Source organism: Parus major, chromosome 9, assembly GCF_001522545.3.
Source record: "Parus major isolate Abel chromosome 9, Parus_major1.1, whole genome shotgun sequence".
NCBI classification, from domain to species: domain Eukaryota; kingdom Metazoa; phylum Chordata; class Aves; order Passeriformes; family Paridae; genus Parus; species Parus major.
In genome coordinates, this window is record NC_031778.1 from 8043765 (window position 1) to 8108083 (window position 64319).

The following is a 64319-nucleotide window of genomic DNA, read 5'->3' on the forward strand; positions in this document are numbered from 1 at the left end:
TGAGAGGACAGAGCAGAGCCCAGGGCACAGCCGCTGAGCGGGGTCTCTCTGGAACCCCGCACACTGGAGGAGAAGCGTGGTGGAGCTGCAGCCTCTGATGTGGACCAGGAATGCTGTGAGGAAGCTGAGGAGCAGCGCCATGGATTGCAGAAAGACACAGGAGCCACCCCTGGATCTGCACCCACCTCAACTCCAGAGGTATTTGGATACAGGGTGAAGTCTTCATCCAAGAGACATTAACAGAGATGCTCTGACTTGTGTGGAAAGGGGGTTTACTCATGCTGGTTTTAATGCTGCAGTGGGAAAAGGAGAGCCAAGCTTCACTCTGGAGCTGGCCATCACTGCCCAGGTGTCTCTCTAATGTCTGCCAGGGGCCCTGGCTGGTGCTTAGTCCTATAGCCCAGAAAGAGGTTTCCTGAGGTTTCCTGGAAACCTATAAAGGTGTTGGCATTTGGTTGTTAGTAAATACAGTGCGTCTTTTTGTTTTGGTATGTAAATCTTCTTATTTAATGGGCAATAATATTTCATAGGGGCCTAGCAATGAATTAAAAAAACCCAACCTCATAAAACAGTTTCACAGAAAAAAAACAACTATAGATGTGTTAAGAGTATTTTTGTTTTGTTTTCCTTATTGCAAGCCTCTTCATGTTTCTAAGACCTTGTCTGCAATGGGCTTTTAGTCTCTGCTTGCATTACAGCAGTGATGCAGACTGCTGGTGCAGATGTGCTGCCACCAAGTACACAATGGCTGGAGCAGCAAACACCCACTGCAAATGCACAGTATGGAGGGAAGAAGGGAAAGGAGCGTGCATAGGGCAAGCTGTGAAGTGCAGAGTCCAGTTTAGTTTCTGGTGGAGTGTTGGTTTAATTTTGCTCAGGAGATAAGAGAGAAGGCAAACAACCACCACCTGAAAGAGCTGTGGTGCCAGGCAGGTGGAACAAGAAATGGTGCAGTCACCTGCCCTCCCACAGGCAGGGATGTCAGGCACTGGCATGCAGGGAAGTGTCTGAAATGAGGCTGCTGTGCCTCTGCTGAAGCAAACAGGCACACAGGGCATGTCAGCCTCCCAGGTATTTACCCACATACCTCTGGCCAGGCTGTGAATTCCTCAGCTCAGCAGCAAACACCCACTGAAGCCAAAAGCAGTCTGGCTCAAGTGAGAGGGGTGTGATTTTGCTTTTCAGTTACCAAGTATTGCACCTAATTGAACCTGCAGGGGAGAAAGGCTGATCTTAAGCTGATAATTCTTTGTTTAGATGTGACTTAAAATAACTGGCTTTGGAAAGCAGCAGTGCCTCCTTGATCCCAATGAGAATTGTCATCCTGCCAACACTGGCTGCAGGTCCCAGAATTACCACTGCCAAGGACATCAAAGGCCCACTGCCCTGTGTTCCTCACCACCCACTGAAGGACTGACTGAAAATCAATCAGAGCTGCTCAGGGCCAGCAAGGTCTGAAGAAGCTGTCTCAGTTTTAACTTCCCACCTTGTCTTATTTGAGCAGAAGCTGTCAGCCACCTCCTGGCCAGGCTAAGGGGCCTGGAATGCAGGTGGTGAGAGGTGATCACCAAACCTGTCATGTTTCCACAGATACCACTAGGCTGTTACCACAAATAATGCTGACAAAACAGGATACACATGCATGAACTTCCCATTTTTTATATATATATATTTATATATCTGGCTTTCTGTGAATAACTTGTCATTTCAGGACATCCATATCTAGCTTGTACTGCTGCATCTTGAAATTTTAGCTCATGATGGAAAGAAACACATAGGGGGAGGTGTCACTAAAAGCAAGTGATGAATCCTGGCACTGTCAGCATTTTGGATGATGTGGACACATTTCCATGCATTCAAGAGCCAGTGATCTGTATCCTTGTTACTCATTATCACGTATGTAACCATAACTATGTTTTCTGTTACATGGCAGCAGAAGTATGCAAGTTGTTTTTCAAGTATGAAAAGGCCTTTTCCTTGTGGCTGGTGTCCCACATGCTAATTTGCCAGCTGCTAGTCTTTGATCCTAGTCTAGCACAACTGCTGTGAGATCAAGGGCTGTGTTCCATTTAGCACAACAAGCACTGGGGACGATGGAGAGCAGGGGTTACGGCAGCTCAGTTGTGTGAGTTACATGCTGGCAATAGCCTGCTCCAGAAAAAGTTGTATTTGATGTCTACAGCTCTTGCAGGAAGGGAAAAATCAGAACTTTCAGGGGACCCAAGTATTTAATTCAACAGGAGGATTACCTGTGTTTTGGCCTGCCCTTCCCTGGTGCCAGTTTTGTTGAGCTCTTGCTGAAATACAGTATATTCTTGAAACACCAGTGGCAGTTCTCCTGCCTGCATTTCACAGCTGGGCTGCCCTGCAGCTGGCACCTCAAACATTACTTTTTTGGGACTTAGGTTAGCCAATCCCCTATATATAGCCATAGCATATACATATTTCCTAAACCAAGAACTGGGTTCTGTAGGCAATAATTGTCTCTTGAAAGCCCTACTTCAAGCCTCAATCTAAAAAAAATCCTTACTTGCACTACAGAAAAAATTAAAAAATATTAATAGCAAATCTAAGACTCATCCTTCTGGATTCAAAGACTGTTGTGATTTCAGACTTTGTTTATAGAAACACCAGCATCTTATTTGCTGGGATTTTTTAAGGTGAAGATTAGTTTTTCTTTTGTACTTGTCTCTGGCAAATGAAAGATAGGAAAACTGTGGGTTTCTCCAAGACTCCCTGTGAGGACTAGAAGAGCTTTGGGAGTGGTGTTTTCAGGAGGTTAGGAGATCATTTGATTCCTTAGAATTGAGAATAGTCTGTCTAGTATTTGTCTAGGCAAAAGACACTAATAAATATAATATCACACTATTCAATAAGGGTGATCTGTTCCACACTGCATGATCCTGTTTGCAGAATGGTACCAATGAATTTCTAAGATCAAACTGCAAGCTGGATTTTTTTCTCACTTAAAAAATAACTGCTCCTTTCATGGTGTAATGACTGTGATGTTGATTGTTACCTTCAGTGCAGGGTACCAAGGAGGGGATTGATGGACTAGTAAAGAAGTATAAAAGGCTTCATGAATTAGCTTAAGTTAAGTATAGAAATAAAGATGGAACAATTAGACATCTTTTTTTCCAGGAGTTTTGTCTTTTCAGATAATCAGAGGAAACTTAGCATTGCTATGAAATCTGATATCCCCTGCACAAGTCATAGAAGGAAGTAGTAAGGACAGTTAAAGAAAGCATTTTAAAGTACGTTTCTCAATAAATACTAGTTCTTAATGGTTTGTACCATGTTTTGTTTGCCTCAGATAGAACAAAGCAAATAACACCTAATGTCAGTTCTTCTGGCTGATCCTATCCTGAAGGTATCCAGATTCCACACATGGATTTTTTTATTCCACAATATACTTTCAGCAACAACATTCATTATTCACCACTACCTTTATATCACAGTAATTACAGTCTCAGCTGAGTAGTCTACTTGTCTATTGCAGACTTAATACCTTGAAAAAAATTAAAGCTCTAATATATTCTAAGAATACTGGACAATAAAACAGCCCTATAGTTTTCAGACATTTCTAACACATCCACGTACTACAAAACTATTGCTTTATTCTTTTAACATAAAAGATGAAATAGAACTCTAAGTCTATAATGACTCAATATTTATCAGAGAGGTTATTTATCTGAGATTTTACATCCATACATCTTTGAAAGCAACTAACAAGACTTTTATCTAGGTCTCCACAAAACATCATTCATTTCTGCTTGTTTACATAAGAAGCAATTATTGCCAAACCATCCCCTGGTGACCAGCAATACCTTACTTCAAGCAATAGCAATGCTGTTGCTGTGTTAACATCCTATTCTGGAAGAAAAGGGAGCTGACTCAGTGCATGCAGTCGAGTCCTCAGAGCTGTCTTCCAGGAGCAAAACAGGTTATGTGAGATTATGACCTTGGTGAGCTGTGCTAATGACCGTGATTTAGAATTCCAGGCTTTTGCCTCAAGTAGAGAATTAGATGAGACAAAATGCCTTTAAAACAACCCAAATTGCACTAAGCAAAGTGCAGACACAATTTAAAAAAATTACAGTGAGTAACTGGGTGATCTCCAGCTAAAGTGTGCTCAGTTTTTCCCAAATTGGTATGTGTGGGAACTCAGAGTACTAAAGCCCCAGAATGTGTGTTTGCAGGAGGTCCCTTGAACACCTGTGCTGTGCTGGTGCTGGCTGACAGCACAGGAGCACAATGCTCCCAGTCCACACCCAATACAGAATACTGGCCCAGTAACTTAACTGGCTGGGAAAGACCAACTCCAAGTGTATTTTGTGAGTGATTTGTAGTGTGTGAGAATAAATTTATGTTTATTATCTTCCTGCCAAAGGTAACGGCTATTTAGACTGGGGTTAGGACTCCTTGGCTTGGGCTGTCTCCAGAAAGGTCCAGCATCAGTATTCAGGAACAAATGCTGCTTGTGACCACCACTCAGAACATTCAGACTTCTTTGAACCATGGTGTTCTCCTGTGAATGTAGCAGGATTTTGGTCTCCTATCTGAAACATTTAGGAGATATCCTTTAAAAAACATTCATAGCACATACAAAGCATTTGTTATTTCCAATTTTTACATATTTGCATATGTTCTACTTTTATTTCTTGGAAATGTTCATGTGTTTGAAATATCAGAGGAGTGAAGAGGTACAGAATGCAGTGTCTGGAGGAACACATATATGTGCCATTAGCTGAGAAGTGAACGTTTTGCAGTGATGCAGATCATGGTCTGTGTGTCATTAGGCAAGCGTGGTTGTAGTCTTCCTCATGCATAAACTGTCTCCCTTAATCTTAATCCTGCTAATCCCTAGCAGGTGAAGATGAACACTCCATGTGCTCCCAGCCTAGTTTCCCTAAACCCAGACCACCCTATATGTGAACTCAGTCTTGTATCACTTTAATCATCAAAGAGATCACACTGTCTTCACTTACTTATGCCTTCATAGATTTACTTCAGAATAATGCCAAGGTGTAGGAGGATTATAAAATCATACTTTCATTATTGCTCCTTCAGCTCTAAAATCCTGAATGAGACCTTACTCTTAAATGCTGCTGCCTTTATCCTATGCATATTCTCTTTTTATTTTCTATGTATTTTCTGATTGTACTTGTTACTGCAAGTTCTCAGAACTATATATTTTTAACGCTTTCTAATATGTTTTTAATATGTTTTCATGATATAGAATAGAATTTTAGTGTATGTAATACGTAAAAATGTAAGTATATTAGTATTTAATTTAGATTTTTTAAAAATCAGTGATCTCTATTATTGCAGTGGGATAGCCTTAAAATATATGGAATTTTGCAAGTACTATTATTGAAGTACTGAATTTGGCAATTGCTTTATTTAACATATAATTATTTTCTTAGGCATATAAAACCCATCAGCTAGGGAAGTTCTGTTTCGTAGTCTGTTGTTTCTGATATTAAATTTTGAATCACTGAGAAATTGCAATGAAGCAAAGGAATATGTCCATCAGCCAAAATTTAATGAGCCTCATTTTATCATTACTGAGGAGAGATTTAGAGAGTGAGGGTTCCCTTAAGCAGTAGGTTGTATGGACAGTCTGGTGCAATCAGTAAGGAGCACTGTAAATGTAAAATTGAGCAGATCTGACATTCAGCTCAACATTTCCCAGAAGAACCCATGGACGTGTAAGCCCCTGAATAATCCCTGTTTTTACACATGTACAAATGTCCTAAGTGAGGCTTTAAGGAAACAGTTCACATTTCTCTCCACTCTGCTTGGCACATGTCTGCTCCTGCACTCCTGCCTAGCTGCAGTGACTCCAAAGTGCTCTGCAGAAGGGTGATGGGCAAATGGCACTAAACAGATCAAGCCCCAAAGCATTGCCTTGCAGGGGCAGAGCAGGAGACAGCCTGGCACTGATAGCTCAGCCTGCTGAATCAGACACCCCTGTTACAGCCCTGATTCTTTGAAGAATTCCCAAGTTAAGCTTACTGAAACTGGGATGGCTTTGGCTCCCTTTCTATATCTGTGCCAGAAGAAAGATGTTCCTTCCTTCATAAAACACACTGAAAGCCATTCTTTTGAGGTTTAACAATTTTATGGAAGCATTGCTGTACTGCACTACAAAGGAAATCCAAGTGTGTCAATGAACTTTAAGTTTTGCCAACTAAATTTCACGTGACTGATTTGTTATCCCAAAGTGAAATCAGATGCAACTATTAGGATGCAAGCAACCCCAGATTCAAAATCAGTTTTATGTATGAATCATAATGCAGTTTGAATAGTCATTCCCTGAGTGTACTGACTAACAGCACCTTGGAGTCTGTGAGTCACTAAACATTAACACTTGGTTTTTACACAACAGACCTGGAACTTCTTGCAATATCTTTCTTTTTAAAGTGTATACACTAATTTTGGCTTTTACACACCCCAGCTGTGAGGGGAAGTTCCACCATGAATGTGGTTTGCACAGAAGACAGGATAAATGGAGGATGTTCTCCCAGAACATGTCTTGGGTACATTTGGGCACCCACCTAAGCCATGGCATTTCTCAAGCTGCCAAAGATGTGGTAGTTTACCTCAATTTTCTCAAATAACCCCAAACATCCCACCTGCACAAGAGCCCAAATTTAAGCTTCTGTTTTGAAAACCCTTGGCCACATTTGTTTTCTGGTTGAAGCCTTAGACAGCAAAGTGGTTTTGTTTTCTGCAAACATTGTAGAGTAGTTGACTAAACAAAGCCCATTGAATAAAGCCAAACTATTGGAAGCCTTTGCAGCCTTCACGTGGTAGACCAGGAAAGCACTCTTGGATTGCTTTGGCCACTCACTGTCTTGTTACAGAGTTTATAATGTGCCATCTCTATCTGTAACAGTACTTGTTTACTATGTTATTCAGAATAAATAAAAGAAAGCAGATCTGTGCTGAGAAGGGGCTTTTCTCTATCCTTCTCAAATACCAGGTGCACACAGGGTAATCCAGACAAACCTGGTGAGTCTCACTAGGGTGGTCTAAAAAGCAAAAGGGCTCTGTTCCAGTGCTGTTTGAATGAAGAAACACTCTTGAACCTGTTCTGCACCAAGGTGGGAGGGGTGGTGGTGGACTGGGCTGCAGCATGTCCAGTGCATCCATGTCCACGGAGCAACACGGGGGCACACCGCAGGTGATGGGGGAGCCCACTCTGGACAGCTGCTGGGGTCCAGTGTGGAAGGCTCAGATATGGACTTAGGGCTAGGCTTGGGTGTTTTAATGGTCTATTTGATGATTAAATTGTATTGTGAGATTCTCGGGATCACATTCTTTGGGGCCCATAGGGATGAATGTTTTTCTGCAGGTTTGAGACACCATTTGATGATTTGATTCCTCTTGGCTGCCTTTGACACCTCAGCTCCACTGGAACTTTTCACTGGCCTAGAAAACGACAGGCAGCTTTTGAGCAAGAAAGTTCAGGAGCAGAAATGAATTCTATTTTTAATCCTTTCCCTGATTTTCCGTGGGTGAGGCAGTTTCTCATGGCATGGCAGTTCCAGGGTGCAGCAGTGTTGCTGAGTGTGCCTTGCAGCTTGTTTAACAGATTTAACCCGTTTACATGCTTTCCCCTAATTAGAAATTTCAGGTTTGCGGGGTTATCCTACTATGACCTGAATGACACTCTGATTTATCACAGTGGGTTAGCAACAGAGATGTAGGATGAGAACATACAAGCTAGGAATTTAAAGAAGTATTTTAAGCTGAGACTGTGTCAAGTGGTGATAAATTTTCCACTATACCCTTGATCATCTTATTATTAATGTCATCAATCTCTCTGTGAAAAGTGGCTCTAGGCATGCCCATATGACCAAGTGTTCTACTAAATAATTAATCATTGGGGCATGTTGCCAGAATTTGCTGCTTTCCAATTTAATCTTAGCAACTTGCTCATTTGTTTCTTTATTTGGAAACAAAAACCTTCACAGATAAAAATGAGTCAAATGTACTGATATGTACATGAGGACTATTTAGCAATGAAACCTCATGTTGCTTGGTCCAGAAATGTTTCTCCATCTTTTAAAGCAACACCCCAAAATTAACAGCTGTGAGAATGATCACTTTAGGATCACAAGCTGTTTCTGCTGCCAGAACCTGCATCCCAGCTGGCTCCTCTTGCCCCTTCAGTAGTAGGTCAGCCCTCTCTATGCTTAAAAGGGCATTCAAAATGCCACACTAACAGGATATCTTTAGATATAAATTATTACTATGTCAGTTTGAATGTTTAATTAACAATGACCATGGGTATGAATCCCTTTGTTGAACAGGTTATTGTTTGTAACTAAAGCAAAGTAAGTTCCAAGCAAACTGTTAAAAATGTTATTTTTAGTTACAATAAATTTAATTTAAACTAACGCTGTATTAACTTGTAGCATTCAATTATTTAATGAGTCTTGAAGACAGTCTTGTAATTTTAGAGTCATTCATTTTTCACAGGTTTGAAGGCATACACTGAAATACATTCTGTTGAGACCATGAGCTTTGTCCCACTCAAGCCCTTCTTTAATGATTTCTTTTATTTCACATAAGTCAGTTTGATTTTAGTTTAAACATATATACTGTCCTGTACTCCTTAATTTTGTGTCCCTCCGAGTATTTTGAGTTAAAAGCTCCCACATCTGTCATATCTGTGACACTGTTGGGTTTCCCCCCCAGCTTCTTCCCAAGAATCAGTGGGCAGCAGCCTGTTCATGAAAGATTAACGCCAACCTTGCACACATATTTACCCATTCACAGACTCTCCTCTTTCAGTGTGACTCGTGGTTTTGTTTTTATTAATTCCCCCTGGATATTAGCTAGAGTTAGCCAAATATAACATGGGCTTGCTGTTCTCTTTCCTGATGAGTCAGATGACTGTACTTCCAAATCAGTATTTTCATAAGATCACTTGCAATCTTCCCTGCTATTTACCACTTGCTATTCATTCTCTGTTGTTGAACAAAACACATGGCAGTGTTCTTTGCTCCTTGACTTCATGCCTGCAACTTTTTAAAAGGGAAAGCGAGAATAGTTAATGAGCTGCTCCTTCTGGAAATCAAGAAGAACCCAGCCAAATAAGAATTTGTGAATATATGAATGTGGTTAGGAACAGCCATGTATGTTTTCCCACATACTCCTTCCCTGCCTGAATGCTCTAGGGTGCTACAACTACTTCTTTCCTGCTTTTAATTGCACTGTTGGGCTTTATTAATGAAAATATAAATAAGCTACTATTTCAGTTTCCTATCGTTATGCATAACTTGTGTAGGAAAGGCCACTGTCCCCCACAGTCACTAGTGTAGTGCCTTGTGCAGGGTAAATTTCCAATTATACCCGTTGTCCCTCATTTTATTGGTGACTCTTATGTGTGCTATCTAGCCCCACATTATTTGGTTTCCCCAGGGGATACTCAGCATAGACTTGTGCAAGGAAAGTGCTGAAGTAACACAACACCAGTATCTTCCAAAGCCCTGCTCTGTAAAATCTACATTTAAGCAAAAGGTGTGGTAATATCTCTGATATCATGAAAAGATACTTTACTTCTGCTGTATATAAACATTGGGAATCTTTGAAGAACCTTGTGAAAATACTACATACATGTAGGAGCCTTTAAATCAGCATGTTGATGTTTGTGTATATACACATATAATTTCTTAAGCCTTAGGTGTCTGTAAAGTTGAAGTTACTTTATCACTGTAGGTTGCAGTTGATGTTTTTCTTCTGATGCTCAGCTGAATTAGGAGCCATCAACTCCTCCTTTACCCTTACCTCCTTTACTCCTACCCATACCCTGTTATGGATACAGCCAATAGCTGTGTCTATTTGGAATAAATATAGCCAGTTACACAGTTAATGTTTGGATTTCCAATGACTGAAAAGTTCAAACAAACTTAAATTGATGCACCCTATTGTAATAAAGGTGAGGCTGAAGTACAAAATTTACAAACAAATCTGTATTGGATGTTAAAGTTTCTTTGAAATCTTCTTCTCATAGAACTTGATAGTATTCAGATCTAGCAGTTTAATAAGGATAACATTTCATTTCAAGTTATGGATTCCAAACATTTCTTAAAGTGAGGCTTTTGCCAAGGTGTTTTATGGCTCAGTTGGTGATGATAACCCAGATATAAATAAGAGCAGAGGGTTCAGCATGAGATCTGATGCTGAGCAGATGAGCTCTATGCTGTTCAGTGCTTTATCTCCCATCTTCCTTTGCATCACATCACTTTTGTAGTTTTATCCTGAGTCTTCCTTGCCTTGAAAGAAATGTGAAAGATGGTATAACACAAACCTAGGACTTTTCTCTGTGCTAATGACCACAACGTATCTACTGACTTTACTATGTCTCCACCAACATTAATAAATCTTTTGGCAGACAACACCTGAATTCCCTTCTGTTGTACAAATGTCTGCATTTTCAGTCTTTGAAAACTGAGTTTCTTCTCTTTTCATGTCTGCTTATCCTTTTTCACTTTTTTTCCAGTGAATGTGCAACTGTTTTAAGTATGTCTCTGTACTCCTACCCATAATTCAGGTAGCATCCCTTTTGCTCAAGCAGCTCACGACCTTTACAGTTCAGATAACTCCTGTGGATACTATTTTCCTGCTTTTCAGAACAGTCAGCAGCCATCTCCTGTGTTCCAGTTCTAAATACTTGGAAGTGTTTTTTCCAGTAATTGAGGTGACTGACTTAGTTGGTCTTTGGATTAGAAGTATACATCCTGTTAATCTGCTTTTAGCAAGAGAGCACATTCTCTGCCACTCAAGTAACTCTGCAGATGACTGCAGATGCAAACAGTCTTCTGCCTCTGAAACGCGGTGTCTGTGAGGGGAAGGAGGAACAGCTGCAGGTAGGACACAGCCGCAGGCGGTGGCAGCTGCAGGGTTTATAAATGGCTCAAAGTAACTCACTGCTGATGGTCTGCAGGTACATCAGTGTGCAGGCTCATGCCCTCAGCTCTGCAATCCTGCTCTGCCCTTGCCATGTGCTGTGCCAGGAGCTTGACCTGCACCAACTGAGCCAAACAAACCTACCCTTGTGACAATGGTGGCTGTCACCACCCGCAGGAACTAAAGCTTTCCTCTGCACTTTGAAACCTTCTTCCCATTCGTTGTTTTTATTTCGCTTCTCTTTGGCAGGCGCTCAGTTGTTTTGTTTCAGTATTGTATTACACCCGTTAAATGAAAACCTTTAATTCTGAAGGAACATGTGCAGGACCTGGATGAGTCAGTATTAACAAAAGATCCTCAGGAATTGTTAAAGAGCAACTCAGCCTTGTGGAGCACTGACCAAAACCTTTGAGGTGACGGCAGCATGGTCAGGTGGATGTGAAATGAGGATCTCTGTGAGTCCTGCCAGCAGAGATGCAGGCCAGGAACCCCTGCAGCAGCTGCCACGCGTCTGTAAACCCTCAAACCCGGCCAAGCCCGAAGGGCGGCCTCAGGCCCTGCAGCGGCCCTGCCTCCTACAGGGACCCGCGCCGGGCGGCTCCGGGACGGGTTCATGCCGCTGCCGCGGACACTCGCTCTGACCGGGACACTTGGCAGAAAGCATTCTTTAACGCGCACCGCCCGCCCGCGCTGTACCGGGGCCGCGGGAACCCTCGTGGGCCAGTGCCGTCCGTGCTGGGCCCGGGTCCTTTAGGAGGCTCCGTGACGGAGGGACCGGCCCGGGCCGGGCCAGCGCCGAGCGCGGAGGCGCCGGGGCCGCTCGGCGGGCGCGCAGGCGCGGCGGGGCCGGGGCGCGGAGGGGCGCGCTGCTGACGCGGCCCCGCCCCTCGCCGGCGATTGGCCCGCGGCGCTGGCCCCGCCCCCCGGTGCCGGTGACCTGTAGTAACCCCGTTCCGCGGGAGCCCGGCCCCGCGCGCCACCCGGCGCGGGCCAACCAGGAGGCGCCGTGGCGCATACGGAATGAGCGCGCGCGGCGGCGGCGGGCGGCCCGGCCGCGGGTGAGCGCGGGCGCGCACTCGGGCGGTGCGCGGTGCGGGCGGTGCCGCCGCGGCGTCCCCGGGCCGGGGCCGGTGAGTGCGGGGCCGCGGGCTGGGGGGGGCTGCGGGGCCCTGTGCCGCCCTGTGCCGCCAGGAGCGCGCCCCCCCGACCGCGCGGTGCTGCGGAGCCCCGCCGGGCCTCCCGCCGCCTCGGCGGGGGCGAGTGCGGCGGCCATCCGGGTCGCGGGGGTGCTGAAGCGGTCCGGCGGGGCTGCCACGGGCCCGGCTGCCGGCGGGGCCGGCGGCTGCGCACCGGCGCTCCGGATAATTAGCGAGATAATAGTCGGTAACAGGCGCATTTTTTCCTTTTGCTCTGCTTTGTGTTTGGGCTCCGGTGTCCGGGGGGGCGGCGGGAGCGGGGCGTGGGGCGGGTGGCCGGTGCCGCGGGTGGTGACACGGCTCCGGCACCGAGCGGCGCTCCCCGCTGTCGGCGGGCGGCTCGTGGCCGCTGTGCGCGGGTGATGCGAACCCGGCAGGGCCGGAGGAGGAGCGGGCGGGATTTCGGTCTCGTTCAGGATTGCCGATCTGTTTTCCGGGGGGTTGGTGCGGGATTTCAGGCTGAGGTGCGTTCCCTTCCGGGACTCGCACGGGAAGGAGAGCACTGGAACTCCTTTCACTCGTAGGAAGAGCAGCAAGCCTTAAAATACTACTACAGATAGTTCTATAAATAGCATGAAGTTCAGTGTTTGGGACTCATACACAATCCCTGGGAAATGAGAAAACAGTAATCTCCAGAAAAATTTGGACGGTAACAGAATAAAAAGACTTGTAAGGTAGTTTATGACCACTACTTTTTCTTTACCTTTACTGAAGAAACAAGCTTTCCCCCCCCCCCAACATTTAATTATTATGTACAACAGCTGGTACGTAATCTTTTACCATAAGTACTGCATTTTGTCTAGGAGTATCAGACTCTATAGTTAAGCACTTTTTTTGGCCTGTGAAATGGGTTTGATAACATCAGATGTGAAACTCTTGTATTTGAGTAGCCTCAGTTCTTAAGTATTGTTATTAATACAGAATTAATGAAAAGGAATAATACCAGTGACAAAAGATTTTGGTTATTTTAAAGTCTGTCAAGAACAAGGGCAGTCATTTTTACTCAAAATACAAAAATTTGAGTTCACGTGAAATTTTTTCAGGGTTTTTTTTTTGTCTTGTTACTGTTTTAAGCATCATGTAAAGAAAAAGCATAACGTGAAACAAAAAGCTTTAATGTCATTTTTGACTGGTTACATTCTGCTTTTGATACAGTCTTTCCCCAGAGTGGATTGCCATCTCATTGTGCAAAAATTCACTATGGTTTATGACTTTTATTTCCTGGGTCTAAAAAGCAGAAGCTGGACATAATAGAGGTGCTACCATATCTTAACTGTATCCTAAGAAGAAGGTAGTCATCTGGGTGCATTCATAAGACTTTATATTCTTACCATCTGCAGCACTTCTCATACTATTTGTTCTGTGCACTTTGGAAAGTTAAGGAAAGACGTTTTTAAGCTTGATAATTCCTCCTTGACCTCAGGCATGGCTGAAACTAACCATTGTGGCTTACAGACCTATTTTTCTTTATAGTTGTTCAGCATGTTTGTAATTGTTGGTCCCTAGAAATGGGAGGTGGGTTCACGTTTAACGTTTGTATGTTCAGCATTGATGTCTGGCTGACAAACTTGAGTCAGTCTGATGGAGATCTGTGTGGTGAACAATTTTGAAGTTTGTAATGAAGTCAGCCTGGTATGGATCTGGTCCCTCTTGGCTGGTCAGGAAAGCAGGCTGTTTGCTCATGGATACAGAATCCCTCAGAGGGGTGCAAACTTATTGATAGAATGTTACAGTAGTCTGTTTGACCTGCAATAAGATTGCACTCAGTTCTGAACGTTTGTGCTATCTTCAAGTGTCCTATTCCACTCAAGGATGAAGGTAATAAATTTCAGCCTGGGTTTTATTCTTTCTATTTCACAGAACTGGGATGTTTTGAGAGAGCACTTTCTTACAGCTGTGGACAAGGGGTAGACTCTCCATACCTGTGTACCTGGGTGCTGTGGGGCTTTGACAAAAGCACTACTGATGGCCTAAAAAGAGGTGTGAGGACTGTGGTATGTAGAATCTGGTTCCACTTTTCAGAAGTGTTTATGGGTGATCCCATCTTCCCTGTTCCATCTTTCTTGCTTGGAGGATCCTGAGTATGTAAGAACACTCAGTAGGGCCTATTGGGCTGACTATGATGGTGTGAGTAACTTCTCATTTATGACACATCCAAAACAATAATGCCTGTAAGAAGTAACTTCCCAAATCACAAGACATGGTTTAACCAGAAACCTCAGAAAATCAGAGCAGTATTTGTTGGAAAACTTAATCTCTGAGGAACTAGGGGAATTGTCTTCATGTTTGACTTAAAGCATGGTGTGCTTTTGCTGAACTGGTGAGCATTTAAGGCATTGATTTCCCCAGCCCCTATTCAGTGTTGATTGTAGGGCTTTTATTCTTCCTTTCTGTAGACCAGTGAATGGTTTGAGCCATTGAGTCATGCTAAAGACCCAATTTTTTTCAATGGATTGTCTGAAGACTTCTGGAACAAACATTGCACATGGCTCAGGACAAAATTCAAAAGAACTATGGATAGAGCACTTTTGTTAAAGGAGATCCAGCTTGGAGTAAATTTCGAGAAAGTAGCAGGAGGAACTGAGTCCTGGATTGTTTAGCAGTTATATTTTCTTTTAAAATACTTGTTCCAGTGGAAGAGTAACTAAACCTGTCCTGACAGCCAACTGCTACTTACTGCCATGCTGGCAAATCCAAAAAATAATGCAGTCTGATGTTGCAGGGTTACTGGACCTTAAAAGCTACCTTCAGGTGGCCTAAATTCCACTGAAGCCCCTTTTCTCAGTCAATGGAGAATTCTAGGTGGTTCTGAAAAGCAATTCAGAGAATTTACATAAGGCACTGAGTGGGGAGCTGCCTGAAAGCCAGCTAATAAGAAATAGGAGGCAGAAGGATTTATGTGGAATTTAGGCCATCTGAATATGGCCCTAAGAGGCGACTTAGTACTACTAAGTAAGGTGTATTAACACTAAGAAGACTTGGCTTCAATTTCTATCCGTTTCATCTGCTGCCGATTACTAAGCAAATTTACCATTTAAGCAGCTCCTTAAAAGGTGGGGGCTTCCTGTCTGTCTCCCTGTCAGGAGTGGTCCCCTGCAGCAGGACAGCCTGTTCTGGGGAACAGCTCAGCTAAGAAGGCTCTGGGGGTCACGGTGTGCCTGTGCCCTGCATTAACAGGGGCACAGCCAGTAGGTCAAGTGAGGCAATTATCCCATTCCATTTGGCTCTCCTTAGACCACATCCAGAGTGTGGCATCCAGTTGTGCTCCCCTCCCTGGGACAAAGGAAATGTCGATAAACTGGAGTGAGTTCAGTGGACAGCTGCCAAGATTGCCTTGAGTTGTGAGCTTTGTGAAAAGTAGAGGAGCTCTGTCTGTTGTTGACCCTGGAGAAGAAAAGGCCTGGGGAGCCCTTCCAGCACCTGTGTGAAGGTTTTCACGAGAGTGAAGCCAAGTTCTTCACAGTGGTGCATAGTGGGAAGACAAGGGACAGCAGGTGTTGATTGAAGTCACAGAGTTTATATGGCATTTTTCACCCTGAGGTGTGTCAATAGTGGGACTTGGTAGCCCAGAGAGCTCGTGCAGACTCCTTCTATGGACATTTTCAAAATCCAGCTGGATAAAGCCCTGAGAAAGCAGATGTGATTTCACAGCTGACTCTGCTTTGAGCTTAAGGTTGAACCGGAGTCCCCCTGATGTCCTTTTCCACTTGAATTATCCCATGGCTCTATCTAGTTTCTGCCAACAGAGCAATTGCAGTGGAAGGTTGTGAGCCAGCTTATTTAGGGCTGCATGTGGTCTGGCAGTGCAGATTGTACATCAGACTTGGAGCAGTATAGCAAGCACTCAAGCCAGTCCTAGGCAGCTCTCAAATGGCAGGACTTTATTTGTTTAATTATGCAGTTAGAGTTGGAAGAACCTGCTCTTCATCCTGAGGGCCTGGTCTACATCAGGGCTTGCCATGTAGTAAAGCCTGAAGGGCTCTCAAATTCAGTACTCAGCTGCAAGATACAGTTTGGGATCTAATGGTTTTGAGTCTGTTGAAGGAAAACATGTGGACAAGGCCATATCCTAAACACACCTCCTGAACTGCTATTCTGAAATATGGGGTGGGGGGGAGGTGCAACTCTGAAGGAAACTCAAATCTTATTCTGTATTACCAATTAGAGAAAAGTTGTTCACAATTCAAAAACATTTGAATCAACTCGATTCAAAACTTGCAAGAGTCTTTTACTGATCTTTGGGAAGGAGTCCTCTCATTCCTTAAGTGAGCCTGCAGCTCATAGGAAGTCAAGGTGCTGACTTAAGGTGTCAGTAATCCCAGATGAGGAAGTGGCAATTTGTTACTACCTGTGCATTGGGAAGTTGTCTTTCCCTCAGTGTTCACAAGCCTTGTTAATTACAAAAACGTGCTAGTTAATTATATCTGAAATGGGACAAGCTGGCTTCTCAGTCCAATGAGTTTCCTGAAAAGCAGGGAAGATAAGATTATTGCAGTTACTGGCTTAAGGATTTTCACTGTTGATAGTGAAAACAGCAAGAACAAACTGCAAACCATCTCCTATTGACTATAAAAGTGTAAATCTAATGCTTTGGTTTTTAGAGCTGTGTAAATATCCTTACCTTGAATGCTTGTACCTATTAGATGAAATCAGTATGAGACCTGGAAGGTGAAAATAGATAATGAAGATTAGAAGAGACTTACTGAAGCAGCAGAATGGCACTAGTACAGTACTGCCAGGTTTGGCTCCCCATCTATTTGCTGTGTTACATTTCTGTCTGTAGAACATTCTCTCCTGAGAGAACTTCATAAGGATACTGCAAACTGAAAACTCAGTAAAAACACATTTTCTGCATCTTTAGAGGCATCTGCCTTTGCCTTACTGCCCTCCAGGACAGGATATGGAACATGCCTTACTTTGTTCAGGCTGTTTGCTCAGACATGTGAGAAATCTTGGCCATCCGCAGGAGGGGTTTGCATGGGCACTGTGCTTCTTGAGCAATTAGTGCAGGGTCATACATCAATGTGATGGTGACATGAGGTCTATGGATCAGACATACAGAAAAATTACTACCAACCAAAGTTTTAAGACAGTCTGAGAAGATAGTCTGTGAAACAGTGGAGGTGCAGTTGTTTCACCAAACCATTATTAAAATCATTGTTTATGAGCTCGTGAGAACCTATGAAAAACTGGAAAGTGGAGCATCTGTGGTTAACTTTCATAATTTAGATGAGTTGGTAATTTGTGTTTCTTAAAGTGGTATGTATAGTTAGTTTTAAGTATATGTGTATGGAGAAAGAATGGAACAGAAGAAGCAAGAGGTGATAGCTTGCAGGAGTATTTAAATGGTTATGTAGAGAAACATCTGCTTTTTTGTGTCTGCAGATTCTGTTAGGATATTTGTTTGAGTGCTGAAGAGAGGTGAAGCTAGCAGGCACACAGGGCAGACAGCTGTCTCAGGAGTGCTCAGACAGGGAGCTTGGTTATATGTGTGGTAAACTGGGTTTGGTCTGTCCCAGCAGTAAGTCCACAAATGACTTGTAAAGCCCTGGTAACAGAGCTTTCCAGGCATTTACAGCTGCAGTTTAATTGTCCTGGTGAGGTATTGCTGCACTGTGTTGTTCTGCACTGTGAATAGAGAAATGCTTTTCCTAATGGATAACTTTGAGATGCATAGAAAACATTTTCCAGTTCTGCAGCCTTGAAAACTGTGTAGGTTTATTTTTCCACCTTTCTTGAGGGGGGAAGATGCTTATGGAGATTCTTACCTGCTTTTCTTGCAATCTGCACAAAAGGCTTAACCTGGTAACATCCAATACTTTCAAGAACAAGGCACAAATCCACTTCCCAGCAGGTGTAGCAGGGCTGTGGGCTCATGTGGGAATGTCCAGGTCACCAAGCCAAGGCTGTTAGCGGGTGTTGGAAGGTGTGGTAAGGGTTTTTGATCAGGAAAGCTAGGTAAAACAGACACCCCAAAAAATTTAAATCTGTAATTTACTGATAAAATAGTTAAGAAAAAAATAGTCTTCTACCCAATTTCTGTGTTATACAGTCGCAAATGCAGTTGTGGCCAGGTCCTGCTTGTGAAAGCACTGACACATCTGCTACCCTGACTTCGTTTTTGTTCATCTGTAAATGCATGTACATCTAAGAGAACAGATTCTAAGAGTACGGTGGTTGAAACTGAAATTTTTTAATTACGTCATTAACTTAATATTTCATGATTCTTTGGGTTTGTTTTTTTTTAAAGCAAGATGTATTTTCCTTGGTGTTTGAAATGTTAGCAGCTCGTGAAACAGGTGAGATATTTATATTCTTCTAGAAATTTTTAATAGCTTATTCTGGACATCTAAATTGTGAAATTGTATTAATCTAATGTTGACATCTGTATATGACAGACAAAATAATTTTGCCTGAGTATTCACAAACCTTCTACAAATGCTGTTGATACTCTGGCACCTTTCTTTTTAAAAAAAGGTCAGTGTTCTTGCAGATGAGCAGTGAATGCTCTAGCCTCAGTTTTGGTCATGTTTACACAATCAGAGTCTAAGGGTGTGTTCGATTTCCCAAAGAGAAAAACCGGATTCCCTTCTACCAAAACCTCCCTCTACCTACGCAATATTTGTGTACTGATTCTGAGCTACTGACTTGAGTGATCTCCTGGGAGGATGTAGTTACTTCCTCACCTTCATCTCATTCTGAACACAACTGTGGGCACTAGATATTGTCCTCTGATTATCACCATCTGTGTTTGTAAATTTTATTTTTAAGGGTGACACATAAGGACTTGGAGCTGAGAACCATGCTTGTGTAATGCCTCTTCTCAGGGAATAAAATGGCTTCTAATTTAATGAGACCTTGTTCTGTGTTTGCTTCGAGTTATGCAATTGTTGAGCGTGTTCATGACTGATCCTGCTTTGCTTTGCTTACAAAAGGAAGAGTGACAAAAGGAAAGAAAAGGATATTTGTTCCAATGTGATGGAGGAAAGAGGTTGTCCTGATATTCTGTTACTTCTGAAGCTAGAAAATAGAATGATGACTCAAATGAGCAGGGTAGACTTCTTTATGCCATGTTTAAATAAATTGTAGTGCTGGATTTTGAACAAGAGTATTTTTCCCCAAGCAGTATAAATGTAAAACTTTTTAGGAAAACACTGAATTTGAAATATTTTCTTTCTCCTTGGTTGTTTCTTTCTTTTGTAATGCCATATTCCCCACTGTGTCGAGAATGTTAGAGCAGCCAAGAGAAATAAAAATCATAAAAAGCAGCTTGCAGAGAAATAGCCTGCTTGTTTTTCTGTAGCTCAGCCTTTTGTGTGACTTCCCATCAGTCACCCCACAACTTATTGAGTGCAAAGTGTGCTGTCTCTCCATGAATACATGGAGAAGTGAGGCTGAAGATCAACAGCCAAAATCTTCTCTGGTAGTCTTCTCCAGATTTCATCAAGTGCTTGATTGGTCAGTGGTTTTGCTGTGGTGTCCAGGCCTTCCAGTTACTTTTGGTACTTTGGAGTTTAGGTGTTATTCTTGTATCCATAGGAAATATTTGTTGAAGTCCCTTTTCTCCTGATTGTGTGTGCAGCATTTTTGGTGTCTTATAAATTGGTTTGGTTTAGTTCGAGTTTTTGAAATCTGAAGTTAAGTGAAGTAATTTTTTATGTCCTAAAAAATACTAGCAGGGAGGCAGTTTCTGGCCACTGCAGGAGAAAAGTTGTGTGGACATGCACCTTAAATTTTAAGCAAAGTATTTCTGTTAAACCAGCTTAAGAGTCAAGTTTAGTCATCTGTAGAGCTGGGTGTTTAGGATGTGGGGTTTCACTGACACCACTGTAAGCAATCTAAGAAGCAGATTACTGTGTTTTTGAGACTAGGCTTATAACCTGTGGTAGAGGTAAAGTTAGCAAAAGTGAAAATTACATATACCCAGACCTTAGAGTAAATTTCATTTTTCTCTTTGTATTTGAGCTCAGGAAAAGCTCCACGAGTTATTTTCTGTATTTATATTGCTGCTGGAGTGAGACACTGCTTTTGAGATGTCTTGCTAAGTCCTTACAGAGAGGTTCAGTCTATGAACTCTGAAACTCTCAGTGAATCCTGTGTGAGTGTTGGCTTGAGGCAAGACTTGCCAGGGCTGTGATTTCTGTAAATTGCATTCCCGTTGTTTTTCTGCTGTGTGGCTTGAGGGGGATCTCTTCCTTGTACTGAGAGTGAGTGTTGGATAACACAGTCTGAACCATGCACGTGGCTTGGGAACAGTAGTCTTTCCTTAGTAAGGTGGTGATCCTTTCTGAAGGACTTGTGACTTCCATTGTAGGCCAGAGGAGAGGGATTGTTCCTATTCTGGAGTTTGAGGCACTCCAGTGGAAAGCATGGGGTATGAGAAAAGTAGATATTCTTGTAGGAACTCCTTAATTACATTTATTTTTGTAGTAAATTGCTGTAGATGACTGGACACAATGATGATGTCTAAAAAAAGCCAACAACAACAAACCAAACCTAGCAAAACCCCAAGTAATTGGAACCTGAGAATGTATTTATACTTCAAAAGAGAAAGTGTATTGAAAATGCCACCAGCTTAGCTTTTCATATTAAATGGTGAAACATCCCACTTTATCACTTTGATAGCTTAGATCATGCTGTGGCTATCCTTGCTTTGAAATGTATCATAACATTCCTCTTACATGTATTGTTCATCTGGCTGATATATTTCTTGTGAGAAATTCATCTAAAGACTTGGAATTTTCACTCCTTTTCTTGTGAAGTCTATCTTCATTTTGTTCTCTTAGATTTGTTTTGTTACCTGAGTATGTTCTTCAGGAGTTTCTGGTGTAAGGTTATCGGGTCCCTCAAGATTTGAACTGAACTGTGCAGTTGTTTTGATGTTAATCAGTAGCTATAGGTAGGCAGCTATGATTAATTGCATTGTGAAACCTGTTAGAGACTTGTAATCTTGGCTAATCTTCTGTTTTCAGGGAAGGGGAACACAAAATCCCAAGGTGAGAGGGCTGTCTGGACAAGAGCCACCAGGAGTGAGCTCAGCAGGACTGAACAGTTACTGGGGAAAGGTGATTTTGGCAGGGGGTTCACAGCCACCAACCCATTGATTACCTGCTCAAAGCAGACCTCTGGCTCCAGTGCAGAGAAGAGCTGTGCATGTGGACTAATTAGCAGGAATAGTGAGAGAGATAACTAGTGAATAGGGGTTGGAGCACTAATTAGTGAAAAAGCTGTGTAATTTGTAACCAAGGAACACTGATGCCCTTGGTAAAATGTGTAACTAGTGTAAAGCTTTGCTGAGTTTGTGGGGTTACAGCTAGATTCCTACTTTGTGCAAACTAGAAAAAAGAAATAAAATAGCTCATCTTGGGGTGTGAATTGACATTGCACAACAGATAATGAGCCAGCATCAGGGTCAAGGGTTATCCCTAGCAAAATCCCATCAAATAGAGAAGAAATGTTAAACAAAGAAGGCAAAGACAACATAAATATACAGGTTTACCAGATTTTGGACCTGACCACCTGGTATTTTTTGAAAAGTGAATATAGGATAATGGGTAATAATTCTTATTGTGGCACTACATGAACAAAAATTCATCTAAAAGGAAATAAGAACATTTTTCTGCATGTATAGCTTCTGCTGGAGGAAAAAATACTGAAGCACCTTTACAGTTAAAAATGTGTGGGATTGTTTTGTTAGTGTTTTTTTGGTTTTTTTTGTTGTTCTGATCTAATGAATACATGACTGGGATACAGTACAAACCACACTGAATGTATGGCAGCAGACTGTCTATTTTTGTTCTGCTTTCTAAGAAACAAACAAGCCAGAACTGTTCATGCCTTAGCATTTCAGATTTCCCACAAACTAGAGAGCTGATCTTAGGCTGTGTTTTGTAGTAGAAAACAGCACATGAAACCATTCTGGTGAGTGCCTTGGGTTGGGATAGGAAGCACAGTCTGCCTCCCAGTGGAAGTACTTAGGGCGAGTGACTTAATCGAGCGGAAAATGACTGTAGGAATTTGGAGTGATAAACTGGCAGTGATAACTCGGCTGTTCCACCACTTCTTCAGTAGGGAAAGCTTGCTGGTGAAGCTTCTGGCTTATTTTTATGCAGATTTTTTTCATACTGTATGTGCCGTGGTGTTGATGTTCTTGTTTAAGTACTCTTCCATGTTTAATTTGTATCTGTGGTTTAAAAATCCAGCAGTGTGCTGGGGAAATCGGTGGTTTCCTCTCTCTCTATAACAGGGAATTGGCAGATACCAAAGTTCCTCTGAGGCCTTCTCCAGTAACAAGGTACTTTACCCATTAGTTTCCTTTTTTCTCTGTCACAAACCTGAAAACATTTAACTTAGTTTGGCATTAAGTGCATTTCTTAAATGTTCTAATAACTGCTTGTGAAAAAGGAATGGAAGCACTGTATTGGCGATATCTGGTGAAGTGCCTGAAACAAGACATTTGTGTGCCATGAAGTGTGATGTATGTAGTGGGAGGGGAAGGAGATGAAAGGTGGAGCAGCACTGGATGATGTTCTGGCATAGCTGTTACTTTGTTACATGGTTTTAAATAAGTGTTTTTAGCGCACTGCCTTCTTTTTGGGAAGTACTTTCAGGTTTGCTGACAAAGGGGTCACCTTAGAGCTGTGTTTTATTTCTCTTATTAAGAGAAGATGAATCAATCCATTCAATATCCAAACTGTCTTGGATAAGTAAAAAAAACAAAAAACAAAAAACTAAAACCCTTACTTAAAGAAAATAATTTTTAAAATGTTTTTAGAAAAAAATCTAAGATGCAGAGTTGTGATGAGGTTTGCGTTTTTAGTTGATTTTATTGGAAGGGTGCTCGTGTTGTGGGTGAAGGTAGCTTTAGGAGTGTTTTATTTTTCCTAGAGCTCATTAGTGTTGAACTCACTTTGATTTAGTTTTATTTTTCCCCTGGATCAAATGTTTAAACTTGAGTTTGTAGCCTGTGCAGCCAGACTGTGCATTGGAGTTGTGTAGCTTCTTTGTGGGGGAAATAAATCAGTTTGTCTGCTTTGTGATACCACTTTAGCTTTCAGTTTCTCATCAGTGTCACTCTGTTTTGTTAGGAAGCAGAGGAGAGGTGTGCAGACCTGAGCCCTCGCTGTCCTGCAGTGTGCAGTGATATTTCACTGCAGCTTGGGTGCACCTAAAAGAGGTTTATGTCAAATACAGGTTTGTAATACCCACTTACCATTACATTTTTAGAATAACTGGATATCCTAAGGATCTAGTTTAGAGAAAGCACAATTCTGTGCCTCAAAAAATGTCAGTTCCTTCTGTCTAGTTTAGTTCTGTGCTACCGCGTTTGTCTCCCTGTCGTCTGCCAACACTAGGTGGGATTTTTTTTTTCCACTTGATGTAAATGAACCTACTAAGAGGAAAAGGAATCTTTTCTAGATAATGCTTTTTCCTTTGTATCAAAGTTTAGTTAATACTCTAGAGAGTGTCTCTCTAGGGTAAAAGGACTTCTTTGGTTCATGTAATTCCTACCTTTGTAGTATCTTGGTGTTTAACAAGGACATAATAATTTATCCTAATAAAATGCCTTCTGGCTGCCTCCTAAGGAAATAGGAGTATCATTTTTTAAATGTAGCATTGACACGTGAAGGACATAAATTAAACCACTTTGTATTTATAGGATGTGTATTAGCCTATACATGAAGTTTAAAGGTATTTAAGCTTGTAGCACTTGAAACCCCCAAGGCTGAGCTCCTAAAAAAGTAAGTAGTGAGATCATTATAGGAGAGCAGCAGGTTAATCCCCAGTCCCAGCTCTGTCCTGATCCTGCAGTGTGCTGTGACACCCGGGTCACAAGGCTGGCACTGAGCTGAGCCCAGTTCTCCCACAGCCCGATGGGGTTTTGTTTGCAGCTCCACTGCCCGGCTCCTTCCCTCTCCTCAGGTCTTGCCTTGTCAGGAACTCCTGTCAATTCATGGTTACTCACTTTGGCATAGCAGAAGAATAACATCTTTTGTACTGCTAATTTTCTGTTGATTTAGGTGGTTGCAGTGACGCATGGTAGGCTCAAATGAGTACCAAAGTTGATACAAAGGAAAATCCACCGTTCTGCCCTGAGAAGGTGAGGGTTTAAACTGGATCAACAAGTTAATCTGACTCATTCCTGGCCACACAGGAACTCGTGTGTTGGTACAATGGAGGGCAAGAGTGGAATTACCTTCTGGAGATGTCTGTTTTTATTAGCAGCCCTGCGTTAAATCTGCTTGAGCCAAACTGAAATCACTCCCTCAGGCTGTGCAGTTCATGAGCAACCTTTGGTGCCCCAGCAGTCTGGTAAACTCCTACCTCACTCCTACCTCGGAAACTGGTTTGTTCCAGGTCATGATGCCTCTTTCCTGACGGTGTGTGTGCCCTCCTGTGCTTTTCAGAAACACTCATGCACAGAAGTGCCCGAGTTTCCCTCGGGACTGGAGCCGAGTTGTAGATTTGCTTCTGCTGAAGCGTTGAGTGGGTTGAGTTGTGAAGGCAGGAGCGGGAGTGCTGCGTTGGCTCTGGCCATCTGCCAGCGTTGTGTTCCCTGGCAGAGCAAGGGGAAGTGTTTAAAGAGCCTTAGGATTCATCCAGGGCTGTGCTAGAGGTGGGCCACAGCTGGAGGCTACAGATGATCTGAATAAGGTAGCTCAGAATTACCCCAGTGTCCTTTCAGAGAGAGGTTATTCTCTGTGTCCTGAAGCTCTGCCTCCTTTTGAGAGCAGAGACGTAATGAATAGCAATTCTGGTCTCCTACCATCCCTCTTTCTGTGTAAGACCTTAGCAGTTCACAGAATGTGGATCAGCAGGAGGGGTAAAATCCTGGGAGAGACAGGTTATCTATCTCTGGTTCAGGACTGGGAGTGAGGCATCAAGGACTGGAGTTGAAGTGGGAATTAGTTTCAATCTTGTGTGCTTGCTTGAAAGAGTTTCAGAAGAACCTCTGGCTGAGTGTGTTCCTGTGTTACAGCCATGCAATCCTCTTCTGGATCTAGCTGTATCAGAGTTAGTTCAATGTCTGTGCCAAGCCCTGCCATGTGGAGAACCCTGTTGGGGCAGGTCCCGCTGAGTTTGTTCCCAATGGGTGCTGATTCCTGGGGGTCGGTGTGCTGAGCATCGCTTTTCCTCTCTGTTGAAAGCAGATGTCCTTTGGGACAGAGCCATGGACCTGTTCCCAGCATGACTGCAGAGGCACTCTTGTGCCTGCCCCTTGTAAGAGTCTTCCTGGAGAAGGGTTTTGTGGATGTTTGAGAGGCTCGTGGAAGGTCTCCCTTGTGCTAGAGGTGATGCTGAGACCCAGGCAGCAGCCTGGAAAAGTGACCTGGAGGGGTCGGAGGCTGGAAAATTGGTGAGCAGGGGACAAGGACAGTGTGTGCACTTGTGTGGAAACCACAGGGCCTGTGGGAGGGGGCAGCAGTGCTCAGGGAATGCAGGAGGTGGTGGGAGGAGAGGCTTGCGGGGAGCAGTGAAGGGTGAGCTGGGGAGGAGAGGCGAGTCCTTGTGCCCACTCTGCTGTTGCTTCCAATTTGGGAGGATGTGCTGAGCACCAGCTATTCTCCACAAACACAAAGCATCCATTTCCAGCATTCAGTAGGGCCTGCTAGGGTTTCTATCATCTCTGTTTCAAGAAGTATGTGAAAACTTGTACTTTACCTGTGAAGAACATCTGTTTTCAAATATAACTGTCCCTTAAATCCATATTGCAAAAGAGACCTTCCACTTAGATAGGTACATGTTTGAGATTCTCCTCTGCAGCGTTCATCACCTCAGGCCCTCCTTGCTTCACGGTCCAGGGAGTTTGCTTGTGAAGCATAGGCTGTTGCATCTGTGTGCATTTGGTTCCTTTTTTTATTTTTAAATAGATGACTACATGAGTATTTATAAATCAGTAACAGGGTTTTCTTTCTTTTTGGTCTCTTCTCTTTGTAAAAGAAAGGCTCACTTGCTGAGTGCTAGCAAATACTGACAACTCTTGAATGAATTCCAGATGTAGTAAAAACCTACCTCTTCAGGGCTGCTAATGTTACTTTTTAAGTCCAGATGTAAACTAATAGAGGCTGGTTTTGGTACAGTTAGAAGTCTGTATTATGGGCTTTGTTATATTGTCTTAAGAACTCCTATTGTTATATTCTATAATGAGATTGGGCAGTTCATGAAGATACCTGGTTATTTTGTCCTTTAAAGGCTAATTGAGTGAATAACCTTTTTATCCTTTCAGTGAATGTTAATAAATCATGGGGGTGGGGGGTTGCAAGGTTCAGTAATAAATTTAACAACTATAAATCGTTGACCAAAATGTTTTTTTGCAAGAGTATCTTGGAGTCTCTGGGTTGGAGTTTGGTTAGTGTGTGTGAAGTCATGGAAGTCAAAAAACAGGGCAGTGAGCACCCTGGATGCTCACCTCAAGCAGTAAATAGTTAATCCACTGAAACTGGAAAATATTAAGAACTGAATAGCTGTGTAAATAGCAATGTTTGCAGAAAGGTAGTAGGTACAAAATGTTTACATTTGTATATTTTACATGTGATTTGCTGGCACAGGTTTTCAAGACTTCTTTCTGCAAAGGACAGTAAATGAAACTTCAGTGTATAGTGGCGCAGAATCAATAAATACAATTATTACTATTTTATTAAGTCTTTTTGCAAAGTGTTCAAGAATATTTTATTACTCAGGCTGAAATGTATTCTTTGTGTGGGTATATACACAAAGATGGGTCTATTTTTTTCTACCTCAAATGCTAGAAGCTTACCAAATGGTAGAACTGTACACTGAAAGCCACTGGGGAGTTGGAATTTGGCAGGGAGACGAGTACCATGAGCTGCTGGGTTTGCGTGAAGCTGTTGCAGCCACCTTGATTGTACAGGGCTCAAATCTGAGCAGTGGCTGTGCTGTGTGTTACATCTGGCTTCGTGATCACTTGCATGCAGTGGGCCTGGGCTCTCTGAGGTGATACAGTGCAGTATCAGATAACAAAAAGGTTTTATTTATTACAAAATACGAGGGAAAAAATGGAGGGTGTGTTTTATAATTGCCATATTTAATGGGAATTTTCCATTTTTAGATTTCATGCAGTTGCCTGTGACGGCTCCTGGTGAATAAACTGAGACTGGAACATCTTGTATCAGCTCTTGTACCTGTACCTGCCACGATGAGAAGTTGCATAAGGTTCCTTTTTTCTTGTTAATTCATGCTTTTATTGTAATGTAATTGTTATAAGCAGGTCAATTAGTAAACACATTCCTTTAAGGATTTTTTTCTTTCTCATCTAACAGAAGTTTTCTTCTAAAACTAAAGGGTATAACAGTATTAGTATAAGTAGTATATCAGGCCAAATCACTGATTATGTATTAAGAAGGATCCGTGCTGAAAAGTACTGGTTTATTTCTCCAGACTGATGAATGAGTGTGCTGGTTACTGCTTCTTTTTTGCTGTTGAAAAAGTGTGTCAAACTTAATTTGTGGTCTTGCCTTCACTCTATTTGGTGACTACCAGAGTGAATGTGAATTACATGTAACTGAACAGCTCTCATGCATGTCCAGAACTCTTTGCTTGTGCAAATTTTCTATAAGTTGTATTCTTGTCTAAATTAGCAGCTCTTTCATCCAGGATTTCACCTCCCAACCTTTCCTGCATCACTGGTCCAAGTTTGAACAGTGATTCCTCAAAAACCCCAGCAGGATTATGTGAAACCAGGATGGTTGCATGTTCTGTAAGAACCTGAGTGTTTGCAGCTAATCTGCAGACCAAACCACTGGGTTAGGATATTACCACATGTCATGTGTTTTTATTTGTCAGTGATCAAGCAGGAGCTAACTAAGAACAAAATGCCAGTGTTGAAAATGCAGTGAACTTTCTCACTGTGCCATAGTCTTATACTTGCTAAAACTGCTTAGGATCATGTCCTCTGCTTTCTGTTCCCTGCTCCAAAATGATGGGTTTGCTTACACTCTTTTTATGGTCTGAAGCAGTTGTATACTTCCAAAATTAAAAAGGTGACAGCATACTGTACTTCAATGAAATTTTAAAAAACTTCATAGTATTTCACTAAACCTTTCAAAATTTTGGGTTTTTTTTAAAGGCAGAATATTAAACAGCAAACACTGCTTCCCTTTTAGGCCTTCCAGATCTGATATAACTTTGAAAATTTCACTAAATTTTCTGATTTTAGATTAGTTCTGCAGCTTGATTTTTAATAATGTATTTTCATTTTGAGTTTTTAAAATAGCATACATTAAAGGTTTGAAATAGTAATTGTTACAGAGAAGAATGCATGAGCAAGCATTATATCTTAATGAAAACAATCTTATTCTTTTACTTTGTCATTAAAAGTGGTTATCTTAATGGGGGTTTTTGTATAGGAAAAAAACCCAAATGTGTTGTGATGTTCAGCTGCATTGGTTTTGCTTGCTGTAAAACTTAATTGCCTTGCAGCTAGCACTGTAGCCTCAAGGCAGGGTACTGTTTTTGCTTCTACATTGTCATCAAAATGATTTTTTTATTGCATGTTTAGTGGTCCATTTAGTTGACTTTGATGTTCCCCTGGGAATAGCAGTGATAAATCTGTTGGGCACAAAGGTATTTCAAACTGCATCTCCTTTGCTTACCTGGTGTTTTCCTCTTCAACAACATAGCAAACAAACAAAATGATGAGTTAAAATGCAAGTTCTGTTCTTCAGTTACACAAGGAAAGAGGGGGAGCCTTTATATGGCCAAATTCCTTTGTGTCATGGCTCAGCTCTCCTTAGAACCATCACCCTACAAAGATACTGGAGCTTATTCTTCTAATGAAACTACTCGAATATTTTTCTTTCTTGTTCCAAAAGGCATTGCACTTTTCCAGTGGCCATTTACAATGGTAATTGCAATTAGTTACAAGCATAGATGCTCTGTAAATATCACAGTCTCAAATATATTTCAGATTCTTTAGACATTGGCACTGGAGCTTGCTCTCTCTTGCTAAAGTTTGCTATCTCCTGATTGTAAGATTTTGAAGGAAAAAAATGGAGTCTTACTTGGCCTGTAAGACAAAAAACTTCATTTGCAAAAAACAATTTTTTGTCTCAAAAACATTACATTTTGAGTGAATAAAAAATTGTCTTAATATTTAAAATAAACTCTTTTCAATAGATGACTTGTAATAGCCTCACTTTTGTGAAGGAGTAACTGAAATAATTAACAATTTACTTACGGTAAGAGATGTACATCAGAGCAGTTTTAGAGCAGGATGCTTGCTTTTCTGAGCCAGGAGTACAGTCCAAGATGTTTCCCTGTAGTTTGTCCTGTTGGACTGTTCCCTAGACCTTTTCTTGCAATGCAGCCTTTTATGAAATGGTGGGAAAAGCACAATTTATGTTCGCAATTCAAAGTAAAGATTTCCAGGTTTGGGGGTTATTATGCAAGGGTGAGGCAGAAGAGAGAGCTTGACATTACACAGTGGCATGGTTATAGAAATAGTGAAAAAGGTTCCTCTCTCCTTCTGAGGAGAGGATAAAGCTGTTGGGATAACTAACTGCAAAATGAAATGGGAGACTGCTGTTCTGGAAGGGCTCAGTGCCTCTCTAATCAAGGCAAGTTATGAAACCTAGAGAGAATATTATTTGAATATCCTTGACTGTTTGTCACACAGGGAATTTCTTTGGAGATCAATTTGCCTAAAGGTATTAAATGTGTTGCTTTAATTGTCATATCTAGCAGTGTTAGGTTAAACTCTGCTTCTACTTTTTAGGCAGAGAGGAGGTCTCCAGCTTTATAAGGAGAAAAAAGATGTTCACCTCCTGAACTGGGCCAGGCAAAATAATAGTACAACATAGTACTTTTTAAAAAATGGGTAAATTCCTGTTGTGTGAACTCTGGGTTCAGCTTTAGAACATCTTGTTCTGTGCTGCTATCAAGAACAGTATAATTTTTCTGGCCTGCAGTAGCTGATTGGCCAGCTCATGATTATTTTCATTAAGTATCCTTCAGTGACAGCCTAAGAACATAAGTCTCTTCAAGCGATTACTGAATTTGCCCTTTAGCCTATTTAAGTTTGTTTTTTATTTGTCATTGCTTTTTGCCTTTCATCTGAAAATTAAAATATATGCACTTCTAGTTATTTTTTTTTAATATATTTTAAATCTCTTTCCCTCACTGCTGCTTGTTGCAGTGAGTCCCCACTGTGAAGAGCTCCTGTGGTTTATTTGTTTGTGTCTCAGGCTGCTTTGCAGAAGAGACTTTGATGTTTGGTTCCTTCAAACTGCCTGTAATGATGCAGTGTTAACAGTGAGATTACAGCAGCCTGTTAGGGAAAAATGATCATGGAATATTTTTGCTTGGAATTTTAGGAAGTTTTATGTTTCAGGGAAAGATGGAATTAATCTCATCCTACTAAGGAAGGATGCTGGATTGATCTGTTCCCAAAAGGACTGCAGATCCAGGATTAATGAAGCAAGGTTTCTCTCCATTACTACTGAGGAACTGTATATGATTTAATCATAATTTTTTTCAACTCTAATTTCTTTTCATTAGGGTTTTCAGAGAGCTAATGAAGGAAAAGTCAGAGTATAAGACATCAGCACAGAATAATACATCTTATGAATGAAAAATTACTTAATTTAGAATTGTCAAAAGCTGTGCATCTTATATATACGTCATTATTAGTTTGATTTATGATACTGCTTTTAATAAGTTGTATCAATACATTTAAAAGGTTAACTGAGTGAAGTGCATCTCTAGTTTATTATATACAAAACACTGATTTTTAGCTAGTGACTCATTGACTGTTGCAGAAATCCATCTTTAGCCATTATGGCAACCATCCCTGATTTCCATAAGGATTTCAATTATTTTGTTGATTTATCTTTTTAATATTTTAGATTGAATAATTTCTTGACTCAACAGTAGAATACATTAGAAAGTTACATTATCATTGTGGTCATTGCATATGGTAAATTATGCTTTTAAAACAGACAAAGTGAATATCCTGGCATCATTAGGTACTCTGGAAAAAGTTACACATCTCTTCATAATGCTGTTATTAGGAATTTGAGGATATTTATAAGCTCTTCTCTGGTATTTACCCAATATTATTTAACCCATGTTTATTGATACAGCAAGTGGGCCCATTGAATGCTGGTTCTGAGACTGAAATCATAGGAAGGTCCCTAGGGATAAACCAGCTAAGGTTCTGTCACATAAACAGCTTTCCTTCTCTTAGGTGGTGTCTCCTTAGATAGTGTGTCCAATGCTTGGGAAACATTTCAACATCCCTAATGCTGGAGGTTCCTTCCCATGTGCAGAGTGGTGACATTGCCTGTGTTCCTGGGGCTTGTCTGGAGGCTGGTGATTCACAGTTTGAGGTCATAGAGATTCTAGTGGAGGTGCACATGGAGGTGCTCTGATGTTGAAGAGGATCTTCTGAATTGTATAATCACAAAACCTTTTCAGATAAATACCTGGGATGCACATGTGGTTGTACTGCAGTCTGCTGAAGGGGAGTGGAACAGTTCCACCTCGTGTGTCAGTGTCTGGTTTCATTTGTGTATGGGATTCAGATTCTAACTCCTGCATAAAGAAACCTGCTGGGGTATGGATTGTAATATCATGTTTAAAAATACCCCCCTGCCAGCAGTGATAGTTTACTACTAACCTTTTCTTTTCTCTTTTCAGATCTTTTTGGATCCCTGTCTAGCTGATCAATGTTACCAAATTCTCTCTCGTGACATTCTCAAGCAGCCAAAATGAAGTTGAAGCATAACATCAACCCTGTCCTTCTACAGTTGATAAACTTCATAGTGCTGTTGTACTCCCTTGTAACGTACATTCCATGGTACATACTTTCAGGATCAAAGCAGGCTATAGCAAAAGCCAAGCAGGTTAAAGCCAGACCTGTGAATAACAAGCCTGGGGGTGCATACAGATCTGTTAACAGTCTGCATTGCTTAGCTTCAGTTTTATATCCTGGGTGTGATACACTTGACAAAGTTTTTAAATACGCTAAAACTAAATATAAGGACAAAAAACTCTTGGGAACACGTGAAATTCTGAAAGAGGAAGATGAAATCCAGCCATCAGGAAAAGTTTTTAAAAAGGTAAGTATTTTCTGCCTTCAAGAATTTTTTTCCAAAGTATGTTTACTTTCTTATACAGCACTTCTAGTCCAGTAGAGCAAAGCTGGGGAAAAAATAAATTTCTCTGCTTAGATTCTGTAGCTGTGAAAAGAATTAAATTATCTAATTCCCAATCTTTCAATACTTGGCATTTAAACCAAATCTCAACCTTTTTGCAGTCTTGAATAGATATCCTGTTTATGGTTTCAGTCAAAGAAAAAACACAAGTATGTTTTAGATATTTGTTTTTAATATTCATCTGGTGATGTAAGTGGCTTTAAAGGTTTCTTTTTTAAGTGAATTTTAAAATGTCTAACTTTGTGTTATTTTGAACTGTAATCAGATAAATATATAAAAATTCCTAGATGCCAGTACTCAGATGTGCCTTTCCAGCAGACTTAGTTGATATTTAAGGATTTGCTGTTCTGTCCTGGGAATTCAGGGCTTAAATGAATCTTTGTTTGTAAAAGGATTGAACAGACATATTGGAAGAATTTTTTTTTCTTTGAGTCTCCTTTAAGGTGAACTACTCTGCTAATCTGTAATCCTGGTGTGTGTGGGAGATGTAATTTCAGTACCTGACAACAGCTCTGTTGTTTCAAGGGACTGACTTTTTATAATGTTCAAGCCTCTATTGTCATTTGCTGCTTTGTATTTGTTCAGACACATTGAAAAATGCACTTTTGCTTGCACTTGAAGCAGCAAGGCAGAATACTGCAACAGAATATGCATATTTGTGCATCTCTGGTGTTAAAGGTCTATATTGCTCTATTAGAAGTTGTTAAATCCACAGCAGGTAATTTTTGGTTAAGATTCATTTCTATGCCGATGGAAAAAAATGTCTCTTTGTGCTGCTAGTTTTAATTCTGATAGAGGAGTATGCTTAAAATTGAATTTGGTTAATATCCCAATATATAACAAAGTTTAGTTCTGTCTAAATCTTTATACAAACTTTATTGTTAGTGAAATTCCCCCCTAGCTGTGGAGTTAGTTTTGTAGTGTGATGGAAATGCTGGGGTGAATGGTTACGTGTAATCTTGCTTGATACACATTTTGCTACCTCATTACCCTATAAAGAAACAAAGTTCATGTTGTACAGAGAGTGGCTTCTGAGCACAGATGAGAATTTTGGCTGCCTGTGACATGTGCCCTGTTTTTTATTCATAATTGTGGATGCAAGACTCAAGAACTTAGGAGTTTTAGCCTTTTCCATTATGTAAGCAAAGCGTGAGTATTGGAAAGCTGAGGAATGTTTGTGTTGATCCACTTCAATGACTTGTTTGTGAGTATTTAGACTTAGAAATGACCCAAGTTAGGTAATTTTGTCTAAGCTTGACACAAGGGTTCATTGTAGTCGATTGCTGTACTTGCTCCTGTGTTACTTTGTTCCAAGTTGTGGCATTATTGCACAAGTCCACTTTAAATTGTTTGGTTTTTTTTTTTCCATTAGGGAATACAATGTTTCTTAGGACTCCATAGCATGTGTTAGCAAGTGAGGAAAATCAGAACATTTCATAAGATACCTTGTTGATTCTAAGTGTCAGGGTTCTCTTTGATTTCTGTCTTTAATTCCAGGCACCTTTTTATTGCCTGGTTCCCTTTAGCAGAACCAGCTTGCCAAATTTTGGGGCAATTCTTCAAAAAGGTGCACAACAAGTTTAATTCTTAGGGATAATGTATGTAATTTCTATATCTTGCAGGATCTGCAATATATTTTTATATATCTCAAAAAAAATTAAAATACTCAAATTTTGATTATGGGGAAAACTGAGTGTCCTCACACTTGTAGCTAAAATTATTTAGAGCTTCTTAACATCTTTAAGATCAAATAATCCATTAATTTATTGTGAGAGCAATGATGTCTCAGATAATCTGTAATTTCTTAAATTTTTATGATAGTGTATTGTTACAAAAATATTTGTTTCTTTGCAGATTCCAAAGTAGCCAAATTCATGGGTGTGAATGAAATACAAATACTTGCTTATGCACTAGTTGCATTTCATAGTAATTCAAATGTGGTTAGTTCTTCTATTTCCTTCTCTAGTGTACTTCTCCAATTTCCTTCTCCAAAATCATGCATACCTAATATTAATTTCATAAGCCAGGTATTTAAGTCAAGATAAAATAATGTTGAAAGTACCTCTGAGATTAAGATGTAATTAATTTAACCAGAACTGAAGTTTTATGATACCCAAAAGATGAGCTTCATTATTTTGTGTTGTCTTACTTATATCATCAAGTGCTTGCTTTGGTCTGTGTTGGTATGTGGATTTGGCTTTGTGTGTGTCTTCTTTCATTGGTTTATTTTTTGAGGGAGATGTCTGTTTGTTTTGAGGGCTTGCTCAGCTTTAAAAAGGGTTGGTGACCAGGAACAGAATTACTGGGAGCATAATAAATAAGACATAGTGGGGAGAAGAAAACAGCATTGCTGGGGAAGGTGATGCATCTAAAACCTGAGAGACTTGGGTGCAACAGCAAACACATGGGTAATCACTTGGGAATTCAGAACTTTGCTTATTATTGACAATACTGAAACTTAAAGTGAAGGTCCAGAAAGGTTCTTGCCATGCCAAGTCACTGAGCAGTACTAGAGTCACTTATGATGTTGAAAACCATAGATTGCTATGTGAATAGTATGTTGGGGGGGATCAGATACATTCAGCTGCAATCCATGTGTTCATGTGAAAAAGACCAAAAGTGGATGTTTCAAATAACTTCCTTTGTATTATTTTTAATATACTTTTACAAGAAAATGTATTTAATTCATGATCACTGGTTTCTAAATCATAGTCAGGGTTCTTTAAACCTTATAAGGCACTTACAGGACAACCTTCAAAGGTAATTGAGATCAGGTAATTTAATGACTCTACATGAACCTGCAGCTTTATCAAGATCATTTATTACACCTTTGCACTAAAAATTTTAATATGTTTCTAAAACTCAGGTGAAAGAAATGTTAGCAGTGTGTTTAGTCTCTGCTTTTCTGGATTTCCAGAGTAGAGTCTGGATACTTCCAAGTTATTTTGTGCTGTGTGACAGATGTGACTTGGGCTGCAGTTTAAACCTGGAGCACGAGAGGGCAGCGTTTTCCATGGAATGCTGTGTTTCCAGGTGAAACCTCAGAGCTGCAGTCCCCGCTGGCTCCTTATAAAGTCTGTGCTGAAATTCACTTCTTGAGGACTTTTACCAACTCTTGGACAGTTATTTCCTTTCCATTAGTTATCAAGCAGAAGTAACCTCTGAGAGTTGTTAAGCTAAATGTGTGTGAATGTTTAAAGGATTATGGCACCTAATGCCAGTCTTGTCACCTGCTTGCAGCAGAAGCTGAATCACAGAATTGTTGGGATTGGAAGGGGTCTCTGGAGATCATCCAGTCCCACCCCCTGCCCAGGCAGGGTCACAGGAATGTGTCCAGGTGGGTTTGGAATGTCTCCAGAGGAGGAGACTCCACACCTTCCCAGGGCAGCTCTTCCAGTGCTCTGCCACCCTCAGTGTAAAGAAACTCTTCCTCCTGTTGAAATGGAACTTGTTATGTTTTAGTTCATGGTCATTGCTCCTTGTCCCATCACTGGGAACCCTTAGAAAGATCCTGGCACCATCCCCTTGACAGCCCTTTGATATTTGTATGCATTAATGAGATCTCCTCAGCCTTCTCTTCTCCAGGCAAGAGAGATGCTCCAGACCCCTCATCTTTTGTGGCACCCACTGGACTCTGTCCAGTAGCTCCTTGTCTTTCTTGCATTGTTCTTTGGAAAATGTTAGCAAAAGCTGCTGAGGGCAAGGCCAGGAAGGGAGATGGATTTGGAGACATGCTCCAGTATAAGGAGTGTCCTGCAGAAGAAGCTGATGGAGAAGTGCAGGAGAAAGGGACTTACAGAGGCAGTTTAGTGTATATATATATATATATATATATATATTAATATCTGTCATTCACTAATGTGTACATAATATAAATGGAATAGAGAAGCAACACTGGCTGTGGAGAAGGAACACTGGAATTTGAATTGGAAGGCAGTAGGAAAGTAAAACTCAAAATTGCTGCATTGAAAAAGATGTTGCCTTTTCTCACATCAGTGTTCTTCAGAAATGTATTTTTATATAAATAGGTACAGCCAACAGTGCTTAACATCCTTAAAAAGGGCTTTTCCTTTTTAAGAAAAGAAAGCACCAATGAGGTGAGCTTTCAATACGTATCAAACTTGCTTGAGCAATGAGGATGAATTCCTTAAGAGAACAAAAAAGGGAAAAAAAGCAGAATCACAAGTATTACTTGGAGAGATTAATTTTTTTGCCATTTAATGATTTATTTTCCCCAGTTCAGTTACAGAATGGTGGAAGTTACTAAAACCTGTTAAGGATTGGCAAGCTTACCAGAAACAGTAACAAGAATCTGCTTGTATTTCTTGGCCTAATTATTTGTGAGCAGTTTTCCTGAGGCTACACTGTAGGCAGAGTATAATGGGGAAAGGGTGTCACCCAAGTCACTGCTATAAATCATTTTCAACTGATCAGCTTGTCAAGAACTTCCACATCTGCCAAAAATACTGCCTTTGGGGAAAAACATATCCCAAACTGGAATTTAAATTCCAAATGAGTGAAATTTGGATGGACAGGAAGAGGTGCAATATTTGTTTTGGAAGCAGTGAGAGTTTTCCACACCAGAAATATCTTGGTGTGTTGAAACAAAAAGGGACTCCCAGGTCCCTCCTCTTCCTCAGGGGGCTGTGGCAGTGAGCACCAGCCCTGCCCCACATGCTGCCATTTCAACCTGAGCTTTCTGCTCCAGAAAGGGTTTGGCATTGGAAGCAGCCTGTTTGCCTCTGAAACAGAGCTTCTGGAAATAAATCTGGAAAACCTGAGCAGATATTGTGTGAGAGATCTGTGTTTTCTGCTGGAATTGCTATATATTGCTGTTGTTGACAAATGTTTTTTTGGACTTGATAAATGATATTTTTCCATAAAGACATTAGTGAAATTTTTCAAGCAGCTGCATGTGTACCTGTTTGTCCTGCTAAACAAGTAAATTAATGAGCAAAATGCAGTGAAGCTGTAGTAGGTACAACTCATTGTTACAACTAATTGTAACTTAAACAGTTTGGAAAATTGTCTTGACAAAAGTAATCTATTAGATTTTATTTTTCTATTTTTGAGTTTGAGAGAGATTTTGAAGTATGTTTTATTAAATAAGTGGATGTGGAAATACAGACTCATTAGAAATGTAGTTACATGTCAAAAAGTTGTTAGATTTGACAGACCAAAGTCTGAAATTTAGTTCACATTGATGAATGGAATATGGAAAAAAGAATGAAGGAGCTTTTCTAGTTCTGTTTTTTTTTAGTGTTTGTTTGCATTTATTACTAATGCTTTGTAAAGAACATGTCTGAAATAGTTGATTAAAAATTGTTTTTCAAAATTGTAAGTGTGCTTATATAAGCAGATGGGTAGCATATAATATTTTAGAGTACAGATTTTCAGTATAAAACATCTTCATACTATATCTACACATGGAAATGTCTAGGTTGGTCTCAAAGAAATAGCCTGTCACTCAGTAAGGAAATGGTACTGCAAGGTGCAAGTGCATACAGAAATTTGGGTAGTGACCTGTAAATTCAAATCCAGTTTTACTGTGCACCAGCTTTCCCATATGGAAAAGTGAGATTGTGTAATATATTCTACATGACTTCTCAGAACTGAGGCTTCCCAGTAATTTCCTATCCTGTCTTCTGTCCCACTTTTGTTTAACAGTAAAAAAAGGCAAAATTATTACTACTCATCCCCTTGACATTTGTTTCAGAACAAAGGGAAAGGGATTTCACAATTTCTGACTGAGGGCCCATGGATATACTGCTTTCTGGTTTCCAGTTATTTTAATGAACATCTGAATGTCATATTTGTGTATAATTGTAGCCTAAATATCCAAGAAAGCAAATAAAGAGAATGTACTGTGCTAACTACTGCTTTTCATCCTTTACATAAACCAAACCCTTTTAAAAAGTAGAGGTATGTGGGCCAGATAACCAAACACAGTCTTTCAGAGGACTTCTGAAGCTACAAAAGGTGGTGGGAATCATGTGCTTTCCCTTCTGTGAAAATAGAAATTGAGATGGTAACCTGCAAGGAGATTTTGCATTATGATATGGTATTTATGTTGGAACTTCCACAGGCCCTGTAGCTTTTGGCAAGAAAAAGTATCATCTTTATCTTGAGTAAACTGCTGTTATAATTTAAGCACATTTCACTCAAACATCTGTGGATTCTTCACATGGGTGAAGACGTAATAGGACATGTGTTAAGGATTTTAATTTTCTTAATTGATTTTATTATTCTTATTAGGTCATCCTTGGCAAGTACACCTGGCTTTCTTATGAAGATGTATACATTAAAGCTGTTAATTTTGGAAATGGCTTAGCAGTCTTGGGTCAGCAGCCAAAGACTAACATTGCTATCTTCTGTGAGACCAGAGCTGAGTGGATGATTGCAGCCCAGGCCTGCTTTATGTGCAACTACCAGCGTGAGTACCTGTCTTCCCTGAAGTTTTATGGTTTTTGATCTCACAATCTCAAAACAAAATTTTCTTGCTTTGCTTTATGTACTAAGAAAACTTTATCTAGATTTTATGTAGAACATTAAAGTTTGCAAATTAAAAAATACTGCATAAGGTAGAAACTGCGAGCTTTGTAGCCTTTTGCTTAAGTGAATAGATAAACCTGTATCTGTTGGCAGATGGGGAGAATGGTTTTGGGAAGTATAGTGTGCTCAATGAATTTGTGAGAGGTTTATTTTCTTTTCATCTTGAATCAGTACAGATTCCCAGGTTTCTGAAAACAAACAAACAAAAATCACACATGAATTCATTGACTTGATTTCAGGAGTTGACGTCAAACCTTCATCTGTGCCTGCAAGTTTTGTTTTATCTGGATATTTTGTCAGTTCTTTAATTTTGATTTTGGTTAGGCCTATTTTTCTTGCTCAAGAATGTACTGAGTGCTGGTCTCAGTGTGCTGTAGTTGTTTAAATGTCTGTTTCATCATTGCTCCTTAATATGTCCTTCACCTAACTAAGCCTAGCCTGTCTGGGTTCTGTGATGCTCTCAGGGGGACACATCTTGTCCCTCAGGGCATGCCACAGACTGCTTTCCTCGCAGGAACAGCCTTTTCCCTTCTGTGCCACATTTAACCTACTTCAATAAGAGGTGGACTGTAAAAGCCAGATGTGCAGAAATTCCTGATTTCCTACCTAGATACAGTGAAGATATCTATCAGTTATACTTTTTTCAGATTTTGGAAGCAAGTCTAATAAGATTTATATTTAAATGGTCCCTCTGAGTATGTAGCAGTTTTTATTTAGGTATGTTTTTACTCCTGGCTCTGGTTATTTTGCATGTTCCTTTTGCTGTGTTGGTCCCTCAGTGTTAAGGAAGGAGCTGGTGGCAAGGTGCACTACTCTGGCCCTTAGCATTTTGAAGTCAGTCTGCTTGCCTTGTGTGACAGCTGGCTCTGTGACGAGGAGGGACAGGATGTTGTGTAGGGACTGTAGCAATGCTTTTGGCATGGCCTCCTGCAGTACCTGTACAGCCAAACTGTTCAGATAAAGGTGGGTGAGATGGACCATTGGCTGCAAGGATTGTAAGCCACAGAACAGGGTTAGTTGCCAGCCTTCAGTGGCTGACAGTGACTCCAGTACTGCTTGATTTCTTTATTGAAGGCCTGGGTGATGGGACAGAGTGCAAACACAGGGGGTTTGTTGGGTGGTGGCGTGTTGGGGGCAGCAGCCAGTGCACCCGGGGGTGGGGCTGCTGTGCAGAGAGGAGACTCTCAGCTGGAGAAGTGGGTTGTCTGGAACCTCATGGAATTCAGTAAAGACACTTAAGATTTCCTCTGTGTGCACCTCATGCACCAGTATAGGCTGGGGGAGAGCTGGAGAGAGCAGCTTTGCAGGGGAGCACCTGAGGGTTCTGGTGGGCCATGGGTTCCCCAGGATTTTGCAGCACTTTCTTGCAGTGAAGGCCAGCAGCATCCTTGATGGTGGTAGCATGAGTGTAGGTAGGTCCAGGGAAATGATCCTTCTCCTCCTTTTGGACACTGGTAGAACCACATCTGGACTGCTGTGTCTGCACTGGGGCTACCTATTAGGAAAAAAGATGCTGACATCCTGGAGCAGGTCTGGTGGAGGGCTGCCGAGATGCTGGGGGGGTTGGAGAACGTGACATCTGAGGAGAGGCTGACAGAAGGGTCTGTTCAGCATTAAGATGACTTCAGATCTTGCTGCTGTCTGACACTACCCAGAGCAGTATACAGAGGAGATGGAGCTAGGCTCTGCTCACAGAGGTGTGCTTTGACCTCTGCAGGCCACAGTCACAAGCTCAATGGCAGGAAAATTTGATTACATATTAGGACAAACATCTTCATTGTGAGGGTGATTTGATATCAGAACAGGAGCAAAGAATGGTTGTGAAATCTTCATCCGTGGAGACCTGTAAAACCCAGACTGGCCACGGCTCTGAGCACTCTGCTGCAGTGGATGGTGTGTGCTGTGATCTTTCCAGGTGTCTTCCCACCCAAACTGGTAATGCCTTTGGTTGGTTCTTCAATGAGTAAATGTTGCTGGCCTGCCTACCAGAGCAGAGAACTGCACAGACTATTCTCAGATTAGATGCCTATGCTGCTTTTAAACCACATGTCTCTGTGCCAGTTCCCTTTTATCACTTTTGGGATCTGTCAGATTCCTAGTGGCTATCCTGGGAATAAAATGTAAAAGCTTGTATAATTTTTTTTTTTTTCCTTTGGAACTGAAGCACGTTTACAAATCCTAGGGAGATCTGCAACTTGAGGGGGGAAAATCTGAGCTAGGGGCTGGATGTTGTGAGCAGGATGGTGTGCATGTTTTTGGGTTTGTTGGATTAGTGCTCTAAATCCCCTTACTGCGACGTGCCTCAGCTCACACTCTGACGTGGTGTTCAGCATCTAAGCTGTGTCATCTTCTGTGAACTTGGCTGACTTGTGCTGGCAGATGAAGAGAGAGCTGTGCAGTGTTCACAGGCAGCTTGCAGGAGAAATTGGAAGATTCAGATGGTGTTGAAGCAGTAGTAGTGGCAAGACATCGCTAAGTGGCTTATGTTAGCATTTTTCAGTGTGCAGGTTTAATACCAGCTAACTGCTGTGGGGGTGTTGGGACATTCTTTCCAAATGTGAAATGTGTTCAGTCTGATGGATTCAGACATTCTGGGCCCAGAACTGATCTCTCAACAGAGCAGGTTCATCTGCTTTGTACACAGTGTTGGAGAGAATGCCTTTTTGCAGTACTAAACTAAAATAAGGAAAGTGAAGTTTGTTATGGGTTACTTGCACAAACAAATGATTTTATGGTTGGAAATATTACTTGATTTTAAATATGACTTTTTCTGAAGTTCTCGGTTTTGTACTTGCAGGAGGTAGAGTGGGATTGCTAGCTCAGAAACAGAAGTAGTACTAATGTAAAAGCAGATTTTATTCCTAAGTACCTCTTCATGTGTGTGAACAGCTCTTCACCAGGACAGGAAGATAAAAGACGAGTGCATAGCCAAATGGTGGAATAGGAGAGGTTAGGTTTCATTTTTCAATCATGCTTGAGCAGAAGTGGTTTTGTCAGAATTAAATTTGGCTGAAGCCTCTAAAGGTGCATTTTCTTTTTATTCTTGATGTACAATGGATGCTGAAATACTCAGTTTAACATTCCAGTTACCTTGAAATAAATTGTTCTTGAAATAAAAGTTCTATTTATTTCTTTAGGGCAAGGTTTTATCTTTTTATATCGGGGCAAATTTAGTGGTGTTGGGGATTTTCTTCTTGCCAGGCCTTTGGTCAGTTAACAAAGGCTCACTTATACTATTGCATGTATAAAGGTGAATACAAAATCATCCCTTCTCAGTATGTTTTCAGGAGAACGAGGAGAGAAAAACATTATAAAAACTTTCAGATTTGCCTGAAAAAGTTTTAGGTGCCAGTGTGGAGAAGGGAGAATTTCAGAGATGAGTCATTGCTCAGTTTTGCTGTCTCCATGACATCAGTGCACCATCATACAAATGGTCTCTTTCTCTAGGGCTCTCATATAGCTCTGAGTGTCCTAATGTACTTATTTGTGGATGAGTAATTAAGTACCTCCGTGTTATTCCCGTGATGATGCTTTGCCTTCTGGGCAGTGTTGTCAGCTTGGTTCTGCTTGTTGGCTCGGGGCAGCTGAATTTCTGCTACATGTTTATATAACAGGGGTCACTGCAGTAAGTAGAGAGAGCTCGTGGGAACGAGGAGAGGCACTCTTCTGGACTTTGCTCCCACCAAATTAAAGAAAACACAGTGCATGTGCATTTGCCCTGCAACAGTTCTGAACTATGATGGACTGTTTTAACAAGAAAAAAAATAAGTAGAGGTCAACTATTTACTTTTCTGTGTAAGAAAACTGCTTTTGAGTTGTTTTGGGTTCGTAACTCCTTGGATTTAAAGTATTAAAATAATAATCTTAGAATACAATGGGACTTTATTTAATTTTAATTTTTAGTCTTTGCTGCAGTAATTAGTCCTAATGTGCACTGGGTTATCTTATTTTCATAATTGAGCTCTTTAAATATTCAGCTATTTACAGACTAAAAAGCAGATGAGATTCAGATACCTGATATGACAAAACTCCCAGCAAGGATGTTGTAGTTATTGATTGTGTTGATTGATCTCAGATTTTTTGAGATGTCCCTGTTTAGTGTTCTGCTTGGAAAATTTTTTTTAGCAATACTTCTTTTCAATTTTTAGCTGCCTTTTTCTTCCCTAGTCTCTTCCAGTCTCTTTTCATTCAGTTCTATTGAAAATGATAGGAAATAAAATATTATTTTAAAGGTATTAATATGAAATCATTGTTTAACACACTAATGAGCTGACCTTACAATCAGGAAACAGTTTTTCTTATAGTCAATTTTCCAAATATTTTCTTTCATGCTATTCCATATTATTCTCATGATGTCAGTTTGGGGTCCAATGACTGTGATGGTTAAACCTTTATTACATTTTTCTAAAATAGATGCAGAACAGAATAGCTACAGATTTATTCCTGAGTGAGAATTCTCTGCTGATGACATGTATTGCCATGCTGTAATTTGTTATTAGCAGTCAGTTGTAAAAGGTTAGTAACAGAGTATGTGAATTCTGGAAAGAGAAGTCACATGAATGAAAGCTGTTTCTTTCCTATATGCAAGAGGAATGTTACACAGTGATTAAACTGAGAAGCTTTGCCTGCTTTTCAGATGGTAAGAGCAATGAAAGTATGAGAGTAGATCCAGGAGAATTGCATGAGGTGATGTGGTTTTGGGGCCTCTAATTAGACCTTGGAAAAGAGTAAACAGTCACATAGAGAATGGTTGTTCATTAATCCTTCTGGGAGTAACTGAAAATCACACTGTATTTAAAGTCACATGTTAAGAGGCTTTTTAAATAAAAAAAAACTGTACCATCTTTGAGTTGACAAATATTTTTATTGCACTGCCTAAGTTGGAATAGATTAATCTCAGTTCTTTTTTGTAAACTTGAAAATGTAACCCAGAGACTGACCATTTCCCCTGCTTTGTGTTTCAGTTGTTACTCTGTATGCCACGCTGGGAGGCCCAGCAATAGTCCATGGGCTGAATGAAACAGAGGTGACCACCATCATTACTAGTAAAGAATTGATGCAAACAAAATTGAAGGTCAGAAAACTGTTCTTTGTCTATCTCTTTCCAGTGTGTCTGTTCACCATTGTTAAATGGCCTGGTTCCATTGTACAGAACAAGGATTTATTGCCTTTCCACAAGGCAGACGCTTTTGGAAGATTTATATATCTGTCTTCATGTACAGAAGGTGGTAGTTTGCTTTCAGTGGGTTTTAGGCTGCTCAGTGACTGGAGAATGAGCAATTTGCAGTATTGCAGAGCTGGAGTGCTGCCTGGAAAAACACCTTTACAAGAAACTGCTGTGGTTGCTGGGTGGATTTAGTGCCTATAAATGTAACAATGGGAAGAACAGAAAAGTGTGTAAAGAGCTAACTGTGATCATGCCCCTGGCTTATTGTCAGATGTTCTTCCAGCAGAGAATGGTTTTTACATCTAAAGATGGGTGTTTAAAGAGTTAGAGCTGTTTTTCCATGCAGGGGGAGAAGAAGCTCACTAAACATTAGAACAGTCAAAGAACTTCTTAGACTTACTGACCCTGATGGAATTCCCAAGTGGAACAACTAATCTGCATGAGTTTCATCATTTTGTGTTTTGGGGAAACTGTACCTTTCAGATTAGGCAATTGTTTTAATGAAAAACTGTGCTGTTGTGGAATTTTGAATGAGAATTTCCCAAACTTTAAAAAGAAGTTACTACAATGACAGTATCTATGCCATGTGCATTTATTTCAGGTTGCAGGAAGAGAATGTATTTGCTCTGCTGTAGGTGATGATCTTCTTTTCTTCCATGAAAACACTAATAAATGTCTTATAACTCATGTTTTGCTTGAAATGCTTAACTAGTAATTTTCAATATTTTTGCTAGCTGTTGCTTGTTTTAAATAGCATAATAACCAAGGAGTAACCTAAGAATTGTTATGAGCTCAGTATCACCAGTTTCTCCCCATGTTCTATGGGAAGGGAAAGTCAGTTATGTCTGCAAATCATTGCAGTCTTATTTGTGGGGTTTTCATTAAATAAAATACAAATCAGTAAATGGTTGGAAAAGATTTTGGCCTTAAAATTGGAAAGCTTCAAGCTTTGCAGCTGTTTGAGCTTGGCAGGTTTATCCTTTAAAATTCTGAGATGTTTTATATTAGTGCTCTTAAAAAAGTACACAGCAGATAGCTTGGAGGTTTTTGTTCTTGTGCTTTTTTTGTTGTTTTTTTTTTTCTTTTTGCTTCTTGGCATAAAACTAAGTTTTAATTTCTGAACCCAATTTTCATTTCCACAGGAAATTGTGTCTCAAGTTCCACTACTGCGACACATAATCACAGTGGATGGCAAACCCACAACGTGGTCAGAGTTCCCCAAGGGTGTCATTGTTCACACAATGGCATCTGTGCAAGCCATGGGGGCCAAGGCAGACACTGGTAGGTTCTTCCTGTTCAGATCATCTCTTTTGGTGCCCTAATTTGACCCCCTTGAGTAAACTTGAAGAAAAACTGCAGAATTAACCTTTTCTTATCTCCTTTTCCTTTAAATAAAGTCTGCGTGATTTTTGTTTTGTTTTTGTTGTGAGTGGTTGGATTTTGGGGTGTTTGTTCTGTTTCTCAACAGAGTGAAAACACTCCACAATCAAGTGTCACAGGTTGAAGGATAGTTTTTAGGATAAGCAATTCATTCAGGATAGAAACTTAGAAAGCATTCTTATGATCTGAGATATTAAGACCAGGTTATTCAGGACACAGAAGGAAAGTCATGGTGTGTTTTGTAATAAAACAAATCAATAATTTGTACCATTAAGTTCTGTAAAATTCACAGATAGCAAAATGTAAAATAGTCATTTGAATCTGATACAACTTGGTCACTTACTATATTTCTGAAAGCATCAATCTATGTAAATTAATTGAAATCTATTGCTAGTCTATGTAACGTTTTTAGAACTATAATTCAGAATTTTAGAACTTATTTTAATTGTAATCTTAACAAATTTTTATTCTTGGCTCTGAAGAGCTGCCCATCCTAGTATTTTAAAATTTCTATATATTTAGTAGTTGCTTTCTTTTGTTCTTATCCTTTTTGTTTTCAGAATTTCTTAACTGCTGCAGGCACAGGAACGTTGGATTGTATTTTAGGAGTGTGGGGGGGGGGGTGGGAAATCCATCTGATTTTGGTGTTCAGGGGAATGGCAGATTTGCTCCAAACATCATGACTTCTCAATTCCTTTAAAAGATGCTTTTCTCTATTAGATATACCAGTTTTATGTACTTCTAAAACAGTTTAATACAACACCAGCAGAAAAATTTTGGCTGTAATTCATTAACTCCTTGACATTTATTAATCTATGTGCTATGTAATAAGGCATTTAATCTTTCTTCAGTCTTTTAAATTTCACATACTCTGCACAACAATAAAGGAGCACTATCTTTGTCAAGTTAACCATTCATAAACTGTGAAATGCTATCATGAATTGTTTATGGTCGAGCATGTCCAATTAATATTAAGTAGATGAGCTATTGCTTATGGGTTTTTTTCCTCTGTGTTGTTCATTGTGCAGGATAGGCAGGATTCAGTGAGTGGAAAATGATTAAATGTTTCTTTCATGCATCTCATTCAGTGTGTGCACTGTGCCACATGCACTGTGTGAGATGCAGTTTCCTCTGAGTAAGCACAGTAGTTTTGTATTTTCTTGCTCTCAGCACAAGTATTTAAAAAGCACTTTAGTCCAATTAAAGCTGTTGAACTTCTTTTAAATATTTATGGAGATTGGCCCTCAGGTTGGCTCAGCAGTGCTTTGCTGCAGGTGTTGCAATAAGGCAGTGTGTTGTTCCCTGCCAGGGAGCACCTGAGGCTTCCTTGGCACAGAAGGATGGACCCTGTGGCAGCGTGGCACCAGGGCAGTGAACCTGCCCCGAGGCAGGGATGCTCAGTGGGGCTTTGGGCAAGCCAAAGCTCTGCCTTTCTGTTTCTCCACTGCAGGAGTAGGGGAAAAATAATAGGAAAACCATTGTTGTGGTAGATAAGGACAATCAGTTAAAGTATTGCTCAGCTAATGCGAAGTTCCTACTCTTTTTGAAGGCACTTAAGCTTGACCACAATCTTTTTAAGCAAAAGCAGAATGTAATAGCAGGAGTCCTGTGGTGCTGTACTGCAGTGACTGCTGAGATGTGTCAGATCTCCCAGCCCACCACACACCCTATTTGTTTAACAACTTGCAGGAAACAAGCAGCCATCCAGGCCTGTGCCCTCGGATATCGCAGTGATCATGTACACAAGTGGATCCACAGGAATTCCCAAAGGAGTTATGATCTCCCATTGCAACATAATTGCTGGCATAACTGGAATGGCTGAGAGGATCCCAAATCTGGGGTGCGTACCAACTGTTACTTACCAGCAGATAAAGCAGTCATCTAGTTGCATTTAATTTTAGATTAACTACTGTGTAAAATATGAGCTCTTTTATATTGCTAAGGCTGTGACACATCACACTATGCACTGACATCTGAGCATCTTCCAGCACTGCACTAAATTACATGACTGCTTCTTGTACGCTTTGTTCTCTCCTCTTTGGTGTGTGGGCAAGACCAGGACACAAAAACCTGTGTGGCCACCTTGCCCTAGAGTGTTGAAAGCCTCCCTAAGCAGTGCTTCCCTTGGTTAATGTTTAAATTCTGTGGCTTCTTTGTTTGGTGCAGTTTTTCATCTCATCCACTGAGAGTAACCATCACCCTTTTTTCATGCCTTAAACCTACAGTGTGTAGTATGCAGCTGTAGAAACAAAACCCTTGTGAATAGAAATATGCTCTCAAGCTCAAAGGCATTTTCTACTTTCTCCATTTCTGCAGTAAACTTAGCATTAATTGTGCTTAATGATGCATCTGAGGACTCTAGTGATACAGCATAAACCTGTCTTTTAAAAATTCTTGGCAGGGAAAAAGACATTTATATTGGGTACCTGCCCCTTGCCCATGTTCTGGAGCTGAGTGCTGAGCTTGTGTGTCTGTCTCATGGGTGCTGCATCGGTTACTCTTCCCCTCAGACCTTGGCTGACCAGGTATGTTGGAGATGCAAGTCCTTACGAGGGAAAAATAAAAGAAATATAAAAAAAAAATTTACTTGCATCAGATCTTCATAATATTTTTTAAAAAATAGTAAAAATTTTGTTTCTGATGTTAAAGATCTTGAATGTGTCTGCTAGTAAACTTGTTCTTCACTTTAGTCTTCTAAAATAAAGAAAGGAAGCAAAGGGGATGTTACTACACTCAAGCCAACTCTAATGGCAGCTGTTCCGGTAAGCAACTAAAGGATGAATCATTTTTAAAACCTTTCTGAAAATATAATTTATAATTCAATTTTTAGCAACAAAATTAATACCATTTAAATAGAAAATTTAAATAGAAAAGGTAGGATCTTTGATGTTAAGCTTCCTTAAAATAATAATTTTGGTACTTATTTGTGTGTTGGGGATAAACAATCATGATATGGGTATCGAAGAAGATAGCAATAAAGGTTTGATTCCCATTTTAATTAGTCACTTCTTGTTTGTTACAGTAAAAGAGTGGAATAAAGAGAGTTAGCAGCAGGCAGCTGGGGGTTAAGTGCTGCTCCTGCCCAGATTTTGCTTTCTTCCTTTCCATGAACATCCTGCTGTCTCTTAGCAAGGGAGGAGGAGGGAACCTGGGAGTGGGTTGTCACCTGAAGCTGACTTGAATTTCTAGATTGTGTTTTCTTTTTGCTGTACTGAATTCAGGATTTCTGTTTCTTTGAGTTAAAGTTCATCTTTTTACGTAACTAGGAAATTATGGATCGAATCTACAAAAATGTCATGAATAAAGTGAATGAAATGACCAGTTTCCAGAGGAATCTATTTATATTGGCCTACAACTACAAAATGGAACAGATTTCCAAAGGTTACACTACCCCACTCTGCGACAGGTAAGGTTAGCTTCATTTTAAATGGCACCAAAAAAATCAAAGTCTTACACAGGAGCAATATCTGCTTTTTCTTCTTTCTGTGCTTTTCTTCATTTTATTGTTGACACTTTGAACATGAACAAATCTGTACTGGAGTGTAAATTGAAACAACAAATCAGCAGTTTGTGTGAGGGATTTAAATACTGATAGAATGTGAGTGTTGTTTAACTTGGCACTGATTGAAAATTTACATTTCTTGCATTTTCATCAGGAATTTAATAATAGATTTATGCAATTTTTGGGCAAGATGAGAAATTTATTCCTACAGAAAACTGTAGGCTCCACATTTTCGCAGAAGGGAGCAGTGGTATACCTCAAATTGGAAAGAACCCACAGGATTATTGAGTCTAATTCTGGGCTTCCATGAGAGTAAAGGATAATGTGTTTGCAAAATTTATACAGCTTAGCGTATTTTTGGGAGAAAATCATGCAACTTTACTGCCTCCTTAAATGTGTGCTTTCAAACACTTAGCCCATCTTCCTTCCAACTAGAACACAGAAATGATCTTAGAAATCTGTGCCTGTATTTCTGACAACTTCAGTGTTCCCCTCCGAGGTTTTCCTTGGCTGTCATAGAAGTGTATTTGCAGACAGTGGAACCTTTCAGTTCAGATCCCAAACCAGGTGCTCTCTCGCTTTGTTTTTAAGCTCCAAAGCGTCCTTTTCCCTTTGCGTTTCAGCCTTATCTTCCGCAAGGTGCGGATGCTGCTGGGCGGGAAGATCCGCATCCTGCTGTGCGGCGGCGCGCCGCTCTCGGCGGCCACGCAGCGCTTCATGAACATCTGCTTCTGCTGCCCCGTGGGCCAGGGCTACGGCCTCACCGAGTCCGCCGGGGCCGGCACCATCACCGAAGGTGGGTGCGTCCCCACCAAACCTCATCGGGGAGCCCTGGAGTCAGCTGCTCCCAAAAGCCATCAAACGGGGGCAGGGCTGACTGGGATGTGCTGGAGCAGGTTCCTCCGTGGAAAATGAACGTTCTTGTTCGTGGTAGGGCAGCACATTCTCACTGTGTGAGTGGAGTCTTGGCATTGCTGCACTTACCACGTGAACTGAATCATTTTTTTCAAATATCGTTGAGTAAATTGAGATGTCAGGAATTAAAACCTTCCTGCACCAGATTTTAGTTTCATATGACAGAACCCAATGGTTTCAGTAGCCTTTCAGTAACTGAGGGTATCTGTTAATTCAGCCATCTACTCTCTTGGCATGATAAAAATTTTATCTGTGTTCTCTTGATAAATCTGTTGGGTTTTCTATGGAAGTTTGGTTCCGTGAATTAAAGTTCAGAAATAAATAGCAGTAAAGTTTCACTGAGAGGATGCATGACAACATAATGTGTTTTTTTTCCTAACCAGCTTTGGTTTTTGTTTTTCTGAAAATGCACTTGTTTAAATTCTAGTTTGGGACTACACTACAGGAAGAGTGGGAGCACCTTTGGTCTGTTGTGAAATCAAGTTAATGAACTGGGAAGAAGGTGAGATTTCCTGCCTATGATTAAATTGCAATGCTTTTGTAAGAAATGTGTTTTTCTATTGGGCTTTGCTCAGTAGCAGTAATTAGAAGACTATTTCTTGGCTGTTTGTATTTTAAATGCTGCTTTTGCCTATAAAGGTTTGTTCTCAGGGAGAAGAAAGGTAAAATAAATTTCTCAGGAGTTTCAAAACAGGGAAATATCCAGACAGAAGCTGTTAATAAATAAAGTGCTAAAATAAATAAAGAAGTTATAAATAAAGTGGCATTTTGACTAGGTAGTATGCATGATACCTAGTTGCTGCTAAGAAGCTATTTTAAAATAATCTTCATAATGTTATTCTTAAATTCATTAAAAATTGTCATGTAGAATAGAAGCTTAATGGATTCTTTAAAAAATACATATAATAAATTTTGAAGTGCATTTGGGTATTTCCTTTCACTGTAGGCTTTTATGTACTGTAGAGTAGAAATATATAATACTTAAGTGTGTTTTGGACTAATGCAAAATCTTAGGGATTTTTCTTTTCTAAACTGTGAGGCAAAATTATTTGGTTTTATGTGAGCCTGTGTGAAACTGATAAAACACATTAATTACTACTGCCAGAAGGATGGCACAGATTTTTGCTTTGGAACATGTTTTCATTCTCATAAACTTAATAAAGCTCCTCATCCTTTTAGGTGGATATTACAACACTGACAAACCATATCCTAGAGGTGAGATCCTTATTGGAGGGCAGAATGTGACTGTGGGCTACTACAAAAATGAAGCACGAACCAGAAAAGATTTCACTGTTGATGAGAATGGGCAGAGGTGGCTCCACACTGGAGACATTGGAGAGTTTCATCATGATGGATGTCTAAAAATTATTGGTGAGTTAATAAATTCAGGTAAACATGTACATGTATGGATATTCAAACAGACACACATTTTCAGGGCTGTGAAATAGAGTTATGAGAATAACCTCCATATCTTGTCATGCAATCTAAAGCCTTCCCATGTATCCCAGGGAAGTTCTGGTATGTTAATGTAAACTTGTTTGTGTGTTTTAGAAGCTGATTTTTGGTTCGTTTTGAAACAATCTTAACATTGACTCCCTAAGTTACTGATACTGAGTCGTAATTAGAGAGTTAAGTATTAGCTAATTGAGTAGATAAGCTGCCTTATATTGTATAATTTTGTAAGTTGGTGTACAATAATTTCAAGTAATTTGGGCATAATTTTTGGTTCCTGTTGTTGTTTTTCAAGTAAAAGGTGAACAGTTGCTCTTTAAATATGGATTTAGCCTGAAATAAATAAGGCCACCAAATATTTAAAGTTTTTTGTTCTGTAATTAACACTTAATTCCTCTCTTCCTTGCTAGATCGCAAAAAGGATCTTGTAAAACTGCAGGCAGGAGAATATGTTTCTCTTGGCAAAGTAGAAGCAGCTCTGAAGAATCTCCCACTGGTGGATAATATTTGTGCATATGCAAGCAGGTAAGAGCAGCTGAAGCTTTGATATTGCTCAGTTCTCTGTCCTCTTGAAGCCATAAGCAAAATTTTCTGCCACTCAGTGTGTGTTTTTTTTAATCAGTTAAAAAAAAGATTTTACTTACAATACAATGGAATAACTCTCTAACAAAACTAAAAGAGCTGAAGCCCATTTTTATTTTTCCTATCTCATTTGTTGTCATCATTTATTGGAAAACATCAGTGATAAGTCTTACATTCTCCCTTCCCCAGTCTGAAAAGCAGCTGAGCTCTATTGCATTAATTACAGGCATCACTCAAGCACTTTGGAGATTGTTACCTTTAGAAGCCCTAGAGCACCTTGTTCCTTGCTGTGTTTAGTTGTGATTTGTCCTTCAGAGGAAGTACTGTGGTACTTCAGAGGAGGAAGGTAGAGAAAAAAACACCAGTGGCCCAGTAACTGGCTTGTGACTAAACTTGTGACTAAAGCAACTAAAGTTACCAAGGACATGAGTTAGCAAGGAAATGAGGCTGCCTGGTGTAGGACAGACCTTTTGGCAAAATTTTCTTCATGGAAGAGAGATGGCTCAGGAGGTTTTGAGGATCAAAGCCTGAAAATTTCCACTGAAAATCATTTCCAAGACAAAGCTACCAAACACAAAAAAATGGCATAAGGAGCAGCGAGAGGGAAGCAGCTGCTCAAGAAGGAAAATGTACCTTCAGGAAACCTCTCAGGACAAAACTGCTTTCACATCTGAACTGCAACAAGTGAAGATTTAACTTTGTGACCCATAATGAAAAACTACATGTACCAGGAACTGTGAGCTGCAAGGTGTTCTTTCCAAGAAAAAAATAGCTGGATGAACCTGTTTGTCCAGAAGTGCCCTTCTACTGAAGGGGCTGAATTTTAGATGAACAGATAGTTTGATGCTTACCCAGCCATCTGATTACTCCTGTATGCTCTGTCTCCCTGGAGACACTGGTGATGCTGCTGGACATGACCTTGAGCATGTCAAAAGACTACAGGAACCAGGGATGAAAGTGCCAGAGTCCTTTGTGTCCCAGGTGCCTTCACACACAGTACCTACACAGCAGGGAACAAAGTTACAAGGGTTCAGTACAGAGCACAGCATGAGTGTGCATGGAGAAAAATGGGACAGAGACAAAGGCAGAAGGTGAGATGCAAGCAGTAGTGATAGTGAGGCTACTCTGAAATCCTTCTAACAAGTTTTAAAGGGTCTGATTTCCACACATCTGAAGAGATGGACCTCATGGAAAGAGTTCAGGAAAAACATGGCAATGTCTGGGCAGACACCTGTGATGGCATGAATTAGGAGTAATTACTGATATGTCTAAATAAACCTGAGAAAGGAAGCAAGGCTAAAAAGATGGCAAGGAAAATCTGAATGAATAAACAGCTTCTGTGGAAAAGAAAGGGACATCTGACTATTTTGAGGGAAACTGCAAAGACGAAGAATCAGGAGTTGCAGCAGCAGCTTATCCATGCTACAAGTGACGAAGCGTTGGCATTAGTGCTTGCTGATGTTTAAGAAAGATGTAGACAAACATCTGTTAGATGTATCTGACCCTGCTTCAGGGCAGGTGAATTGATTAGGAGCTCTTCTGAGAACACTTTCAACTCTGGCTCTGATCTGCTTTGTTGGAATGTGTGAGGTGCTGTGCACATTTCACTTAAACTTTACACCATCTGAAAACTTTGAATACCTGTTTCAGAGTGAATTGTGCTTTAGAGTCCAAAGACTTTGAGATCACAGCTTCCTATGTTCTGAGCACTATGTGTCAGGAGCAAAGAGTGCCAACAGCAGAGTGAGTGTATGGACAATCACTTGAAAGAGAAAGAGAAGTCACTTCCCTTACAGAAGCAGGCATCCTTTGAGATGTGTTGTGCATATGCTCATTCCACAACCTGCTCTCCAACCCCTCTTCACTGCAGTCCTCTGCTCCTCTACAGTAACTGGATTCTGCAGTTGAGAGGAAACTGAGGTAGGGAAGCCACACACCCATCTGCATTCCTGGCTGCAAAACATGAGGAGAGGCAGGGCACAGTGACATCGTATGGGTACTGCTTCCCAAAGCTTTGGGCATGAGACACAGTGGAATATGCATATGGACAGCACACCTTGAAGCAATCCAGTTACTGTAAGGTAAGTAGCTTCTCTTTCTACTTATTTTTAAGCAGGCAGAGGTAACTTGTGTGCTATTTCAGGAAGGTTATCAGGTGAACAAAAGCCAGCTGTTAAGAGCAGTATCTCTGTATTATAAACTCCCGCAATTTGAAATGTTATTTTTGAAGAGTTGTTTACTTTGTGAAATTCATACTAAAGTACATTGTGCTTCTCAGTTTCCATTCTTATGTCATTGGATTTGTTGTGCCAAATCAAAAGGAGCTCGCAGAACTAGCCCGAAAAAAAGGATTTAAAGGAACCTGGGAAGAGATCTGTAACAGTCCTGAGATGGAAAAAGAGGTTCTGAAGGTGCTAGCTGAGGCTGCCATGGCAGGTGAGTGGCTGGGTCGATGTTATCAATCCTGTGACTGCAATGTCTGTGAAACAGATAAGCATCTGTCAGACTGTTCTGGTGCAAAATGAAGCAGTGGCACAGGGATATTTTGTTTGTTCTTTGTAATAATTTCTGCCTTACTTTTGCTTTTGGCTATTTCTGAGCACTGAGCTGTTTTCATAAGGCTGTCAGTTATGGCCACAGAATGATTTTTTGAAATGATCATCAGGAGTGTAAAATTTCCTATCCTCATTTCTTGATACTTCCCTGTGATGGATGTTTTGCAGTTGTTCGGTATCACCATGGCATCCTCCTGTCCCTCTTTGTCCTTTGTCCTCATCCTTTCTACCCTGGATAACTACATGCTTCCAGCAATCCTTTGCTTGTTAATATTCATCTCTTCTCCATATTGCTTGTGAATATATTAAACTGATATTTGCCAGCTACTGTCCCAGGAGCACCCTCCTGCCATGAGTGCAGTCTCAACACTGCAGCTGCTCTTTCCTTGCCCCACCTCTCTTGTCTGGTTTTCTTCACTGTCTGGATGGGCAAATTCATTCTCAGCAGCTGCTGTGCTGGAGAGAGCATGTACAAAGTTCCTTTCATTTTTTGTGCAACACTATTCTAAGGAGAATTAAATACTTTTTAAAAATGGATGAAAAGTAGTGTTTGATTCAATGATTTTGATGTTATTTTATGATTTGTTTTGGTTTTCACTTTGATATCATAGGCTTTACTTTTAAATACTGTGGGTTTTAGTGGTAAATTGCAAAAAATCCTGAAAACCCAAACCCAGTAATCTAATGCCAAAGGGAGAAAAAGGGACAGGAAAATCTAAAAATGGCAGGTTGCACATGATAAGTATACATTTGTGTATATTTTTGAAATTCAACTTGAAAAGAGAGGGTTTTTTTATTATAGCTGTTGGCTACTTTTCTTAGTTGTTTTTCTTTTCTCATATCTGAAACCACAGCAGAAACTGTTGTAAATGATAGTGTTTTGTGCTGAAGGTGTAACATGGAGAGCACTGCTCTCTTTCGGTACAGTGAAGGGCTCCCATATGAACTTCATTCCCTTGACCAATTTAGAACTATCAGGAAAAAACAAACTCCCCCATTTTTCTAACCTAAGTAGTATGGATTTTAAGATTTTTCTCTCCAGATGATGAGTACCTTGTGCAGAGTCTGTTCTGAGGCTACAATTTCCATGCACTGGGGCTTTTTTTGAAGTTAGGGAGCTGCACAGACACCTGAACAGCTGGGCTTTATTCCAGTATTTCTGTGGAAACCGACAGCAGGTACTAGAGGATCCTGTCACTCTGCTTGTGAACCCCACAGGTTCTCAAACCAACCATGGTGGCTTGGAGGAGCACTTCTTCATTTGGGTCACGTGCTTTTCCGTCTGGGAATATGATTTCTACTTTTGTGCTTAACTTTAAGAAAATGGTTCCATTTAGGTTCATTTTAATACATTTCTGTATTCAAAATACTTCTTTTTTACAGCAAATCTGGAGAAGTTTGAAATACCAGTGAAGATCCGTTTGAGCCCTGATCCTTGGACCCCAGAGACTGGTCTGGTGACAGACGCGTTCAAACTCAAACGCAAAGAGCTCACGGCGTTCTATCAAACGGACATTGATCGAATGTATGGAAAAAATGTAAAATAATCCTCCTCTGCACCACTTTGCTACAATGAGCTTGGATCAAATAGGAAATACTTGAATTGCCTGTCTCAACTCAACACTTGAGATCAACACACAAAACCACCATTCCTCATTTCCAGCTTAAACTGTTCTTTCTAATGACACCACCATGATGACTGGCAAGTTGAGTAAAATGTTATGGCAGCAAACTTGTGTCTGTCTCCTTTTTTCCAGTTTTCTCTGCTACCTTGTCAGTCTGTGGATTTTCCAGGGTCTTTTTGGGGAAACCATGATTCTGAAGCCTCAAATTTTTAAACATTTATAAATCCTGTATAATGTTTTATTTGTATCTTTAAAATTTGGATGTATATAGAGAGACTTGGCTATATAAGAAATGGTTATACTGGGGGCCTTTTTTTACCTAATTATTTAAAGATAAGAAGGTATTGATGTTGTGACATTATCTACATTGAAAATGCTTGTTACAAGGTAATTGTTGAACAGAGGACCAGGTTATTTGCTGCTGTGCTATTTTTCTGTGTAAATCTGAGGGAGAAAGTGTTTGACATTCCAGCTTGTGTAATACACCTTCAATATGTGCCTAATGGTTACTTTTATTTTGATCTGAAAATGGAAGGATGGTCATGGCACAGCTCTGCCTCAGGGCAGGTACTCTTGCAGGTGTTAGTTAAAGCTCCTTTAATACAGAAGATGCTATTAACACAGCAGAAGTTAAACCTAAGAATAATCTCTCAGATACAGAAACTCCTTTTTTAAATAGCTCGTGACCATTTCATCCAGAGCTGAATTGTGTAGTGCTAATATGAGCTCTCATCATTAATTTCACCTAACACTTTACAAGCTTGACTGTGTTCTTTTAGCAGAGGGACTGTAGCAACTTTTGTCTTTTCTCATTAGGTTTGGACACTACAGTGGGTTTGCTCTTTTGTTGTTTGGCAAGACCCTCGCTCTGCCCTAGCTGCAACCTAAATCTTCCTGGGGGGGATTTTTAAAGTCATAATGACAGTTATGTTCTCAGCTCACACAGTGCCTAGCTGCCCTTTGTGCCATTAAAAATCTCCCTTTGATTCTCTGTTCTTTTGTGTAGTACTTTTTGCTTTAAAAACAGATATTTGAAGCATTTGTCAGCCAGAGTTATTTATATTGCTTGGTTTGTTACACCTAGTTCTTACTTTGGGAAGGAATCTCAATTTCTGTTTCAGCAGAGATTCATGGATATTGTTTGAAAAAATATGGGGGCTCTTTTCATCTTCAGTGAGAGTCTTCAAATTTGTTTCAGATGTAAATTTTATTTTCAAAATATTTCTGGAAAGAATATTCAGGGTTACATGAGAATGTGAAGAGGCATACATCAGCCAACTTTGTGATGAGGCAACTGAAGTGGCTTTAATTTGGAGATTACTCTCATGTGCATCATTTACTTGTAGCACTAAAACTCAAGGTTCTGATGCTCACTGAGTGCCCTGCTATGGTAGCACACAGCAGTGCTGAAGGCCAGAAGCTTAATTTGGGAGAGGGAGTTCCTGCTGCTTGTGGCATGAGGTTTTGGGAGGTATTTGATGTGCAGATTTCAATTTTATAGACCTCTGAAATACTTTTTTTTAATTAATGCTCTCCATTGATTATAGAAAGCAGATTCATAGGAGTTGAAGGTTACCAAGCAGGTTCCCTGATGAAATGGTTTGTGCTAATTATGGATTTCCTCTGCTGCTGTCCATGAAAAACTGTTAACAAATGGTAAATTTTGGTGTGAGTAATCAAATGGAAATAGAAGCAACAAAAAGAAATCAGAACCATATTTTTGAGATTACTGATTTTAGATATCCAGATCATAAATGAAAACCTTGTGGTGAATAGAGATAAGACAAGTGTTGAAAAATGACTGAAGAATCCAAATGTGGAAAAATTGCCAAGGCTGTAGGGAAGTGTCACACCATGTATTAGACACACTGACACTTAAATTGGTATCTGTGCTCCATCAACAGGTTCTTAAATAGAACTCAGCACAGGCTGTACATTGTTAAAATATTTTGGTGATTTTTAGAGAAAATTAATAAATTGCTGAAGTACTATGTATATCACTTGGTGCATTGTGCAGCAGATTTAAGAAAATAAATCTGCTTTTGGTTAAATAAATCTGAAGTTAGTATTTTTTTCTGCTAAGCATTTAAATCCCCTTTTGAGAAACTGTGCAAACAAAATTTTTAAAATGGTTTGGAAATGGTAGTTTCATTTTCTTTTTTCTAATCCAGTCACAAGATGGGGTTGCAGTCTAACTGTGCATTTGATGGTACAGTTCAGGTTTTTTATGTTTAAAATGGATGTGATATATATATATATATATAGTTCCTCTTTCATTAGGCATCAGATTCATATGGACAATTATTTCTTCTACAGAACATGAAAACAAAGCAGTTCATTAAGTTTATTCTCAGTAAGATAGTCTGGAGATGGAAAGACTTTTAAAAACCTTTGTGATGAGTATGGGGTTTTTTCTTTTGATTTATAGCAGAAGACAGACTCCACTGCTGCTGGGCTGAGTCCTTCCCTCTGAGGCCAGCTGTGCTGGGGGCTGTGATGGGATGTTCAGGTGTGATCTCCCTCCTCCCCTGCTCCTGTGGGCTGCTCCTTCTGCCTGCCCCGCTGTGCTCCTGCACTGCTGAGCACAAGGACAGCTTTGGAGGGATTGGTTCCAACCCTTGCCCTCAGAATTCCCCATCATAGTTATTTTTTAATTGTTTTGTGTGTGTGTTTCTTCCCATGCCTTGTGTAACAAGAACAAAAGTACCTGCTGGAATGCACTGCACTGTCCCAAAGGCTCTGCAGGAGCTGAGAAATGTGTTTGGGAGGAGTGGTCTCTGTCAGGAGAGGGATTTTGTAATGGAAAGAGCTGTAACTTTAAACAATCTGAGTTCAAACTAAGAGCAAAGGGCATATACCTCACCTAAAGGGCCCCCAAAAGAGGGGGGATTTTTAACAAAACTTTTGTAAATAAAATCTTACCAGGTCTCTGAATCATTGAAAATTGTAACTACTTACTCTCTTGTGAAAATCTTATGCATTTCACTATTAAAATGGATGACCAAGAAATTCCAGGGATGCTGTGAATATCCTTTAAGTTTCACAATTCTTTAAAAATATTCCAGGACTTTAGGCTATCATTCAATCTAGATGTAAGTGTTCTTTCCAGAGCACAGCATTTCTGGGGTAGATGACAAATTCAAAAGTTGCGTGTCAAAAGGCAGTGTGAGTTTGCTGCTGCTGCAGGTCTCACAGAGGCAGGAGCACACCTCAGAGGGGAGCTGCAGCTGAGCAGGGAAAGGTTCTGCTGAAAAGGGAGTGAAAAGCCATGTGTGACTGGAGCTAAGGACATAACAGGTACCTGCACCCCACTGCTTTACAGGCAGGATGCAGAGAAGGGTGTGGAATCACAACCCTACATTAGGAACACCCTGTAAAGCTTGTAAGTTTATGCAGAAATTGCTATAGGACATAAAACTCCTTTGCAATAACCTTTGTCCTGCTAAAATTCACAAACTTTTTATTCTCTACTAAAACTACAATTAGGTGATGCAATGCAGCATTTGTAATTTTTATTACTATGGTGTATTAACTACTTTGGACTGGGTATAAAATTGTGTCCATCTGTTTCTTTACTGGTAAGAGGAACGATTTTCAACTTGCCTACACCTTGGACCAGGCTGAAACATTAATTGAATGACCAACTGTATATTGTTGTAATGGGTTATTTAATGTAAACTCATTTTCAATGTGATCTTGGTTGTTACTATGAACTGCCTGAACATTGTATATCCTAATTGAGTTATATTGTATGAATTATTTATTTGTAATTGGATATCATGTTTCAAAAATAAAATTAATTTCACAAATTGGGACCTGTACATGCAGTGTTTTCAGTGGGACAGAGTTGATAATATAGAAATATGTTTATTATTGTCAGATGTTTCAAATATGTGTGACCATTTTGAACTGAATGCATGAGCAGGAATTACCAGGTTAGCCTGGATTTTCACTGCAGGGAAAATTAATGATGTTTGGTCAATTTTTATTTGCATATGATCTGCCATTTACCTGTTTTTAAAAGCACTGGCTGTGGGTAATACCTGTTGTAAAGCTGTAGGCTTATGACACTTTTTTTTTCCTATCCAAGTGTGCTAGGGCTTGTATTTAGTGTGTAATTTTCCTTAAGTTTGTGTGTTGAAGGGTCAGATATTAGGTGCTTGCAGTTGGACTTCTTAAGAGATCTTAAGCACTTAAATTTTAAGTTTTAATTGCAAGCTCACAAGCCATTGCTGGTAACAGTCCAGCCTGGAGACATCTCAACACTTTTTGTCTCTATTTACAGATTCCCCAACTGCCCAGGGTCGTAGGGCTGACAAAATGTCAAACCTTCCTTGCTGTATAGCTGATATTTTTGTTTATCCCTTTAACCAGCCATGAGAAGGCTCCAGTTTCCTCTAGATTCAGTTATATCCAAAGTAGTTGTTAATTTTTTCTTTCAGAAATACTGGGGGTTTTTAAGACTTAAAACTTAATTCAAATAATTTAATATGATTCACTTGAACTGATTTTTTGTTCTTTTTTTTTGTTAGACGTTCGTAGCTAATAAAATAATGTTAAGGGTCTCTTTAGTAAAGAGAAATAAACAAGTTTGGAACTATTAAAATAGGATTTTATTATAGCAGCTGATTTCAGGAAGGATAAATGTATCAGAAAATGGTAATGTAGTGATTAGTCATGGGATCCAAAATAGATACAATAAAAATACAAATAAAAACATTGTAGACCTGAGTTGCTGTTATTGTCTACAGAAGCATCCAGGGGTGGCAGCAGGGAGAGGGGAGCGCCCAAATGGTTGGATTTGAAAAGGTGAGTAATATTTTTAAAAGCAGTTGTAATACTTGGGAGTAGTATTTTGAAAAACCTGTTGTTATTCCTGTGTGTGTGTAAGTTCTGCCTCGGCACTGGAGGTTAAAGGAAGTGCTGGGAATGGCTGTGCTGGTCATGGGGCTGGCACCTGCCCTCCCCTCTCAGTGTCCTGCACATCAAAGGCGAGTGGTGTGCAAGGTAACTCTGCCTTTCCCCAGAATTGATATAAAAATGGTTTGTCTGCCCTCAGCAAGCCAGGGAACAGATGTCAGATGTGCCTTTTCTTTGTGCTGGACAGCCAGTGGGAGAAAAGTTTCTACTTGGGATGAAAGGTGCCAGTGATAAATGGGAATTGGGGAATGTTCCCAGGCAGGGCAGCTGGAGCTGGAGCTGCGGGCAGAGCTGGGTCTGTGTCTGCCCGTGGCTGGAGGGTGGGACAGCAGCTGTCGGTGGCTGAAAGTTTCAGAGCCTTGGCAAGTATTTTCTCTACTCTAGCTATGATTAAAATAGATACCTGTGGCTTTTAGCAAGTAATGTCTCTGTGATTTGAATCCCACATTTCATTATACAGACTGGCTTCAGTGTTTCGTTCCTGCTTTACGTCAAACCAGCGCTTGACTTTAGCTGCCTCCCTGCCCAGCAGAGACCTTGCACAGGGCTGGCCATAGGGGCACTTCCATCTCCAGGTGGTCCTGGATGGGCATCCCCAAACTGCTGCCTGGTCCCCAGGACAAGGTTGGTGGGAAAACAAACACTTTCCCTGCTGGGAGTTGGGTGGGTTCAGTTCTCTGGAGCTCACGAACCCAAAAGGATAGTGCAGCCATGAAATGTCAAAAAGATATTTTATATCAGACTTCAGGGGAACTCAGCATTGCCAAGTAACAGCAGGAAAAAGTACCTATCATATTTGAATCCCTAGCCTCTGAATTTCCATGTATTTCACTCTACCCTTTCCCACTTTATTACAAATGTGTGTTTATTTCTTTCCCAGGAGTTGTAATGCCTTCTGTTGGTAGCAAGGTTGGGTAGGTTGTTTGGTTTTTGTTTTGGTAATTATTTGCAGATAATTGAGAGACAACTTTATGAATTTAAGAGTTAAACTCTAATGGAAAAGTTTATATGGCTTCCCACTGATGTGCAATCACAGTAGTGTTTGGCAACGAGCCTAGTGGCTGCTGGCCTTTATTCCTCTGAAATGGTGAGATTTTGACGTAAATCCTTACATTGAGTAAATTTCCTTACATAAAGTAAATTTCCATCGAGTTTCTGCTACGTTAGGCTCCTAGAGAGGTTAAGGGAGAAAGAAGCATTCATTTTGAAATACTAAATTATTAATAACTAAAGAAACTGTCTATCCAATTCCCATAAAATTCATTGTATCCCAACCTGGCAAGACACCCTGGATGCTGCTTTGAGTTAGAGCTTTATCTTAATAATGCTGGTCAGATACAGTTCAGTTTTTTTGAAACACCATTTATATCAGAAATTTTTCAGCAACCTCTCTGGTTTTGGTACATTTCCTAGTACCATACTTGTATAGTTGTTTTTAAATCTTAAGCATATAGCTTTCAAGACTGAAGAATGATTTGGAAAGCGTAGTTCCTGTTATGTAGTGTAGTTGGAAGATAGATTGTGGATGTTTAACAAGCTGTAAGGAAGCTATTTACTGAAGCTCATTAAGCATTTTATGTTTCATCAGTTCTCTGGAACTCACACACATTTACTGGGTATTTCTGCCAGGTTTCTTGGAAATGAAGGGATTTTGCTTAATTTTGTTGCAATTCAGGTCCTGGTCTGTTCCAGCTAAAGCAGCATAACATAATGAGCAGGAAGGCTGAGAATGCCAATGAGCAATCTGGCCCGTTCAGCATCACATCCTCTTTCCTCCCCTTCTTGCCAAAGCTGTGTAAGAGCTGTAAAACAACAGGAGAATAAAAAAGGGAGACTTTTCAAGAGTAATTTCTGTATCAGAATAGGGTGATAAGTTATTGATTGAGAGCAGCTCCAGTGGGATATCTGCCTGTGCCTCTGCACTCCCTGGGGCTGACAGGAACAGGCAAACATTGTGGAGGGGACCTACAACAGGGCAAATTCAGGGCCAGAAGGGTTTGGGTTGTCCCTTCCTGGTGCAGACCACCATGGAGCTTCATGGTGGTTCCTGCTGAATTGTTTGATGTCTCTCCAAGGATGTTATAAATAAAATGTGCTAAGGTTTCTCTCAGAAATTTCTTCCATTTTTATTTGGAGTCTTGATAAACTTCTGAAATATTTCTTTGAAATATTTCAGAAAGTATCTCTTGAATATTTCTTGAAAGTATCTCCCATATAGTTATTCCTCCATGGGCTTTGTAATGGATTATCTGAGATTTTATCTCATGACATTATCTGATGATCTGCCTCTCAGGAAGGTGACAGATCTGGTTGGGGGAGGTGTGTTGCTGATGGTGACCGTGCCACCTTGTGTTTTGCAGTAGTTTTCCTAAAGTTTTCATAAATAGATGAGATTTGGGACTTTCCCTGAAATTTTTTCCAGTGCTAATAAGGGATACTTTTTTTTAAACCATTTTTCCATTTCCTTCCATCAGTTTTATTTTCTACCAGTAACTTTTCATTACACCATGGGCTGATCAGAACTTTCTGGTGTGCTTTTTTTCCACAACTGATGTTTTGTCTTTTTTAATTGTTTTATAGAATTTACAAACAGATGTAGATAGAATGGATTGCTTCCACAGGAGGCATGATGCTCTCTGTTGGTCTTGACTGGCAGAGATTTCTAGACAGGATTTTTTTTTCTGAAATGCTGGAACAGTGAGGCTGTGGCTCCAAGTGTCACCTGCAGCAGCCTGTGCTCAGGGCACTGAGCAGGTGTGTAGCCACCCTGTCTTTGTGGTCCTTGTGAAAGGGTGAGCTAGTTTGGTGGAGAAAAAGAACTCTATTTGAGAAATGCCTGCCATGAAAGCAAAGATTTGCTGTCTTCAGTCATTGGCTTGAGGATTTCTGAAAAGCCAGTGTTGCTGGCTAGAAAAAGATTGGAAGGGTTTTAGGGCCCAGACCAATCTGGGATAGTTGAAAACTGCACTCCAACAATTCCAAGTATTTGAATTATAATTATTTCCATCTGTTTGTCTTTGTTTATTTACTTTTTCAAGAAAGCTCCAGTAGTACTCAGAACAGCTTTATTGTGATAGAAATTTCTAGCCCATTGTGGCTTGAAGAGTCCTGTGTTGATTGAGTGCAACAGAGCCTTAGAAAGTCTCTTTAGGAACACTTGCTGACACCCTTTCACATTTTCTTTCCCTCTTAGGGCTGAGATTACAGCCAGCTCCCTGCCTTCTTTCAACTTTTTAAGACCTCTTTTAGGAGGTTCCTAAAGGAACCTGTTTGGTTCCTTCTCTTCCATGCTCTCTTCTCCCTGTATCTGAGCTCAGCAGTGCCATGGGGAGCTCAGCAGTGCCATGGGGAGCTCTGGCAGTGCCATGGGGAGCTC

At 40.4% G+C, this 64319-nt stretch overlaps 1 protein-coding gene across 3 annotated transcripts; it reads left to right on the forward strand.

Moving 5' to 3' along the window:
- The first annotated feature begins 11992 nt into the window (after positions 1–11992).
- On the forward strand, positions 11993–59838 carry ACSL3 (acyl-CoA synthetase long chain family member 3). 3 transcript variants are annotated; one of them, XR_004498690.1, is made up of 16 exons: positions 11993–12053; positions 27190–27293; positions 31776–32197; positions 38549–38726; positions 43810–43919; positions 45155–45293; positions 47082–47232; positions 47794–47917; positions 48083–48154; positions 48659–48798; positions 49518–49690; positions 50237–50311; positions 50989–51180; positions 51672–51786; positions 53732–53924; positions 54122–54183. XR_004498690.1 is itself a non-coding variant. In XM_015638085.1 (16 exons), exons 3-16 carry the CDS (start codon positions 31847–31849, stop codon positions 55943–55945), a joined length of 2142 nt encoding a protein of 713 aa, XP_015493571.1. In that variant the 5' UTR covers positions 11993–12053; positions 27190–27293; positions 31776–31846; the 3' UTR covers positions 55946–59838. The 3 variants fall into 3 exon arrangements, 2 of the variants coding, with proteins under 2 accessions (XP_015493571.1, XP_015493572.1); XM_015638085.1 differs by lacking the exon at positions 53732–53924 and adding an exon at positions 55782–59838 and having other exon boundaries at positions 54122–54279; XM_015638086.3 differs by lacking the exons at positions 11993–12053; positions 53732–53924 and adding exons at positions 14021–14113; positions 55782–59838 and having other exon boundaries at positions 54122–54279.
- The last annotated feature ends 4481 nt before the right edge of the window (positions 59839–64319 follow it).

Bases quoted from the DNA above. Each gene is read 5' to 3' on its own strand.
- ACSL3 (XM_015638085.1), top strand. From the start codon at position 31,847: ATGAAGTTGAAGCATAACATCAACCCTGTCCTTCTACAGTTGATAAAC. The intron at 45,294-47,081 runs GTAGGTTCTTCC...AACAACTTGCAG, and splicing joins GGGGGCCAAGGCAGACACTG to GAAACAAGCAGCCATCCAGG. The intron at 48,799-49,517 runs GTAAGGTTAGCT...TTTGCGTTTCAG, and splicing joins ACTACCCCACTCTGCGACAG to CCTTATCTTCCGCAAGGTGC.